Below are 68,169 nucleotides of genomic sequence, written 5' to 3' on the forward strand. Positions count from 1 at the left end.
ACCTGGCAAGGCGACAAGGCCCCGGAGCTCCCCGTTCCGGCGAGAGCGGACAGTCACTGCGCGGTGGCGCTTCCAGTTTTTGCGGCAGTTTGAGGCCGCCCGAGCAGCTAGTAGCACCGATGCGGCGGGCGAGACCGACACGCTCACGTGGCCCTCGAGCGCGGGGTCGGCGAGGCACGCGGCCGCGGCCGCCGAAACAATTGATGATTCAGGGAAGCTGGGTCCTCTGCCTCGGAATGATGGCACCCTCCCGGTCGGATCAGGCTTTGCTTGCTGCAGCCTTTGCCGTGGTCCACCGCTCGCCGGGGAAGGAAGAAGGATCCAAAGTCTCGCGACGTTTTGGCACGGACCGGGGAGCGCGTGCCTGTCCTGCTGCTGCTACGAGTTGGTCGGATGGGTGAGCGAGTCCGACAAAGGCGACAACAGGGCATCAAACAGTCGATGCCTCTGTTCATCTCGGGGAATCGAGAACGTCCAACGCAAGAGCCTCACATTGAGATCGGAGAATGCGCCAGATGGAACCTGGAGGCTGGCCTGGAGTCGGGGTTAGCAGCTTGTGGATTTGGTTCGCGAGGAAAAAGTCCAGGGATTCAGAGATTCTTGGGGGCGAATGTCAGCTTCGCGACGCCCGTAGAATGCAGTTACATCGAATCACAAAGAGTTTAGCCGTCAGTTTAAAGTTAATGTGGTTGCACTTGTTGCTCGATCCAACAATGAATGCAAGCAAACACTCCCCAGCAATAACTGAACAGACACGTATCTTTCCTTCCTTTTTGTTGCTCAACTAATTTACAACAACAAATTACTACGACGACAAGGAGGAGGCGGCCTCCTCCAATCGCCTCCCCGGCGGGCTGCCGCCACCGCGGGGCAGCCCCTGGACCGAGCTAAGGAACGCGTAGCACAGCACCGTGAGCGCCACGGCAGGGAGCTTCCCGGCCACCAGCCCGACGAGGACGACGGCCACCAGAACCAGACCAGCAGGAAACCGGCTTCCTGCTCTGCCCTCCTCCTCCTCTTCTTCCTCCACGACGAGGACCACCGACTGCGCGTCATCGATTTCTACCGGCGCCGCAACCATCTCCTCTATGCCCTCGCTGCGGCGAGAACCCCTCAAGGAATCCGGCTCTTCGGCAACGGCGGCTTCCGTTTGATTGGCCGTGCCACGGCGGGAATCTGAGGGATCCGCCGCGATGGCATTGCCGCGGCGCGCGGAGGCGTCGGCTGCGTCGCCGTCGCTGCGGAAAGAACCTGGGGAATCCGCTTCCTTGCTCTTGCGGCCCTTGTTCAGCTTCTTGGCGCTGGCGATCAGCTTCTTCTTCCATGAACGCTTCTTCGCCTTCGAGCTGCTCGATTCGTCGAGGGCGCCGCCGCTCTTTTCCTCGGCGGAGAGGATGGAGGCCTCGCTTCCCCTGTCGGTGTCCGAGCAGCTCAGCCGCGGCGGTCCCGTCTCCGCGTCCACCTCCCGGATCGGCGAGACGCGCCCGCGGCCGTCCAGGCAAATCCGCCTCTCCGTCGCCGCCGGGCGCGGCCGTGGGCGCAGGGAGGACCTCACGGACTCGAGCAGGAAGAGCGAGAAGGAGGCGGCGGTGACGGCCGCAACCACCTCTGCTCCTCCAGATCACGAGGGAGCGCGAGGGGACACCACGCCCGCTTAACCCGCGAGGAAGCCCCAAGCCGAGGCGAAGCCGCCGCCGCGGCTTGCCGCGGCGGCGTGCGGGGCCGGCGGGAGGTCGGGCCTCGGCCGATCCGACGGCGAGACGGCGGCCGCCGGGGGAGTCGGAGGCGGAGAGGCAGGCGGCGGGGATGTCGAGGGCGAAGGGGAAACGGAGGAAGTAGGCGAAGCGGCGGCGGCGGCGGCGCTGCGCTTCCCGCGCTTGGAGGACGGGGAAGGCTGCTTCTTGAGGCGGCCATGGTTCTTGACGACCAGGTCGGCGAGGGAGGTGGGGAAGCCGGTCTGGACGGGGAGGGGCCCGGCGCGGGAGGGGCGGAGCGCGGCGAGGAGGCGGCCGAGGCGGCCGGACGGGCGTTCCTTCGGCGGGCTGGGCATCGGCGGCCGCGCCCGTCGCCGGCGAGCATAGGAGGACGCCGGCGCGCGGGCCGGGGCGGGGCCGCGGGGGTGAGATTGGGAGGGGAGAGGGGGGTTCCTGGCTTTCTGGTTGGGTTTGGTGCTCTGGGTTGGTGACTTGGGTGGCCGAGTTCGTCTCCGCTTTTTGGGCGTGCGGAGACCGAGGAGAATAGGAGGGGGGCGCGACCGCGCGAGTGGGTTTTGTTTTCGTTCAAACTTTTTTTTTCCTCCGGTGTCTCTTTTGGATGGAGGACAGGTTGGTTTTTTGTTGGCTAAATTTGAAATGGGTGAAAGGGAAGCGTGTTTGGGATGCTTTCGCAGGGAGCGGTTGAGCATGAGGATGACCGTTTTTTTAAAACAAAAAACGGGAACGTGTGTGTTATTTAAAAGCATTATATGCATAACTATCTTGCAAGAAAATATCACGAGGTTTTATGATAACACCATTTTGAGCAATCCAATCCAAATACTATCATTTTTTGCTGCACCATATACCACGTGGGTAGATTCACAACCATACAAAAATCAAGACGATTGCAACCGATATGGTCATCAAGATCTCTTTCCAATGATCGTCATCAATGATGGAGGAAAGGAAAAGCGGCACCGCTCGGTTCTTATACCTCAAGCGGCGTCGTACTCATTTTCTCTTTCTTGAGGTCATTGTACGGTTCAATAGCCATTTTTGATCGAGTATGACCTTGTAGGGCTTTAAATTTTCCAAATTTAGAAAAATTCTAATAAGCTGAATGACATGAAACATTTTGAAGTACTAGATCAATTTGGCAGCAATGTTGTTCTTGACAACAATAATATAAAACTGGATCAAAAGGTGAATACCAGTTGGCAAATAAAATGGAAGTTTAATAACCAGTTTTCTGCTAGTTCAGCCTTCAATGTCAATCCATCATACTCGTCGTTATTTGGGCAACGATGGCATGCTTTTCCTTTCCTGATTGCTACACCAAAACCAGGGAAGCATTGCCAATTCATGCAAACCTCGTGCCATTAGGTCCATCATCTTGGATAGCTCTTTCCACACGTCACCTTCGTATGAACTGTTTATGTAACTACAAGTTGTTTCTCTCATGAATGCCGATAAGGATGATGGTGACCCTCCAAACTACTTCTTAGACACCAAAATCCAAGATTTTGCAATGGCCATTTGTTTGTCATATTGTAAGCTTCATCCTGTTCATGGTTTTAGATAGATGGTTAACGCAGCCATCACTCTAGTTGAAACCTCAGAAACATAGTATTAGAAACCCACTAATTGTTTTACTAGTTTTTTCATCTCTCTTAGAATTTTTTTGATATATTTCGTGCAGGAGGCACCACAGAATGAAGTTGTCCCGAGTCTGGGCCTGTTCGTTTCAGCTTATTCAGCCGGCTTATCAGCCACCAAACAATGTTTTCATCTCACAACAAATAAGCCGTTTCAGCTTTTCAGCCGGCTTATAAGCTGAAGCGAACAGTCCGGCTTATAAGCTGAAGCGAACAGTCCAGTGAAAGGTCAATGCGTTTTCTTAGTGGGCCTGTCACATGCTTGCACGTGAAATTACCTGGGGCTGTCACATTTGTTTAACCGGGGTTCAGTGCTCTCTGAAAGACAGCTGGTTGACATGACATACATGCAATATGCTTGCCATCTTCTAAAATAATGTGGATTTTTTTAATACTTAATCGGGATTCATGGAGTTAGCTAACGAATAACGAGAACGATCCACATTCATTCTACTATATTATATTACGTTTGTCACGGGATCTTGTATGGAATGAGTGGTTGCTGGTCGCACGATGAGATTGTTTTGTGTTGTGTGCGTGATTCGTCAACGCATAAGGGGCCAAGAGGAAAATCCCCGCATTTCTCCGCTTCAAACAAGAAGTGGCTTTACGAAGCAATCTCCTTAAAAGGTCATCGAGGTAAGGGGTGAAGGCATTTTTTTGTGGCCCGGGCCAGCCACATGGTTGCACGTGAAAAGCCGGACGACATCTTGCGGACCTGTGAAAGGCGGCTGGTTCGACGTGGTACTAGCAACATGCTCGTTGGTCCTCTAAAATAATGTGGGATTGGGCAGAGAATCAGGGTTCGTGGCGTACGTTAAACCGGCAGCGCGAGAAGGGATCATCCAGAGTCGCTGACGTGGTAATATATTACGATTATATTAACAAGATGGAGAGATCAACGGGTGGCCCGCTGGCTGCGTGCGTAGCGAGGAGCACGATTCTTCTGCAGCGACGCTAGCTGCATCTCGTAAGCACCCAACCCCTGCGTGCGTGACAACCGACTCCCTAGCTCGGCCGCCAACGCGACACACGACGAGGTCCCTGGTCCAGGCCGTCTCCGTCACGGCCGGTCTCGTCACATAGCAGCGTGACTTCAACCCTCGCGACCCGGGCTTCGCACAGCTTACAGCGCCATGCCGTGCGGCGTACGAGGAGGAGCGCGCCGGCCGGCCGGCCGGGCCTGGAATTTCCACGGGAAGACCAGTGCCCTGTGCCCTGCCCTGCGTGTTGGAGAACCTCTGAATCAGGCGGGCTCCACCGACTCGAGTGGGCCCGCTCCTCCGGCGCCGGCACCGGCGGCTGGGATGCGGACGTTGAGCTACACCAACAGGGGCCTCACCGTGGTCAACGACGTGCTGCTCCTGGCGGAGGAGGACCCCTTTCCGCTCCTTCCCGCGGCCTCGCCCGCGCGCCACCACCTGGACAGCGCCGGCGCGTCGCGTCTAGTGGAGGATTTCCTGCGCGTCAGGGTCTGGGACGGGCTCCCGGCTGACAGGCTCGCTCTGGCCTCCATCGGCGTTTCGCTGCTGGTCTTCCTCAGCGGCGCCGGCGGCAGGACCAGCTCCGCGCGGGGGGGTCGACTTAGCCGACGGCAGCAGCCGATCGAGGGTCAGCTGCGCGGGCGTGCCAGACAAGGTTGCGGCCCTGTCCGAGGTCTGGGATGAGCTCGACCTCGTCCGCCCCGCGGGCGTGTCCGTCCTCCACGAGATCGCGCTTCGAATGGTCCGTGCCGGCTGCACCAAGGAGCTCTTCCGGGCATTCGCGAACGCTGCTTGCGATGTGCTATACAGGTAATGCTTCCGATTTCTGCCTCGTCAATGGATTTTGTTTGCATTTTGATTGGCCATTGGCCTCCTCTCCCTCTGGCTTGCTCTCACGGATCTCGCGAAAAAAGAGAACGGAAGGAACAGAGAAAACGGAAGGAAAAGAGAAAGATGGAGGCATGGGCAGTATCGTCAATTCAAATGCCAAAATAATGAAAAAAGGAAACAAAACATATTAGAAATAGAAAATGTCAACAAATCAAGCAGGTGTCAAAACTGCGAAGGTCATTATTTCGAGTGTTAAAATTGCGAAGTCACGAGTGTCAAAATTGCGAAGTCACGTATTTCCAGTATCAATATCGCAAATTTCTCGCATCCAATGCGAGGAAATTTCAGTTTCTCAGGAAAGTCGGCGTGGTACAGCGGCTATTCCTCGGTCAGCGTTGGAGAATGATGGAGCTGATGACCGCAAAGTCTACCTCACTACCTGCCGGTGTCTGATCGGATGCAGAGCAGTACCATGACAATTACCGAGTGAAAGCGCCCCCAAAATACTAGATGTACTCCTTTATCCCTAATATATTTAAATAAATTTACTATGAAAATAGAGCCAACGATCCCAACGATACTAATTATGTATCATAAATATATATATATATATATATATATATATATATATATATATATATTTGGTCGAAGTTGATTACGTTTGACTTCTCAGAATCTAAGTAGATTCTCCGATTTTTTTTTGAACGAGAACAATCTCCTTTTGTCATTTGAAAGATGGAAAATAATTTTGTTATTTATTAAGCCTATGTACCATTTCCGTATGAAACCTTGCCCGCATATATAGCCAAATCTCGCTTGGCTCTCCGTTTTCTACGGCGATGGGGGAGCTTTGCAGCATTTATTGCAAATTTTTTTCGCCAGGATCTTTTCTGTAATGAATTTCGTTTTTTTAATCATGTAGTATAAGATGTCTCAGGGTGTCTTCTGTCAGTTTTTTTTTTTTTGCAAATTTTGGGCACGTCACTTTTAACGGATGTGTTTTGTTTTCTGTATATGTCCCCCAACTAGTTAGGCTCTAGTCTTTTTTTTAACCTTGTATTAGGCTCTGTAAGCTGTACGAAGCCGATATTTTAGGCTATGGTATTTGCCGATATTCCATTTCTCGTTTACTTATTCATGTTTGTTTCAGCTCGCAAATTGTGGATTGCAGCATGTACATCGTTACAATTTGCTAGCTGAAATAAACAGGCCTAGACTGTGACGGTTCATACACCAGATTGTAACAATCTAACATTCTCCTTCCCTGCAACGTGCAATCCACGATCTGCAACTAAAATAAAAATGGCCTAAGACTGGAGCAGGATCTAGATGGAACCTGTTGCTCGTCTTCATACTCACAGCAGAACAAAAATGAGAACAGAAATCCCCGGACCTCCTCAACCGTGAGGCATTTTATATTAACATGCCCACTCCAGTTGTCTCTATCATGCTACATAATACAAGGAATAAGACCCTAGCTAATTTTTCGCAGTCTCTTGAGTTCAGGGCTCCACGCCACTCCTTCAGGCCATGCCTTTTTGCATGGTTTAACCTTGCATGCTGCACATCATGCATGTCATTGTCAACTTGTCAGGTCAGTAGGTCACCGACTCCCTTTGCACTCGCACAGTTGCGCATCATTGTCAAGACGAGCTGCTAGACACAGGCACGCACAGTGAGAGTGAGCAGAGTTTGGACCAGCTTATCTCTAGGAACAACTTTGGAGGGGAGCAAAGTAAAACTCGAAACTGTTGCTTTTTGTCACATCTAAAAGCATACCTTTGTCTGTTGCTTTGTTTCCTTACCTTTTGAGTGCATACGTAGAAATGCTCTGCACTGTATATATTCAGAAGTACTCAGTTCATAAAAAAAGTGCACCACAAATATCTTAGAAATCAGAAAAATCTGACAAATCCTATTAACTGAGCAGTAGCTAGGTTTGTATAGCGGCCATAAAATTGTATTTTCAAATCTAGTGGCGCAACTACGCAGGCTATTCCTCTAGTCATGTGAATATTCGGCTTTGTTCCATCTTCCTTTGCTTTCTTCCCTTTGTTCTGGACCTGTCACTAAAAATCTCAGCGAAAAGGCTCTTGCTGTTGTCAAAGGGAAGATCTCAGCAGAAAGCTGTGACGAGTACTGCATTAATACATCGCACTTGAGGTACGGCGGGAGCATTTGCTGACGGTGACGACGCCTTGGAGAGAAAAGCAGATGCGAGTTCCTGAACCAACTTGGACGCCAGGACATCGCAGCAGTGGCTAGACTGCTATTACATGTGTCAGTGTCACCCTCGCGTTTCAGCTTCAACGATCTCTGAAGTTGTCCACGTTTCAGAGGAATCCAGATCCATTGCCGGGGAGGTGTTTGTTCTGGAATCCACAGCGTGTCGCAGCGACTTTGGGGCTCACTTGTGCCGTTCGTAGCTTTGCTTTTGCTGTTCAGACGTTTTCTTCTGCACATTCATGCGTACAGGAGGACCTTGACATATTTCTGTTCGACGCCACAAAGATTAACCAAGGGAAAACGATAATTTACCTGTTCATGGATCTGGAGAAGGGAGAAGAATAGAAGATGCGATCAGAGTCCAGTGCCGCAGCAAGTTGCAACACTGCGCAGCTTAGAATTGCAGGAGATCGCCTTGGAAAAAAAGAGTTGTGCAGGTTCGGGCAGCAATTTGAAGTTCAGTTTCTGCACCGGGAAGGGATCGGAAGAAAAGGTCTGCAAACTATATACCGGGTTCCAGAAAATTTCGTTCGGTCGAGAGATAAGACCACCACATAAAACAAAGCAGCAAATGATGGCTGAAAACGTCACGGCTTGGCTTGGGCAGATCTCACTGAAGAAAGTTGGCGTTCAAATGAATAAGCCCCAGTGCCTGGAGCACCACGACCCTGCAGTGTTTTGTATGCGCCGTGAGTGACAGGGACATTTCAACAAGCAAGACTGCAAGAGGCGGCAATGCAGGGCCCTGTTTTTTTTTATGTCTACGTCAAACTCGAGTGTTTGACGGGGTCATGACACTCAATTTTTTTTTACCGTTCGATGCAAAATAGATGGCTGGATCCATCTCTTTTTCCTCCTCATCTGTTTGCCTTACAGCCAACTCCAAAACCTCCCTTAAAATTATCCCAAAATCTTATTTAGGGAAAAAAACTTACCTCCAATAGCTCTCCCGTCCTTTTTGTAAAAATACGCGGACGCGAAAACACCTCTGTCGCCCTGCATGTATGCAGGGTACGGTCCTTCCCTAATCGCCTCGTCCTCGGAATTTCCAGCGCCCACTTTGTCATCGGGCTTGACACCGTGCGCGCGGAGCAGCGCGGCGTACGACGCGGCGAGCTTGGAGACGGCCGCGAGCCGGTTCTGCAGCTCGCGGTCCCGCCCAGCGCAATCCTCGGAGAGGGGCGAGGGGTGGCAGCGGTAGCAGGGCAAGGGGCGGCAGGGCGAATCGAGCTCAAGAACGCACCCAAAGCTTCCTCACCTCGCGATCAAATGGATTAATCTCACAACTCCGGCCACCAAAACCCAATCACCGCCACGGGAAGCTCACACACTTGCTCCTCTACCCCCTCAACCACTCACTGCCCGCCGCCATGATTTCCTGCACCGAGGATCATCCCCTGGCCGTGTTGCTGCTCGGCCCCGATCTCCACTTGCACGCCGCCGACATAGCTCCAGCCAATACCCCTTGATGGGAACCACCAAAATGGATGTGCCTCGTGTCACTGATGCTCTCCCAGCATGGTCTCATCATCGGCTAGCTCGTCGCCAGCGAGGAAACTGGCGATCAAGCCCATGCGCCACCGCCTTGACCGTGCGAACAAAAAACAGAGGGTGAGAGGGGTTGTTTTACAAGGGAAAAAAGTACGAGGGGTTATTCAAAAAAGTGAGGGTTTAAGTGCGAGGTCGGTTTTCATCCAGGGACTTTAAGCGCAAAATCATGATGACGTGGTCTATTTTTGAAATATTGGGGAGTCTAGTTTTTGAGATCTGCTGTGGGATGATAATATTTTGGGGAAAAAATTTTTAGAAGAGCTCCCGATACATAGTTTTGGGGGATAATTTTTTAGAGACTCTTGGAAGAGCAACTCTAGCAATAGCCCTCAAACTGAAGCTCCTAAAAATCAAATGGGGTTCTCTCTATTTTTTTTAAGGCCACAAAAATATCTCCAACTCCAGCAATAACCCCCATGGATAGAGGGATCCCTAGAGATTCCAGGAATGGAGGGTGGAGGAGGGAATTTTGAGGCCTCCTCAAAATGGGGAGTCAAGTAGAAGGTCTGCTGAAGTGCGTTTTTTTAACTTACCCTCTAAACTCTTAGCAGGGGGGCTGTTTGGAGGGTCTGCTGGAGTTGCTTTTATCCCCTTCAATGGAATCACGGGAGCTTGGCCGATTCTCTTCTCCAAGCGCCACCTCCAAATCACGGGAGAAGAAGCAATGTCGTGGCGTTTATCGATTGGCCAAAAAATTCAAGGGTGAGATCCTCAAAACACTCCAGTGTGATATAGTTTTCTCTTTTTTTCCCCTACGAAAATAGTTTTCGTATCTGTCCTTATACGACTAGGGTATATATTTCTGTATGATTCCCTTATTTTCAGGGTTTATTTTTTAACAAATACCATTAGTACATTTTAGTATTAAAAAATTCTAATCCTAGCCGCCACTACCCCGGCCCAAGCGCACGCCATGTCCGCCACGAAGATCCAGCCAGAGCCGAGCTCCGCCGCCCACGACTCCGCGGCGATCGGCGGCGGCGAGACTCCACCGCGGGAGCGCATCCTCCTGCAACCGCAGGACTACATCGGCTCGGTCGACAAGTGCACGCTGACGACCTGGGTCTTCGAGGGCCGCTCGATGGCGCGCCGCGCGGTCACCTACGACGGCCACGGCGGGAAACTGTGGCAAACTGTGGCGGGAAACAAACACCCCCTACAACGGCCACGGCGTCCCGATCGAACCCACCCCGAGGAGGAGGGCGTGTACGTGCCGGAGATGGTCGGCCACCTCAGCAGCTGCCTCAACGACCACGAAGAGATCGCCGGCGCCCGGCGTCAAGCTGGCCAACGTGTTCTCCACGAAGTTAGTCGTCGAGACCGTCGGCGGCCGCCTGGAGAAGAAGAAGTACAGGCATGTCTTCTCCGAGAACATGGGGAAGAAGTCGGAGCCCCAGGTCACGGTCTGCTTGCAGGGGGTGAACTGGACAAGGATCACGTTCAAGCCTGACCTCGCAAGGTTCCACATGACACACCTCGACGACGACATCGTAGCCCTCACGGCGAAGGTCCGCAGGAAGCACTTCGAGGTCGAGGAGCGTGAGGTTAGGAGGCATCTGTGGGTCTTCGTTAACGCGGTCGTGGAGGACCCGGCGTTCGATTCGCCGTCCAGGGATGCACTGATCACCCCTCGGGAGAGCTTTGGGTGGAGCTGTGAGTTCTCTGATCAGTTTGTCGGAAACGTTTTCAATATCATCATCGTCGAGCTGTCTCCCTGGAATAGATCGTCAAGAGATTCCAAGGCCAAGAAAAGGAAGCGCTAGAGTGACTCCCGGATATGCATGCATGCTTTTGTTTGGATTAAGAGGACGACTCGCCAGCGTCAGAATTGGAGAAGGCGTCAGGCTTATCAGCATTGGTTTGCTAGTCAGGGTGGGTTGCGTTGTTAAGAGTTTTTTTAAGTCAGGGAGCTTGCTGGTTATCTGATGGATTAGTGGCTGTGCTAGGTAGCTGGCTATGTAATGCTGGCCTGGACATTGGATGGTTAATTTCTTTTTGTTACGGCGTGGTTGAGAGTAATGCATGGTTTAAGCAGTTTGTTGCCGCGCGAGAAATGATAGATGGATTGCAGTTCATTCAATTCAATTCGTTCCATCCATGCTGATCAGAAGTTGAGAACATACCTACAGTGCTCAGAGCAGTACTGAACAGACATCTGGTATCGATCGACGAGACAACGGGCCGATCCCGTCGATCCGTGGCCTCCAACGTGACACACGATGAGAAACAGTAGTAGAGAGCGATTAGATCGATGGAGTCCATTCTCTGACCCCCTTTTTTCCCAGGCCGTCTCCGTCACGCCAGTCTCGTGACACAACAGCCTGACTTCAACACCAGTGCCCTGCCCTGCGTGTTGGAGAATTCTGTCACACGCGCTTGACCGTGCAGGTGTGCGGCCGGGGTGCAGGCAGCGTCGGACAGCGTCCAACGCGACGAAATTTCAAGTTTCTAAAGAAAGTCGGCGTGGTGCAGCGGCTATGATTCCTGCTGTGGAAGATACAATCAGGTGCAAGTCCAGGTGAAAATGATGGGGCTGATGATGACCTCAAAATCTGCCTGCCGGTGTCTGAACCGATGCAGAGCAGTACCCTGACGATTATCAACTGAAAGGGCCCCAAATACCGGACATGGTCTACAATTTTCCAACAAGTTATACATGCCCAGATTAAATTTTTTTTCTAAGGAAAGTTCTAAAAGACAGTCTTAGTTTTAACCTTTTAGGCGAGGGGCATGTTCAAATCTGTGCAAAATTTTAAGTACAAACATACCCACTTCAGATGTCCCTACTATGCTAATTAGTACTAGGAAGGCCCTAGCTAATTTTTCGCCTCTTGACACTTTGACAGTCTCTAATGGATGGTGCGCAGGCCACTCATCTAGGCCAGGCCTTTTTGCATGGTTTAACCTACTTTGCATGCTACACATCATGCGTATCATTGTCAATTTGTCAAGTCACCGAGCCCCTTTGCACTTGCGCAGCTGCCCATCATTGTCTGCGAGACAGAGACACGTACAATGAGCAGAGTTTCGACCATTTTATTTATCTTCATTCAGGAACAACTTTGGAGGGGAGTAAAGTAAAAACTCGAATGTACCAAATCTGCCTCTCTTCTCTGTTGCTTTTTGTCACATCTTAAAGGGAAAAAAGAACATCGCATACCTTTGCCTGTTGCTTCATTTCCTTTTGTTTCCCCCTTTTGAGGGCATAAAATGCTCTGCGTTGTATATTCTTCTCAAATATTCAGTTCATAAAACGCACTGCAAATATCTTAAAAATCTCAGCAAAAAGGCTCTTGCTGTTGTCAAAGGGAATATCTCTGCACAAAGCTCTGACAAGTACTGCGGCTGAGCACTTGGCCGCTGCTGCCGTTCAAATCCCTCAGGAATACATTGCATCGCACTTGAGGTACGGCGAGGAGCATTTGCCGACGGTGACGACGCCTTAGGAAACAAAGCAGATGCGAGTTCCTGATGCCAACTTGGACGCCGGAAAATCGCAGCAGCGGCTACGTGTGAGTGTCACCCTCTCGTTTCAGTTTCAACGATCTCTGAAGATGTCCACGTTTCAGAGGAACCCCGGAATCAAAAGCGGTGACGGATCCGCTGCCGGGGAGGTGTTTGTTCCGGAATCCACAGTGTGTTGCAAGCTTGCAGCGACTTTATTTTGGGGGGTTCACCGTTCACGCGTGCCGCTCGTTGTTTTGCTTTTGCAGTTCAGACGTTTTGTCTCTGCACATCCATGCGTACAGTGAGGACTCTAGCATTCCTGTTCCACGCAAAGATCAAGAAAGGAAAAGCGAGGATATATCTGGAGAAGGGAGGAGCTGTGATCAGAGTCCAGTGTGCAAGCTGCAACACTGGACGGCACAGAGTTGCAGGAGATCGCCGTGGAAAAAAAGGAATTGTGCAGGTCTTGGGCAGCAATTTGGCGTTCAGTTTCAGCACCGGGAAGGGATCGGAAGAAAAGGTCTGCGCGGCGTGCAAACTATATTTCGGGTTCCAGAAGATTCAGTTCGGTTGAGAGATAAGACCCCCACATAAAACAAAGCAGCAACTGATGGTCTCGTCGCTGAAGACGTCACGGCTTGGCTTGGGTAGATCTCACTGAAGAAAGCTAAACATTCTTAAATGAACAGGGGTGTTTGCACCTCCTGTTTAATACTAATTAGGAGTATTAAACATAAACTATTTACAAATCCATTGCACAGATGGAGTTTAATTCGCGAGACGAATCTATTAAACCTAATTAGTCCATGATTTGGCAATGTGCTGCTACAGTAACATGTGCTTAATTATGGATTAATTAGGCTCAATAGATTCGTCTCGTGAATTAGTATAGGGATTCTGCAATTAGTTATATAATTAGCTCATGTTTAGTTCTCCTAATTAGCCTCCGAACATTCGATGTGACACTCCTAGAGTTTAGCACCTCGTATCCAAACACCCCTAAGTCTAAGTCTAGTGCTAGAGCACTACGAGCCTGCCTTCTTTTGGTGTTGCGCCGTGACAGGGACATCTGAACAAGCAAGAAGGGCAGCAATCCATGGCCCTGGTCCTTTATGCAGGCAGACGACAGGACTAGCAAAATCTATCCTTCCTGAAGCTCTGCATGTCTTGGCCACCAGAAGTGCAGAGTAGGGCAGCCTGGCAGTTCTTTCGGTGGCACGTTCAGCTCTGCCGGCGAGTGCTGTATCAATCTCTTCTGCACGTCGGGTCTGCACTAGCTGAGTGGGAGGACTTTAACGAATGGCCATGCGTGCCTGGGACACATGAACTGAAATGTGTCTCTGCTTGTTGGTCTTGTCCACACAGTTCTTGGGCTAGTGGAGTGCTCGTGTTCGTTCCTAGTGGAATAACCTGAACAAAGATAACGACGAGGAAAGGAAGGGGGCGGCAGCAGACCTGGAGACAGGCCAAGCCCGAGGTTGGGCTGCATCTTCCTTGGCTGGGCCGATTTCCTTCTTCTATGGGCTTTTGATCTTAGGCCCAGGGCTGAGTCCACCACGGATGAAGTGAAGAGTTAGATAACAAGCGCTGTGGCATACATGCAGGCATCGGTACCAAGATGATACTGCACAGTACATTGAACTGAAGAACTTTGGCACCTAAGCTAGCTTTCAGAGACATCTACTAAACAAGTGCAAGAGTGAAAAACAATGACAGAGGAAACACAAAACTTGGATGGCAAAAAAACACAAAACTCAAGAGTGTAATCATGCTAACATATACAGAACAGGGAGTGACCCCAGCACATGAAGAATAAACAAACGCACAGAACCTGAACAACGATGACCACCACAAGTTCACAACACCACCACAAACCAGTACTAGCAGACACAACTGTAGATACACGCACAAGCTAGCAGCAGTAACAAGTGCAGACACGGCAGTAACAATGCATATAGGTACAAACTTTAGGCAGTAGGAATGTATAGCGAGCGCCTCGATTGGCATAGCATAGGAGACGAAACTCAAGCCCCTCTGTGGATCAATTCACCGAACGACGTCCGGTCATCAGACGTGCTCCTCGTCGCCGTCCTGCTCCTCCTCGTCGTATTCCTCCTCGGCGGTGGCGTCCTGGTACTGCTGGTACTCGGCGACGAGGTCGTTCATGTTGCTCTCGGCCTCGGTGAACTCCATCTCGTCCATGCCCTCGCTGGTGTACCAGTGCAGGAAGGCCTTGCGCCGGAACATGGCCGTGAACTGCTCGCTCACGCGCCGGAACATCTCCTGGATGGAGGTGGAGTTGCCCACGAAGGTGGACGCCATGGACAGGCCCACGGGCGGGATGTCGCACACGCTCGACTTGACGTTGTTCGGGATCCACTCCACGAAGTAGGACGAGTTCTTGTTCTGCACGTTGATCATCTGCTCGTCCACCTCCTTGGTGCTCATCTTGCCACGGAACATGGCCGACGCCGTCAGGTAACGCCCGTGCCGCGGGTCCGCCGCGCACATCATGTTCTTGGCGTCCCACATCTGCTGGGTCAGCTCCGGCACCGTCAGCGCACGGTACTGCTGCGACCCGCGCGACGTCAAGGGGGCGAACCCCACCATGAAGAAGTGCAGCCGCGGGAACGGGATCAGGTTCACGGCGAGCTTCCGGAGGTCCGAGTTCAGCTGGCCCGGGAACCGCAGGCAGCAGGTCACGCCACTCATCGTCGCCGAGATCAGGTGGTTCAGGTCACCGACTGCATATTCATTTGGATTATTCATCCGTTAGCAATTGTTCCTGCATTGGCATTCTGCAGCAACGTGCATGAAAACTAACGAGATAATGCTTACACGAAGGGTTGGTGAGCTTGAGGGTGCGGAAGCAGATGTCGTAAAGCGCTTCGTTGTCAAGGACCATGCACTCGTCGGCGTTCTCCACGAGCTGGTGCACAGACAGCGTCGCGTTGTAGGGCTCCACCACGGTGTCAGACACCTTGGGCGACGGGAACACGGAGAAGGTGAGCATCATGCGGTCCGGGTACTCCTCACGGATCTTGGAGATGAGTAGCGTGCCCATGCCAGAACCCGTGCCGCCACCCAGGGAGTGGCATACTTGGAACCCTGTCAGCAACGCGGGTAATGTCAGTGGCAGTCAGTTTCAGTTTGACAGATGCAGTGATCAAACATAACTGTTCCCCTTGCCGTCACTAATATCAAGTGAAATGTGATCAGAAATTCAGAGTTTGCTATATAGTTCAGACTCAGATATCAAATTAGTTCAGTCCTGTAAAAAGCCCAGGCTATCAAAAATGAAAGCATGAGTAACAGGAAATTTTGCCTTGATCTTCACACATATACAACTTCAAGTTATGCATTGCAAGTTGCAACCAACTTATTAGTTTTTTATGCTGCTTTTATTAGGTGTACTAAAATCCATTTCACCTCATGTAAGTCCAAATGGAATCATGCAAGTATATACACTAAGCAAGTAAGCAACACATGAGTAATCCACCCAACCACCATCCACTGGGTACAGCCTGTCTCAGTGTCTCATTCGTCGCAACCACCACCGACAATATTACAGTAGCAGCAGATCTAGATACTTTCTTTTTTTATTCTGGTAGGTCGTACAACATTGTCATTAATCAGAGCATGATAATAATGTCATAAGTAGTGCATTATTGAGATAATCTCATAAACTTTCACCATCCCAACAAGATGTTGACAGGTGATGTAACGTTTCTTCAGTACTGGAAACTGGTATCCGACCGACAAAAGCAAGTATTAGGCACCTCAAGGGACTGAAAATCTTCTCTAAACAACAAAAAATGTGATTTTACAAGTAGCAATAATCTTTTTTCAGAAAAATTAAAATTCACATATGTAGTAGCGCACAAATGAGGTGTTTGGTCAGTAAAATATCCTGCATTAGTCATAGCTTGGTAGGACAACAAACGCATAACAGTACGTTCTGCTTGGCTGCGATCATGTTTGTTTGTACCCACTGAAAAAAAAATACTTAAGCAGAAAACTCTTGTCCCCATTGGGAATAGCAAGTTGCAGGACAAATTCATGAGAAAAACTGGGGGAACAGACAAGACATGCCTAATCTACCTTCTTTTCAGAACTGCAGTGCATGTCTGAAGTCATAACCTCAGGATTACTTCTGGTTAAGAAGTAGCCACGTCCGCGCCCACATGAATGTAACTTCCAACAGATTAAACAAGGTCTTGGACTGACAGAATTCGTCTAATATTATGCAGTGTTGTGTAGCATCAAGTTTCTATTTCAAATTAATCTGCAGGTATTAGCCTGTGACTCTAGCAAACAATTAGAAAATCTCATATCTGGCCTCAAGTTTCACTCACTTGATTTAAGTGGAAACAGGCATCCAAGATGAATTCCGATAAGTACTGATCTATGTTGATTCCAATCATCTCAATCGACAATAGACAATGGAGCAACTTGTGAGACAATAGGACTACAATTTGAATAGTGCCACTACAGTAAATGCAACACAAATGAAAGTGATGTTTCAAACTAGCGTTAAAATGATCTTGGTCTTTCAATTTATCCTGCTAGCGAATGAGGTAATATTTGGGTTTCAAGGAAAAACTCCCATTCCTTCCTTTCACAATGAATTAACTCTATATTCAGATAAGTTTCCTTCAGTAATCTATTTTCCTCCGTCCAGAGTTTAACATCACCAAATCTGACAGCATTGATACTCGACGATCTGGCACGGTGGCACCCATCGAGGCCTGCCTGTCAACACTGCCAACTTGGCATAGTTGTGTTTATTGATGCAACCAATTTCTCCTGTAGGGTGTTAATATTGTGCTATCCCTGTCCTGACAAAAGCATAAAGATCGAACCTTGATAATCCAGCAATCTGGCTATTGGATACAGAAATGCAGGGTAGTTGCAGATTTACTATTTTTGTGACACATTCTAAAACTTTAGTGCCAAAATCGGCATTCCCTGCATTTGTGTTTTTTTTCTCCCAGTAGTGCGACGCTCCGATGCCTGATCTGATATTCTGATCTACGCACGAAATTAAACAGGACACGAACACGACGGAATCCATGTATGACGGACCACGAGATCGATCGACGAGGGAATTGCTGCGTTAGTAGAGAATATGCATGTACCTTGGAGGCAGTCGCAGTTCTCGGCCTCCTTGCGCACGACGTCGAGGACGGAGTCGATGAGCTCGGCGCCCTCGGTGTAGTGTCCCTTGGCCCAGTTGTTGCCGGCGCCGGACTGGCCGTAGACGAAGTTGTCGGGGCGGAAGATGCTGCCGAAGGGGCCCGCGCGGATGGACTCCATGGTGCCGGGCTCCAGGTCCATGAGCACGGCGCGGGGCACGTAGCGCCCGCCCCCCGCCTCGTTGTAGTAGACGTTGATCCGCTCGAGCTGCTGCGCGGAGGCCCCCGAGTATCGGCCCGTGGCGTCGACGCCGTGCTCCCCGCAGATCACCTCCCAGAACTTGGCGCCGATCTGGTTGCCGCACTGCCCGCCCTGGATGTGCAGGATCTCCCTCATCTTGGCGACGACGGTCCTCGCGCCGCGGTGGCGATCTGGCCTCTGTGGTAGGGATGGGATCGGAGGAGGAGGAGGACGTGGGAGCGAGGCCGGGGGAGGGAGATCGAAGCGGGTGGGGCGGAGGGCGTCGTGGGGGGGCGGTTATATGCGCACCCCAGTTTGGAGGGAACGTCTCCAATCGATGGATCCATCTGGCGATGGGTCTCTGTAGGTCATGTTTTTGCCCCCGTCGGTTGTGCATGGACCAGGTGCATCTACAGTTTTTTATCTGCTGGTGTGTTTTCCAACTTCGCATTCAAGGTCGGTACGAATACGATGCAAACGAAAATCGCACAAGCGAAATAGTTTCAAATACAAATAAAAAATTGAAGAAAGGAAAAGAACTGATGGATCACCAACTATAGAGACAACAGAAACTTTAGCTTTTTTAGCTTCTTTTTGGGTTTTTTTTATTTATATAAAAGAAAATGTGCGGGGAGCACAACAGGCAAGAGAATGGCCAGCCCTATGTGCAGTTGTGGATCTACGGACCAGATGATTTTGGGGCGCGTAGACATGCAGTGTCGGGGGGTGGGGCCGAGGGCGACCTGCAGGTGGGGGGTATGGCAACGCTGGGCTGTCGTCTTCGTGCCTCGGTTTATTTTCTACTACTTGGTGGGATCACTAAATTATTGGAGACTGACGGTACGGTATTCTCATGTATCACAAGTTCACACTGGGTTTACCAAATGTAATCACCTCCTCAAGTATTTGTGCAATCACTTTCTACTTGATCGTCAGATGAAGGCGGGAAATTCCCAGGACAACTGTGATATAACTTTTGCAATGCTATAGTGCACCTTAAAAATTCAAACTCAAACAAGGTTAAAAAAAAGGAGAGAAACATTAGTTTGAAGTTCAAACTGATTTTTTTGGTCGAGAGAACCAAAGAAAAACATATATAAGTTATGCGTGGATAAAGTCCAAAGGGTCTGGTTCCTCCAACCTTTTTCATGGTCTCACTCCTCATACGGCACGGGCCACTTCCGATAACTTGAGGTTAAGTACTTTCAGCTCAAAATAGAAATACACGAGTCGCATGTATTTGGCAAGTTAAACACTTCCACTTTGACATTAACGCACAAATGGGAAACACATAATTACTACCAAGAATTTAACACCATCAGTCGGAGAGAGAACACTTCCAACAAAAGAAAGGCCCATGCATCCGAGACCCCCAGGTCAAAGAACACACTTGGATGGCGATTTGGTGAAATTTTGATGCGCACTCGATATGTGTCAAGTGTCATGCAAAAGAGCAGTAAAGGGAAACATTGCCGTGCCATGCCAGCTCTCGAACGCACACATATCTGTGTTGACTGCAGATGCATCCAAGAGCTGCCATGACGGTTTTTTCCTTCAGTTTTAGTACGGCCATTGCTCACATTTCCAGCCTAACGTTGGTCACAGCCCAGGTATGTTCCTACATGCATGGACAACGTTGGGGGGGGGGGGGGGGGGGGGGGGGCGGTGTTGTGCCTATGATGATAACTGAAATGATAGTAAACTTTTTTTTTGCAATGTCGTAAACTGCAGTCAAATATATGGCATGCCTTTTCATAATGTATCTCCGACTTACGATTTGTCTAATGTCTTGTTACGCAAAGTTAATTTGGTCTGACTCGCGTGGAATAACGTATGTACGAAGGCAACGGCTGGTGTGTGTGTATAAGTCAATAAGTGGATTCCCGGTCGATTATTAATAGATTAAAAAAATACCAATTGGTAAGGCTGGACGTCGCTTGCCGATGGTCGCATTCTCTTCCTGGCACCACTGTCACGTTGAAATTGTTTACGCCTCTTTTGTGTTGGGTGTAACGTTTTCGTGGAGATATTCTTGCATTGTTTCTTCGGCATCGTCGTCAATCATAATACTAGCGATCAAATTGGTAGTACCACCTACCAATAATTCTGCTGCTGATACGATCCAACGCAGCGAGTCCACATGCCATGTCTCACTGTCCGATTTGGACCAACCAACTCCAAGTATGTGTGTCAGTGTGTGTATATCCTATGATTTCAGCAAGGGAAAAAAATCATAGAGATTTGAAAAGAGGAGGGCAGTGGTGCGGACCCCCTAGTGACGAAGAGGCATGGGCCCGTTAGGCCCAGCAGACAATCTTTTTTGAAAAAAGTCCTTTGTGCTTCCCTCAACTATTGTTGTAGTCTGGATTTAGTTCCTCATGTACAAAACCGGGTATTTGCAGTCTCTCAACTCTCAAATCTGCTGGTTTTGACGTGGTTTTGCATGACTTTGGCGTGGGCTCCACATGTTAGGAAACAGGTTGTGATGGGCTCCACATGCCAAATGGATTTCATCTTCTACCCTCTCTTCCTCCTCCCTCCCTTTGTTTCTTCCTTCTCCTTCTTGAGCGGCACAAGGTGGGCGGGTCCTGGTGCACCAGTCCCCCGGTGGTGGCTGAGGGCGTGAGGCGGCCAGGATGGCGCAGGCACGTCTAGGCCCCAGCAGTTGCATGGCTTGCGGCACCGTCACCTTGCGGCTAGATTCGCCGACCAACGTAGACACGAGCGGCCAAGACCCAACGGTGAGCATCGGGGAGCGAGCCAATCACATGGAGGTAGGGAGAAGGAAGATGAAGAAGGGATGAGGAAGAAGGAAAGGGAGAAGAAAGCCAAATGGCATGCGTGGCTCACTGCCGCATCATGCAAAACAACCATTAAAATTGGTGAGGGACAAAAATAAATGATTTTGGAAGTTGAAGGACTACGAATACTCGATTTTACATATGAGAGACTAAACCCAGACTGCAGCAATAGTTGAGAGACCTTGAGGACTTTTTCCATCTTTTTTTAATTCTCCCATTCCGGTTCCATGTTTCATTTTGGGCTTTCGTGGAGTAAACTCACGTTCCACTTCCACCCTTGCTTGGGCCGGTCTATTTCCTCTTGGCCCGTTGGGCCAGTCACCTGTACTTCTCGATCCGTCATACAACATAGTGGGCCTTTTCGATGCCGTTGCAGGAGGTGTGTCTGGCAGGCCCTATAATAATAAGTGTTATAGAAGAAGGGAAGGACACAGAAAGGCCCGTTTAGAACACCACCGAACTGCTGCTTCGCTCGCTACGGTGCGTGATCAACGCCAACGTGACCCGGACCCCACGTCCCAGCGCTTCCTTGGTTCCTTCCTCTGAACCTTATTATCGGTGTGCCGTAGGAACGGCCCTCGTTCTCGTGCTCCGAGCCGCGACCCCCCCTCCCTTTTTCTCTGCGTGAGCAGAGCACGCTCCCTCACTGCAGGTGTGTGGTGCTGCTGGTTATCTCCGCCCCCTCACCTCACTGGCCATTTCGTGCTGCCCCTGCGATGCACTGTTCTGAATTTAATCATTGGGGGCCATCCGTCGATCCATGAACAGCGCACTGTCCTGGGGACGTTCGTCACGGCTTGCTCGTGATTGCGAACGCGCGCGCGGCCTCTGGTTCGGAGATCAGACGACACGGTTGCTCTTGCTCCCACGCTGGCATCGGTTCAGATTTCAGTGGACGTCCGTCCCCAGGTAAATCAAGGACGCCTGTCGAGATGATCCATGGCATGATTGGCATCACGATTTCCAAAACCCCGCCATCAGCAGCTAGCCATCGTGAGTGTCAGCCCCATCATCACCAGGCTAGCCTGAGGTGCCCGATCGATCGATCGCCTCCGGCCTCTCTCCGGGTCATTCGTACCGTATTCGTATCGTTGTCGAAGAGGATTCAATCGAGTAGTGTAGTACTCCTACCTAGTAGGAGTAGTTGTACTTGCGTACCCAAGGTAGTGCGTGCAGAGGCATTGATCGTATCGAGCCGCGATTGCAGATTAGTTTGCTGCTCTCCTTGCACGAACCAAACGCCGTGCTCCTAGTACTAGGTACTGTACATGCAGTGGAAGTAAAGAGCAACGTTAATTGCTTGCACAGCCCTGTTGGGCCATTAACCAACGTATAAATCGTGCAACGATTCGCTGACTAGTCTTCTCATTCTCCCTCCCTCTCTCTCTCTACCATTTGATACGTGATGGATCGTCTACTGTTTCCAGGACAGTGCGTACTGAGCACTGCTCCAATCCACATAAATAATAAGGGGATATAGAATCTGGATCTCGATTCGCAATTCCTACGAGATTTTGGATCCAATTCGCACATTTAAAAAACTGACAAAACTATGGATTTGTTTTGTTTCAAAATAGTACTAACATTCATGTCTCCTTTAGTACGAAAGTATACTACATGATAATATTTTGAAATTTATTTTGTACTTACATGTGAGTAATATTTTGTATAAATTTGGTAAGATTTAAAATTAGTTGACTTCTTAGGAGTAAGAGTTGCATATTTTGGACGAAGGAAGTAGAATTAGCTAGCTAAAATTTAGCTGAGAACCTGTTTGGATCCCAAGCTAAATTTCCATGTCTTACCTACCACCTAGCTAAACAGCTAAATTTTAGCTGATAGTATTTTTTTTTCCTTCTCTTTTCCATTACTATCTAATCTGACCAAACTGATTTTGATTTTATATTTTTATCAGATCCTAGTTTGCTTGTAATTAGAACGGACCAAATCCTTTGATTTCGACCTAACCGAACCTATACCCATGTTTTGTCCCCCTCCTTGATCTGGGTTCAATTGGCATGTTTTAGTTTGTGACTTCGTGCCGAACATTGTCACGTCCAAGGTTACATTTTTTCGTACTGTTGTTTTGTTCACTTGTGACTTGTCATAGTTTTTTAGTTACATGTCTCATAAGCCAGAGAGACCCATTTTGTGATTCGTATCCTTGTAGCGGCTGTGGCCGTTTCTGCATTGCGAAACCGTGCAGATGCGCAGGGAGTTGGCGTCATCACTTCCCCTAAGTACCACATCGTGTCGCACCGTTGCCGGCTTGCTGCGCGGCGCCTCTCGCGCGCGCATCAGCAGCCAACAGTGTTCCCGTGCAAATCCAAGGGCTGTCGATGTCGTCCGCAGCGACAAGTACCGGGCCAAAATCAACAGGGATTTTATGGCGTCGATGGGTACGCCTCCTTCTTCATTGGAGTACGCTCTGCTCTTCATCACCATACTGTAGCGAGTTGGGACATGGGAGTACTGTAGAGCCGGTACTGTCCGTGCTTGATGATACTACTAGCTGTGGTTCTGAACACATGGATTCGGATGGTAGTATGGTACAGCGATCGAGTGGCAGTTCTGTTCACTTCGGCCGAAATGGAGGTTCCACAGAGTAATCCGTGATTGTAACTGGAGCATGCATGCGGTAGCACGGAGTAGCAGTGGCGTCCTTAGCTTCAGTTATTAGCCTCGTGTAACTCGATGAAGGATGAACCTGTTGGGAAGAAATAACGGTAGCACCGTAGCTGTAATAGTGGTGCAAGATAGTACACTTGGCAACAGTATGGGCTCGTTTGGTAGGCTGCACGAGCCTTCGGCCAGGCCCATGGGCTGCAACATGGCATGTTTGGTAGGTTGATCAGGACACGTGGCTACATCGCATGGTTCTCAAAGCACTACAGAGGCTGCACCGTGTGGAACGTCAAAATCGGTCGTTCCAAGCAATGCACGCTCAGAGGGACGCTCGTGAGCTGGTACGGTGACCCCCGATCTTCCTCACTCACGAGCACGAGGTGGAAGAGGAAGGGGCAGGACGTCCCGCCGCTGGCGCGACACCGTCCTCGCGGTCCCCCATCACCACTACGCCGTCCCCCGCCGCGATACCATCCCCGCCGCTCTCATCGGCAGCGGTCGCGGCGGCTCGCCGATGAGGTGGCCATGGCACCGCCAAGGAGGAGGTGCGGTCGTCGGGATGCGGAGGAGGCAGCCCGCGGGAGCTGCGGATGAGCGGCGGCGACCTTAGGCATGAGCCACCTTGTGTCCCCCGCTTGCGGCACGAGGAAGGGCAGATCCGCAGCGGTCGCGTCCATCGCTGCCATGGCCTCCTCACCGGAGGGCACCTGGGGAGCCACGGGGTGAAGAAGGGGTCGAGGACGCGCAACGATTGACGGTTCTTCTCCGACTCCGACTCGATGCGGTTCTGGTGCATGGACGGCGCGGTGTCGAAGCGCACGGTGGCCGTCATCGTGGACGAGGAGCAGTGGTGGTGGCCATGGCCATGGCTGTGGTGGTGGAGGAGGCGGCGTGGGTCCCTAGCGCGTCATGGTGGTTGTAGGAGGCAACGGCTGCGGTGGAGAGGAGCAGGGAGGCGAGGAGGGAGAGGGGGAGGTGGGGTAACTATACCTTGGCTCATGTGTATCCATCCAACCCACCAAACACCATCTTAGCCCAACCAATACTATGAGGTGCAGATTTGCTCGTCAACATCTCTACACCCCACGAGCCTTGCTCATCTCGCTAGAGCCTAGCTCACGGGTCATGCTGAGATCATACGTGCTGCCAAACGCGCACTGTGCTCTGCCAGATAAAAAAGAGTGGAGGGTACTACTGCTTGTTGGGCCTGTACTTCACGCCATCCTAGGATTTTGGATCGAGTTTCTACTGCTTCTATGGTAAAGCTTCCATTGCTATTTGATCCCGTTTACCACAGATAAATGATCATTGAACTAGTCTTAACAAGGCTAGAACAGGTATTCTGAACCAGAAGGCTAGCTATACAATAGTACGTAACACATGAATAAAATACAATAACACGTGAACAACAATTTTAGCAGCCACTGAAGGTTTTTGTTAACATCTTTTAGGTACACAAAGTTTGTGTACTGGCAGCTGTACTAGTGTTCTTAATTCGCTGTTTTGTGTTTTGTGTACCTGGAAAAGGTAATGATGTTGGGCCATTAGGCCGGTCTCTGTGGGGCATCATGGAGGGTTTCATGGGTATTAAATTCTATGCCACATCAGCAGCTTTGCTGACTTGGCAACCTAATTACGAGGAGAGAGAAGAGAGAGGGGTTCCATCCCATGAAACTTACCTGACACAAGTACTAAGTCTCATGAAACGCGATGGAACTTGCACTGAGGATGTTATAGTTTCATCGCAAGACACATTTGATCATAACTCCACGTAAAAATTAAATGACGTAGGCTGTCTATGAAATTGTGCAATAAAATTATGTACTGAGACTGACAGTTTGATTTTATTGAAAAGATGATATGACACTCTTGGTAATAGTATGATGAAACCTAGCATTGAGAATCCTACGGAAATCAAAACAAGACAGTTCGTCGCATTGAAGCTAAGCCGTGACTTAAACGGTGAGCAATGAATGAGGCGTGATTTAATCCCTTCACCACCATATGGTCGCAGGAATTAATGAGCTAGAGCGACAGGCACGAGTACTCCAGGGAGGGATTGCTGGCTGCGCGCATATAGCCATATACCAGCTGTCCAGCTGAATTCCAAAGCCAAACCATGTTTTCCCTCGAACAAAAGGAAACCGTGCAGAACTGTAGATGGAGTTGAACCTTCTGGCGGCTTGCTGCCTGCACTAGTTGACGGATGAGGTCAGCTGCCAGGTGGAGGCGACTGGTAAGAAATGTTTTTTTCTTTTGAAAAGTAACTAGTAAGAAATGTGCCGCGAGCGTGCGTTCGCCTGTTCCGTTGAAACGGCATGGTGCACACGTGCACACAGGACACAGCACACCACGTGCACACAGGACGCAGGAGGAGGAGGAGCAAAAGAAGATAACCAACACCGCGACGTCTACGTCTTCGAATACTGGAGCAGAGCACGACCTGCAGGCCGGGAAGATACTGCTGGAGCTGCCACCGGCCGGGCTTCAGAGGCACGCCTGACGGGCCGGCCCAACAACGACGTCGAACGGCCGCCGGGCCGTGCGGACAGGACACTCGGGGCGGTGAACGGAAGCGTGCCGTGGAATTGAGCGACCCGTACGTGCGCGCGTGCAGGGACATGTTTTGTTTCATGCACGTCGTACGGCGCCGCGATGGGGCCACGATAGCCTGTAGGCCTGGGCAACGGTATCCGCCCGGGCGATCGGGGCGTCAAAGTACCACGGCCTCCGGCTTCAAGACGCGTAGCCATGCTGCATGTATTCTCCGTTTCAGCCTTCTCAGGCCTCCGTTGCAGCAGGTGACCTTCATCGGGTTTCAGGCTTCAATCGAAGTTGTAATTTCAGGCATCAAAACTTTTACCTTACTCCTTATGCTTGTTCGATGCTACTGGTACCTGATTAGATATTCGGAAAAAAAAAAGATCAGGCTTCAAAACGTGCAGCAGCAGGTCCAATGATAGAGGAAGTTGCTACTAGGGCTACTCTCAATGAAGTTTCATGAAAAATTTTATAAGCATTAAATTTTATACCACATCAGTAATTTTGCTAACTTGACAAGGTCATTTACAAGGAGAGTTTCATCAGATGTGATAGGAGTTTCATCTTCATAACACTCCGCTGGCACTATTATTTAATTCTCATATTTAATTCTCAGTCTGGTTAACTGTACAATGAAACTGTGTACTGAGACTGATCTAGTCCACTCCTGTACTGGAGATGTAGCGTGCCCTCATTTATGTGTTTTCGGAAGCGAAAACCAGGAACTACAAAAGCCCCCGGCGCATTAATTCGACCCAAACCGTGTCTTTAATGGGCGTGAAATTAATGGGCGTGGCGTGTTGAAGCCCTGCCATGGTCGCAGGAATAAATGAGCTAGAGCGACAGGTATCTTTCCGTTCACTCCTAAGAGGTCGATGCTGCTTGAGACTTGGACTGAGGAGATTTGCTCCGGCATGCACCGTTGGATGATGACAATGATACTACACTCCCCACATCTCAGCTCTGCTGCGGTCTGCGTCCCAAAAGCGTCAGCTGCCTTAACGCAGGACACGATCAGCCATGGATTCCGTGAGATCTCCCGTCGACCCCCCCCTCAGCCGCTGCTGCAGTGCTGCGTGCTGGCACGAGTCATGAGTTTCATGCCCCCAGACTTGAATGTCCTCCTGATGGATGCAAATGCAATGCATGCACGGAGCGCATTCAAGGGCTCTGCTCTGCTCCATCGATCATACGGTGGTGGCTTCGCACTGCTACTGCACAGCAGTCCTGATCTCCCGAATCACACGCGGTCAGGTTTAACTTAAGGCGCGGCGCGCCCGTGGTCTAATCCTCCATCATTGCTCGCGACGCATTGATGCGGGCAATCAAAGCCTCTCCTTTCCTCTGATTGTCACTCGCAGTGTCACTGGGGGATTATTGCTGCACAGTGCCGCCAGTACCCTCTCTATATCTCTATGCAAACACCTCTGAGAGCGAGCTTGGTATCTGTACTTGTGATTGCGTTCTTAAAGTTGCGGATACTACATTACTACCAGTACCTGTGTGTCGATTGATTGGCAGTTAGCACTTGTGCTTTGAGCAGTATAGTGCGTGCTAGCTAGTACAACGTAGAGTACGGAGTATGAGTCATTTCTTGAGGATTAAAGACGGTACATCTGTACCCCCATACATTTTATGGCGCACTAACCACCGTCTCCGTAGTTTTCACGATGATCAGGTCATGAACCGGCCATACTGTTACACCGTTCCGTCCCATCTTCCAAGAGAAAAGAATGTAGCGAACACGGAGGCCATCGACGTATCCACGCACATTTCATGCCACCGCGGGGCCCCACGGTAGTACGCTGGCTGGACAACGGCGGCCGTCCGTCCGGGCAGCCGCTGGTTCGTGGCATTCGGCCGGACCGGCCGGCCGCGCGGCCCCCCTCGGTACGCGGTCAGAGTTACCACGGGTACGGGGCGTTAGCGCGCGCCACCTCCACGTTTCGAGTCGCGACCGGTGGAGTGCGTATTTTGGCGCGGCAAGTGCTTACGTAACGTACGTCGTACGGTACCTCTCTTATATCGCGAGAAGGTCTACAGAAGTGAGAAGGTTTACGTTGGTAATGAGACTTCTGTACGTAGTGTAAATCAGGTGGTGATGGATCCTTCTCCTGAGCGCTGTACACAGCACGTGCGCGTCACGTAAACCGGACGCCACAAGCGGCCCGGTCGATGATGGAAAACGAGAATCCGCACGCGACGGTAAGGTAACGAGTCGTCGTGCTCGGCGTTCCGTAACCCACCACGCTACTGTTTTCACTTTTCACACACTGCATTGATGGGGTAACAACTTGGAGATCTCAGTCGCCCGCGTTGACAACCCGAGCTGGAGCCTGCTAGCCTACCTGATTGATAGATATCCGCCAGTGCTACGGACTGGCATAGATAGCCTCGACGCAGCAGCATGCTCTGATCATTTTTTTACCAGTTTTTTGGGTCCCCCACAAACCAAATTTGCCACGAGCCCCAGGCCCACCCCGCAGCGACCATGATTGCGTGATTTCGCTTTGCGGAGACGCAAGCGAGCGCCCCCCTCCGGCCGGGCCCAGCGCCATTGAATCGAAAGCTCTGACCCGGCCCCGTCCGCATTAACGCCGCTGCTGGCTGTGGCTGCGCCCGTTTTAATTCTCGTTTGGCCGTGCTGCCCTGGGCCCTGCCTCCATCTGATGAATGATCCCCATGACGAGGTGAGGTGAGGCCGGCCTCCACCCCCGCCCGTGACCATCCCGTCTCATCTTCGCCACGGCCGCCGCCTGCCACGTACCGGCACGCGCCTTTATGAGTTCGCCACTGCGCCCGCTGGGTACGATGGGGGCGGCGTCTGCCTGCCTGCGTCGCCCGCCCGTCACGCTCCATCTCCTACTACGCGCGCCCGGGCCGGGGGGCTTGCTGTTTGATCGATCGATCACGCTGGCGTCCGTCAGTGGGGTTTTAATTTGGGACCGGTTTTTCGTGAAGGTGGCAGGGCGGGGGCAGTTCAACGGTCTGCGCCTGCAGAGGTGGTGCTGCTGCTGCTGCGTATTTATTGCGACTTGGGGAGTACTACGCCGGGGATCAATCACGTCAAACTTTCAAAATTTATTTCCTGCAAGCAAAATGGCGCCGTGCTGTGGTATCGCATCACGTTTCGTCATGATGAAACTCAAGACGCATTCCTGCTCTTGCCTCACCAATACCACCTGAGGCACCTATCATCTGGTCTCAAATACTACACGATGTCTAATTTAGTTACACTGCATTTTTAACCAATTAATTTATCCTAAACATCGTATAATTCATGGACGGAGTAGCACTATCAATTAAATGGGTCGGTGTAACTATTATGAATGCCAAATTAGCACACCTATTATCAGCCACACTACCCGCTGGTAAACACCGTGCATCGGGAGTGATACTAGCTCAAAATTTACCCCCTGGTAAACCTTATTAGGCTGCTTGGGACAATTTTCCGTACGAGCTTTTAGCATAATGAACTCCCTTCATTCTCCTGTGCTAGAATAATCTTCAGGTTACTGGGTGCCCATTGTTTACCGATCCCAAAGAAGATCTCGGGGGGGCGTGGGTCCCGCGTGATCCCCACGCGAACGCGCAACTGCTACTACTAGTAGGCGCGCTGTACGACCAGTTCGACACGGCTCCTCCCGTTCCCGGCGCCGCTCCGCTACGCGTACACGGGACGGCGACGATGAGAGTACTAGGCGGGCGGGGGGAGTAGGAGCAGCGAGTGGTGGCGTCGTAGGCTGGTCCATCCCCATCACACAGCGGGCGCCATCTGCCATCAATGCGGCCCTCCCCGGCCTACCCCGCTCGCATTCATTGCCCATCTTGTCCTCATGCCTTGCCTTTCCAACACCTTAATTAATGGCGCGCCCATACGTGCCCCCCGATGCCTCCAAACCCCGACCCGACCCGACCCGACCCTTTATCATTCCCCTCTCCTCCTCCTCACCCCTGCCCTGCTCGCCTCGCCGCCACACCACACCCTCCCTCCTCCAGAAGTAGAGGCAGAGCATCCTTCCTCCTCCCTCCCCTGCTCTCGTTCCCCCCTGCTCCTCCTCGTCGTCTCTGCTGTTCACTTGCTCGTCTGAGCTGGGGTAGCTCCGTGTCCGTGGTGTTCAACAACAGCTGCGACGGCGTGATCGGTCGAGAGGCCTTGCCTTTTGCCCCCTGCTGCATGCTGCGGTAGCAGGAAGGAACAAGAAGAGGAGAGAAGATGGCGGCCGAGGCGGTGGGGTTCATGGCGCGGGGAGCCAACGGCGGCCGGCCGGCGGAGCTCGTCACCAGGGACTTCCTCGGCGGGTGCGCCGCCGCGGACGACGCCAGGGACGCCACCGCCGCGAGGCATGATGCAGTGGTAAGCTCCCCTGTTCTTCCTCGTTCCCCGTCCGTGCTCTCGGCGTCTTTTGCCTTTGGATGGCTCCGTTTGCGCAGATTGCCTTCTTTTGGCGTCGATTATGTGAGGAGCAAGCAAGAAATTTGAGCGAAAGGCAGCTGATCGGCTCTGGGTTTCTTGTGGCAAATTTCGTTGAAAGAGACCACTTGGACACGGAATAAAAATCCTATTTTTTCGCTTCTTTTGGTTCATGGTTTCCGATCGGAAGAGGTAGCGTGGAAAAGTCTAGTCCAAGGCCTTCGACACGCTTGCTTATCAGGATAAAGTTCCAAGTTCGATTTTAAAACTCGCTTGTTGTACAAGTCCAAATTGTTTGCCCCGTTGTGATTGGAGCCTGAATTTTACATGGAACAGTTGCTCCACTAGAATCTTAGAAAGCCCCCACTAAATTCTGCTCAATAACAAATGCTGACTACTGACATCAAACGAGAAGAATTCACAATCTATGTTTCCCGAAACACATGTTGCACTTGAAAACTTATATCTGTACTTGCACATGTTGCACTTTTATGTTCATTATTTTGCAGGAGTCGTTTAGAATAAGTACTAGCATCACTAGGTGCATTAGCTTAAGATTTGCATGCAACCATTTTATTTGTGCCTGCTGAGAATCAGTGGCGAACGTGCAGCTAAAGCTAACCTCTTGTCTCCCCGCGTGCAGCCCGGGAAGCTGTCCCTGCCGAAGCACGCGTGCCCGTCCACACCGAGGGACCTGAACCTGTTCCCGGTGGCCGCGGCGGCCACGAAGCCCTGCGCCGTGACGACGGCGCCGGCGCCCGCCCCGGCCCCCTCCTCCGCCGCCTGCGGCGGCGCCACCACGACGTACCACAGCGTGTGCACGATCGAGAAGGTGAAGACGGCCCTGGAGCGGTTCGAGCGCGGGAGGCACCAGCACCAGCATCCACAGCAGCAGCAGCACAGCGGCGCCGGCGCGTCCCCGTCGTCATCGTCGGTGACGACGTCCTCCGTGAAGCGCCGGGGCGGCGGCGGCGATAGCAGCGGCGGCGCCGTGGAGCAGGGCGACGGCTGCGACTCCCCGTCCGGCGGCGGCGGCGGCGGGATGGTGGCGGCGGCGTGCCCCAGGTGCTTCCTGTACGTGCTCATCTCCCGGAGCGACCCGCGGTGCCCCCGGTGCGAGTCCCACGTGCCAGCGCCGGCGGCGCCCGCCGCGAGCAAGAAGCCGCGGATCGACCTCAACGTCGGCTTCCTCGGCACCTAGCCCCCGTAGCCCTTACATAGGTCGATGATCGGACGCCATCCTCCTACGAAGTACGTCGTAAAGTTAGCCTCGGTGTTAATCGACCCGTATAATGCCGCGATGATCCAAGGACCTGGTGGTGGGGTACAGCTAGTACAGGGGAGGCGCCTCTTTTTTGGCTCCCAGTCCGTTTCTTCTCCCGGAAATGCATCCGCGCCCCCCCTCCCGATTCTGTTTTAGGGAATTTATGGCCGATAGAACATGAATGGTGATACTCCTGTTCCTGTAGAAGCAATCAATCCTACCACAATTGATCAGAGCTACTCCTGCTGCTTGTTGCAATTTGCGAGTTTGAAGGGTTGGCGTCGCCGTCCGATCCACGGGCGCGCGCATTGATTGCGCAGGCACCGCGTAGCCGTGTCGTCGGCTCGTCGGTCGCGGCAGCGGGGCGCAATGATATGGTCGGTGCTCGGCTTTGCTGCCGCCTTCTAATGCCGGACGGGGAGTTGACGCCGCGGCCGCAGCTGCAGCCGCCTTGCCCTTGATGAGAAGGCTCGTCATCGTCGGAGGCTACGATCCGACCTTGTGAGCGGCGTGAATGCGATCCGTTCTCAGCTTGAGCAGCTGTTAATTGCGCAGCAGCGTGCGCGGGCTGCACGCGTGAACCAAATCAGCACGAAACGTACTGGAGTTACCGTTTGCTCGCGCCGTACGGCCCGGCCCGGGCATATCCCCCCGTGCTTGCCATCAATGTACCTGCGGCCTCGCTTGATTGCGCCATCTTTACGGCGTTCGTGCGCCCGGCTCGGTTCTGGTTCATACCTGAACGCACGCACTCAGCGTCCCGGGACGGAGATGGTCGTGTTTGCCTGCGTAGCTGCAGGTTTGGCTTGGTTGGGGATTGGCACAGGCGTTTTCAGCTCCAGGCGCCCAGGCCGAGGGGATTCAAGGTCTGGGCGTAAAACGTTTGCGAAATGCGTGCACGAGACTTTGCGACGTGACGTGAGTTTGCCGCAACAACATACTCGTATTATTCCACCATCGTGCCGCAAGATTCATGCTTTGGTCCCCCCGGGCGCTTTTAAGGCTTTTAGGCGCTGGCCCGATTCGCGCGTGAGTTGTTGGCGGCCCAAATTGCTGCAGCCGCCACCGGGATTCGCCACACGGCCAGACGCATGCGCGCGGGCCTAGCAGCAAAAGGCCGTGCAGCAGAAGGCCAGCCCAATTATGTTACAAATGCGACCGTACGGGAACCGTTTCGAATCGACTGGGGTTCGAATCAGAGGTGGTACGTAACAGAATTTCAAATTGGTTTTTCATATCCATATTATCTTGAAGCCTACCATTCGATACAAGGCCCAGGGGAATTTATGTTGGCACAAGCACAACCATTGTGTTTGAACAATCGATTTGTCTGCATCGATCTCTAGGGACTCGCTGTTCAGTTTCCGCGCAAAGTAACACCGGGGCCGTCGGAAGAACGAGGTTATTACAACTGATCGAAGGAAGGACGAAGAATCTAAACAGAGGCTACAACTTGTTGAAGAAGATGCAGCACGTGAGGTTCAACTACTGGGTCAAAAAGGGATGCCACAAACGACGGCAGAGTGCGAGGTTGATGGCTGCCGCTGGCCCAAGGTTGGGAAAACATTCCTCTTCTGGCTAATCTTTCTCCAAGCGAGTATACCAACTTGCACTGGATGGAAAAGTCTATAGACTTGAAAAACGTTTCACCTTTTTCTTATTAGTAGTTGAAGACCTTGCGCCACTATAATGAGCCAAGACTTTGCAACAAGGAAGAAAAGGACAGATCTGTATGTGGGATTCACGGCAACCGGATCCATCATCCTAGAATTACAGTGACCGGGGAGGCCTGGAAATGTGATTTAAATTTCCTGGGACACTGATTCCTGCAAAGTGGGTGCAATGCTTCCGAAAACGAAGAGAGATTTTCTACAAAGGAAGCTCTAAATTTCTTTTTCTGAGAAATGGTTTGATGGTCATATATACGGATTGATAGGTAATACCACATGGGGAGAGATGACGAAGCTAGCAACAGAGATAGGGGTCTCAACTCTCAACAGATGTTTGTTGTTGAAACTAAAAAAAATGATATTTGTTTGTTACTGCTAATATAACACCAAACAATGGGAGGAAGGGAACGCAAACATTAAAGAAATCGTTGGTGCGTGCACCCGTCCAACAGCATGAGAGGCGACTCCCATGGCGACCACCCACCAGAAACCCACTCGCCGCCCAAATCCACCATCCCGGCCAACAACCACACCAAATCCACCACAGATCAGGATGCGCCTGGCGACGATCTACAAATCCACCCAACCTTTGTAGCGGAAGAACCGAGGAGGACCGAGATCGAGTCATGCCAAGAGCAAGCAAGGTATCAAGGACCAGTCGAGGACACCGGTGTGCAGGAGCTGACACCAGCGGCGGCCCGCCATCAAGATGAGGATGCTCCTTCCCAAGATCATCAAGCAAGGCCGGAGGACAGCATTCTTCCGGATCTCGCCCAAGATCTGCGCCTACAGGCGGACATCACTCTGACAAGACCAGGGGTGAGACTTGATGGGCCAGATGAAGACCCCCTGGTGAAGGATCTCCTCCAACGGCTCGCCAGTAGGGAGATCCCGCAGAATCCACCAGCGGACGTCACCACGGCACAGACTCCCCAAGGTACGCGAGTTATGGGTAGAGAGATGAAGCAGTCCATCAGTTCAGAGAAGGGGAAAGGGCAGGTAGCTGAAGCAAGACCGAGGCAACATTCAATTCAGCTAGCAGCGAGAGAAAGGAGTAATACCACAGGCAATTGGAAGTTCCAGAGTGGTGAATGCTCGAGAGTATCAGGGGCACAAGGCAGGCAATCTTCCTATTACCAAGAACGATCCAAGCGACCTTCCCAACAAGAGTGTCCCAGGCGAACAGAGCGTCACTGGCAGCCAGAGGCACAGCTGGAAGAACACGGCTTCCAGATTGTCAAAGCACCCTACTGGTGGAGAAAGATTGGAACACATTCAAGAGAAGATTCAAAACACCACCAACCGGGCCAGGAAGAACGAAGGAAGAAGTACAGGGAGCACGTCAAAGGCAAATGCCTTAATTGCTATTCCACACAGCACAGAGTAGCACACTGCAACTACCAAGCTAAATGCTGGAGATGTTTGAAGCCAGGGCACCAAGCCCTCTCCTGCCCATCCCGAAGAAATCGATATAAGCAACCCTCACCAGAGCAACAGCAGCACAGCCACACTCCTCCTCGTTCAACCCAGGCCGGCCAGGCCACTCGCACGGCCGACCGTTCTTACCTCCAAGCAGCAAAGGGGGAGTCCACCCCCATGGCGGCGTACCCAGGAGACCCGCGTGCTCGCCCGGACCAGGCCTTCTGCGCGGTCACGGCAACCGGATCAATCAAGCGCAGGAGGGAGGTGTTGGTGGGTAGGTCGGCGGTCTGTTGGCTCAATGGCAACAGCCACGACACCGGAACACACCACGTCGTCGAAGCCCTCGAAGAGCAGCTCCACATCAACCGTCATGAGGTGCGCGTCGTCAAGCACTTCCCCGAGCAGTACCTGGTGTTCTTCTCCGACTGTAGAGCATACAACCGCGTCCTCCATCACCGTGGCATCCGCAACAGAGGACGGGTGTTCAACTTCGAGCCATGGTCTGAAGGCCGAAACGCGGTGGAAAGCAAGCTGGAGTACAGAGTCCGCCTGCGTATTGAGGGCATGCCGGTCCATGCCTGGTCCGAGGCGGTGGCGGCCCAAGTCATCGGCCAACACTGTGCCATCCACTTCGTCGAGGAACAGTCACGCCGCCAGGAACGCACAAGGACATATGACCTGTGGGCATGGTCATCCAACCCAAGTAAGATACCCAAGAAGGTTTTGCTAACCGTTACTGATCCTGACAGGGAGCAGCAACCCATTGACGTCCCCCGCAACCTCGTCGAGATGCACCTTGACCCACCCAGGGGCTTCAAAGGGGCCTACAATTACAAGCTGCACATTCATCTGGATGTGGTGGAGGACCTCTCCTTCCTCCACGGGAGGGGTGGAGGCGGCGGACACTACAGGAAGCCACGCCGGGAGTTCCTCTGGAACTACGGGGCAGCTGACTCCCTCGGAGAACGGCGCAGCGGCCAGGGCCACGACGACCGCACAGGACGGGACTACCGACCACGACACGACAGAGACGACTACGATGACAACTTCCAGCGTGGCGTGCGTCGCCACCGCAGCAACTCCGCCTGGGGGAGAATGACGCGCTGTCGGGGGACAGTGGACGACTGCTATAGCTCCAACCGCTACCGCGACAGCAACCACGACTACACCGGCCACCGTAGCAGGGTTGGGCCACCGGACAGCAGCAACCTGACATGGCACAAGAAGAAGGGCCCCCTCAAGAGTGTCACCTTCGCCAACCCAATGGTACAGATCTTGGGTGAGTCCTTGCATCTCCCTATCCAGTGCTACACAGATGAGGCCCTTATCCCCCAGGACAGAGCAGAGGAAGGAATGGAAAGGAGTGATCCAATGAGAGAAGAAATGCTCATCACTCACTGTTATGCAGGGTTCCCATCCAAGGAGCGGCGCATCCTGGATATGCTGGAGGCGCCAGGTTGGACTCCAGTCCCATCCCCAGTTGGCGGCACCAACACTGACAGCAGCACACTCCGCTTCAAGCCATTTGAGGTGCACAATCCTACAACTGAACTTTCCACTGCAAGTCATGAATTATGTTTGTGGGATAAGATAATTCAATTAGAAAATCAAGCCCAAACTCTTGAGTCTCCTACACAGCCATCTCCAACGATCCTAGAACCTACTGAAGTAAACACAAACCTGACATTCAGCACTGCCACTACATCCAATTCGCCTGAAGTCGCTACCACTGAACCTCCTGAACACACATTACAAGTGGCTAATACTGTGAGAGTGCAAACCCAGGAACCAAGCAGAGCAGACGCCTCCACCTCCACAAACAGATCAAATAACTCTGAAAATGTGCTAGCTGATAGGGAGACAGACCAGGTGGACGACATGACCAGCTTCCTTAATTTCATCTCACATGTACCAGTTGCTCCCATTTTGCACACACCACCGAGAGTAAATCCCATCCAGCAAGAAAGCCATGGAAACATTCCAGCTCCTAGCCACAGGAAGAGCTCACGCCTAGCAGACAAAGCTAAGCTACACTCAGGCAAAGATAGCATTCAGCTTGCACAGAGTATTCTGATTAGCAAATTGGGGGAATTATCACCAAAAGCACCGCACCAAGATAAACCTGACTTTGATAATTTTACGCAGCATCTCCCGAAGCCTTTGACAAGCATGAAGATGGCTGCGATCCAGACTCTGGTGGAGCAAGGAAACAAGCCTAGGAGCAAGAAGAAAGGCAAGGTGACACCGGTGCCTGTAGAGACAATGGAGGCATGACCATCGCCTCCCAGTCTCGACCTCCCAGTCTCTTAGTCGTTATATTTTTATTAGCATGTTTAAATTGAAAACTCAGAACTTCCCTCGGTGTGTAATTTTAATGGGGTCCTGCGGCTTCAGCGGTTTTTGGGTCACGACGGGCCCAGAGTCGACGTCCATGAAGCTCGTCAAGTTGCCCGCGACGGTGATTTGTTGGTGCCTGGCTTTGTATCCGACCTTTGCGTCTAGCCCCATCGTGGGTTTGTATCAGGCCTTTACGCCTAGCCCCATCGGCACAATCCCTTTAACAACTCAAGCTGTGCAAGTTGATAATCATTGTTATGTCGCAAAAAGACTGTAACATACTATGTTGGAATGTCAGAGGATTAAACGCGGCCGCACGTAGAGCGAGTGTGCGCAATACGATCATCTCATCAGGGGCAACAATCATTTGTCTTCAAGAAACTAAAATAGCCCATTGGACAACACGCCTTATCAATGAGACGCTGGGACAAGATTTTGCAAAAAATTTTGTCGCCCTACCAGCCAACGACACAAGGGGTGGCATCATCCTAGCAGCAGCGGATAGGCACTTCCGTCTACATGACACCCTCACTACGACATACACACTATCCGCGACCATTACCATGAAAGCGGACAATACGTCCTGGAAGATCACGGGGGTTTACGGACCACAGAGCGACCAGGAAAAATTGAACTTCCTAGATGAATTAAAGAATCTAAAAGACCAAGTCCCTGAACGTTGGCTAATAGTGGGAGACTTCAACTTGATATACAAGGCCGAAGACAAAAACAACGGTAGACTAAATAGAGGGCTCATGAGAAGATTCAAGCAAGTTCTTGACATAAACCAACTCATGGAATTAGACCTACGGGGCAGAAGATATACGTGGAGCAACGAACAAGATTCGCCAACATTTACCAGAATCGACCGATTCTTCGGAACACCAGAATGGCATACCCTCTTTCCAAACTCCGACCTGCAAGCTCTACCGACCATGGGATCAGATCATTGCCCATTATTTTTAACAGGGGACGTGGCACGGCAACACTACACTGGTTTCCGATTTGAATCATTTTGGGTGTCCATGCCAGGATTCATGGAAATAATTCAGGGGGTTTGGAATCAGTCAGTCAACACGCAGGACGCCATTCTGCGAATGCATGTTAAGCTCATCCGAGCATCAAAAGCACTTAAGCTATGGAAAAGGCAAAACCTGGGCAATCTAGCATTACGATTAGCCATAGCAAAGGAGGCTCTCCTCCTCCTGGACGCCGCACAGGAACAACGACAATTGACACTAGCGGAGCTTGAATTCCGTAAATATCTAAAGGCAAAATCAGATGGACTGGCGGCCATCCAAAGAGCTAGGGCACGACAACACTCCAGACTGACATGGATAAGAAAAGGAGATGCATGCACCAGATTGTTCATGTTACACGCAAATAACAGGAAGAGAAGACTACACATCCCCATGTTAAATACCAATCTGGGCCCAACTACTAATCATCAGCAAAAAGAAGAAGCAGTGTATGAACACTTCACGAGCCTAATTGGGGAAGCGCAAGAACGAACGTTGAGTCTAAACTGGACCAATTTGGGATACCAACCACATAATCTAAATGAACTTGAAGATCCTTTTGAAGAGGATGAGATAAAAAATGTGATCAAGCACTTACCGACAGAGAAATCACCAGGACCGGACGGTTTCATCGGCCTATTTTATAAGAAATGCTGGCCCATCATAGGCGCGGACCTAGTCGCGGCACTCCAGGCCTTCCACTCCTTACGAACACGACGTTTAGACCTTATCAATGAAGCCAACATTGTGCTACTGCCTAAAAAAGAGGACGCCACCAACCTATCTGATTTTCGGCCAATTAGTCTTATCAACAGCCTCGCCAAAATCATAACTAAACTGCTAGCGGACAGACTGGCTCCGAGGCTAAATGAGCTTGTCTCCGGTTCCCAGAACGCCTTCATCAAAAAAAGATGCATACACGACAATTTTATCTACGTACAAAGTGTAATCAAAGCCTTGCACAAGGCTAAAAGGCCAGCATTCTTCATAAAGTTGGATATCTCAAAAGCATTTGATTCATTGAGCTGGGCCTTTCTCCTTGAAGTATTGGAGGCACTGGGTTTCGGACAACGATGGCGAGATTGGGTCTCAATACTACTTGCCACTTCAACCTCTAGAGTGCTACTCAATGGTACTCCAGGGAAAAAAATCCGGCATGCGCGAGGAGTGAGACAAGGAGACCCCCTTTCCCCGATGATGTTCATCCTGGCCATAGATCCACTCCACAGGATAATAGAACTTGCGGCAAACACAAACATCATACATCCAATCCTCCCGCGGGCAGCCAAGTTGAGATGCTCACTCTACGCAGACGACGCAGCACTTTTTGCTAACCTAGATCGACAAGAACTGTATCGCATGCAACAACTGTTACAAACCTTTGGAAATTGTTCGGGCCTAAAAGTTAACTTGAGCAAAACAGAAATCTTCCCCATCCGTTGCAATGACGAATTAATCTCAGAGGCTTTGGTGGACTTCCCGGGCAAAGTGGCGGCTTTTCCTGGAAAATATTTAGGACTCCCATTGCACACACGTAAACTAAGGAAAATGGACATCCAGCCCCTCATTGACAAGGTCGGTGCCAGACTGTCAGGATGGAAAGGAAAATTGCTATCATCAGCAGGGCGTGAAACACTAGTTAAAAGTGTCCTCACAGCTCAACCAATTTACCACCTGACCGTTTTTCCTACTCACAAATGGCTCATCAAGCAAATAGATCGACTAAGAAGAAGCTTCCTATGGAAAGGAGAGGAACCAGAGAAAGTAAGCGGAGGACATTGTCTAATCAATTGGCCGACGGTATGTACACCTAAAGACCTTGGAGGGCTAGGGATCCTAGATCTCGAAAGACTAGCAAGGGCACTCAGAATGAGATGGCTCTGGTTCCAGTGGAGAAACAACGATAAACCATGGGCGGGACTAGAGATCCCTTGTGACAAAACTGATAAAGACCTATTCAATACGTCAACAATAGTCAAAGTGGGCAAGGGAGCAAGGACGAATTTCTGGCATTCCAGCTGGCTCGATGGGAGAGCACCAAAAAATTTGGCACCGTCACTTTTCATTAAATCAAGAAGAAAAAATTTCACCGTACAACAAGCACTACGAAACAATTTCTGGATCGCGCAGGTCTGCCCGCTGACAACCGAGGATGAAATTTGTGAATATGTCAATCTATGGGAAGAAATTCAGTTACTAGAACGTGACCCAGAGGGCGAGGACCAAATCACATGGAGATGGACACAGACAGGAGAGTACACAACAAAGAGTGCTTATCGCATACAATTTCAGGGCAAGACAAAGACACAAAATATATGCCCGATATGGAAGGCAAAGACCGAACCCAAATGTCGTTTTTTCGCATGGATCCTGCTACACAAGAAGATTCTCACAGCTAACAACCTGGCAAAGAGAGGCTGGCCGCATGACCCCCAATGCAAACTATGTAACTCTGAAGCCGAAACACCAACACACATTTGCAAAGATTGCCCATACACTAAGACAGTGTGGTCCAAGCTTACAACCTGGTATAGCCTGCAAGGCCTACCAGCAAGTGATTCAACCCCCTCGGTAAGTGGATGGTGGAAGAAATGCAGAGCAAAATTGGATAAGCAAACGAGACCGACCTTCGATGGCCTCATCATCTATTTCTGGTGGAACATATGGAAGGAAAGAAACAGGAGAGTCTTTAATCATGAATCCAAATCAACTGAAGAGGTAGCGTACTTAATCAAAGAAGACGCCCAGCAATTCAGCTTCGCTACACAAGGACCAACAAATCATTAGTCGAGCATCTCGCTGGTTCGATCACCCTCGTCAAACTAAATATAAAGCTGGTGAAAGAAGCACCGGAATTGTAGCACTGTTTCTTGCTTTCGTTCTTCAGTTTTCAGGGAATTTAGTTGTCTAGTTTGCTTGGGAGTTGTTGTTTTGTTGAGTTTGGACGGCAGTAGATGAGATACTGCCTGTTGTACAGACTTGTTCCTTTTTCCTTTTTTTCTCTTCTAATAAAATTTACGGCAAAGCTTTTGCCGTTCCTTTCAAAAAAAAATATAAGTAGCACGTGGGTAAGGTAAGGCCATCTCAACGGGCAGCACTACAGTCTCGGAGATTTCAAAAGTATCTCTAGCATGGTAGCAGCCGGAGGAGACCTGCAGCGTCAACACTCAACAGGCTGATGGCACCGTAGAAATTCATATCCCAGCAACGAAGCAAGGTCCAATGAAAATAGTAAAAAAAATTGTATTCACAGGAAAGAAGCAGCATCATTGAAACGAGCGTGCCGTCCACAATAAGTTAATTAATTAACACCTGGGCAAAGAATTCTAAAGTATATTGAACCAAACTCTATCTCGCTTGATAGAAAAACCAAGGTTGAGGCTATCTTGTTTCTGAAAAGGTAGAGAATTCTAGAAGTATAGGCTTCCTACTTCCAAGTAACGGTGCAGAGCATTTCAGTAACAGATAACAGAAAGCTCTGAAAACGACCTGATTTGTTATCGGCGAAATGGACCAAATCCGAGCACTCCACGAAACAGAGAGTCACGCAGTCTTTCTATATGTCTCGTATGCCTAGTTGATCTAGGTTTATACAATTCACTGTGACTGATAAAAAAGAATTGGTATTTGCTCAATGATATGTGCGCTGCCACTTCTAAACTTGAATCTGCACTTTAGACATTTGATTTCTACTCATTGATTAATTTGTTTGATGGCAGTCAATTCTCCTGGGTGTTCTAACTAAAAAACAACAGTATTGCCGTAACGAGAATAAAGTGGCGTATCAACGTTTGAAAATAAGCGCGAGCCTTTCAAACAAAAAAAAACACATCTGTAAGCCATCATCGTATATTCATCAAAGAATTTGATCGATCTAGCAAAAGTACAAACTAATCATCTATCTGGGCACAGATAAAATAAGTCAATGTACAGTACAGGGTACAGCTAGCTCGCCGGCCGCAAGGGGCGGGGATCCCCAGCGTTTTCAGGCCGAGCTGGTCCCTCATCTATCTGTGCATGGCGCCGTCGAGGACCCGGCGGAAGTGCCCCGCGTCGCAGGGCACCCGCAGCACGCCCGGCTGGCCGTAGCCGTACCGCTGCGCCGCCATGTCCAGCAGCTCCGCGACCGAAGGGTCGCTGAGCAGCCTCACCGGCACCAGCACGCGCTCGCCTTCCCCCTCGCCGCCGGCGACCATGGGGACGTGCCCCCTGGGGACCTTCTCCTCCTCGTCGGCGCCGGCACCGGCACCCCGGGCGGGCGACTCGCCGCCGCCGCTCATCCTCTTCCACACCATGGTGCTGCAGAGAGAGAGAGAGAGAGAGAGAGAGAGAGAGAGAGAGAGAGCTCCGTGCGAGTGGTTCAGTGCGATCCGTTCATGGGCACACTGGGTCGTCGGCTGCGGAGAATAGCGAGAGGTGGCGGGATTTATATAGGGGGAGCAGGCGTGTCTGCGTGAGTGACACGACGAGGGAACGGAGGTGGAGTTCGCGCCCGTCCACGTGCGGTCTCTGTCCAGATTGGATGGTTTTGGCGGGCGCGGGAAGACTATGGTTTGAGCAAGTGCGAGGAGCCGGGGTGACGCCTCGCACCTTCCCGGCACAATCCTTGGAGACTAGGTGCCCAACTTCCAGCCACGGATTACATCCTTCTTCCATGGAAAAAGTTGCATACACACCAAGATATATCGAACTCAGCGTGTATGGAATCTGGATCGATCGGATCAAAAAACGTGCCGGTGAATTACGGCCAGAGGCACGTACTGCACGCGCCGCCCCAGGACAAGTCATAAGAACCGTACGTGTGCTGTGTTCATGTGTTGCCCGTGATCGCGCTATGGATCGGAGCTGTGTGGATTTCGAGTTTCTGGAGTTTTTTTTTTTTTGGAGAAAGAGGTTCTAGAGATTTGATCATGTGAGCGTGAGACCTGTGGAGGTTTTTGAAGCATGATGAGATGACCAAATATGGCATGGCAATTTAAGCATGTTGAACACGTGATGCACGGGAGGAACGTGCTCAGTTTAGTTATCCGAGCGACTTTTGTAAATCGGTTATACCAGCATAACTGATGCTTTTGGAAAAGTTAATTTGGGTCAAGTTCTTTTTAGGGCAATTTGGGTCAAGTTCCAAGTCTATAAAAGGTACATGTTTAGCTCATGGAAAGGCGCTAGTCTGTTTTCCCCCCTTCATAGCCGGTGCCTGGTGGTCATGTAAAGGCAAAATGAAGGGAAAGCAGCTATCGGCTTGTCATTGAATATTATTCACTGCTACTCTCTCCGTTCCAAATTATAAATTGTTTTAGCATTTCTAGATTTATAGATTTTGCTATGCACCTAGATAGATACTATGTCTAGGTATGCCTAGGTACATAGTAAAATTTATGAATAATTTACGACAGATGAAGTAAGTAACAGAACACGTTCATCTTTGACGCAGCTTTATACATAACGCTTTCAAAAATACAACAATCAACTAAGTGAGGGCAAGAGTGTACGAATACGATGCTGTTATAATTAAGAAAACCATGCTTCTTTATCCAAATGTGTACATCAAAGTCCTAGCGGCAAGATTAAAGTGACGATGTATGATTGAATTACATGTACACTTAGGCCTAAGTAATACGTAAACTACTACTCCCTCTCTCCTAAATTGTAGGTCGTTTTAACTTTTCTAGATTTATAACTTTTACTATACATCTGAACATAGCGTATATCTAAGTGTATAGCAAAATCTATAAATTTTAAAAAGCTAAAACGACGGGAGTACTTATTAATTGATAATCCAAACACCATGTATACTCTGTGATGACGCATTCTTAAATTGCTGCATAGTAAACACCGTATAATGCCACTATGCCAGGATGCCAGAAAACCCATGTGCACGTAATTCCAATGGCTGCTGCTGATTAGTCCATGACAGGAACTGTCGTCGCTTGACCTTGACTCACATTCATGTACAATGATGATGTGATGATGGGAGCTCAAGCGCACACGCCGGACCGGCCGTGCCGGGCCCACTTGCAGTTGTTGACGAACCAGAACGGGGTAGCGTCCAAAAGCTCACGGTCAAGATCGCACGACGCCGCACGGTATGGCCCGTCTACACTGTTCACCTCAATTCGCAGCAGCCAACTCGCAGACGTGATTGACTTTTTTAAGAACGGCGTGCATGATTTTTATCTAGAAAAAAGGTGCGATTTCGGATTTCCTAAAAATTAAGTAGGCAAAGAGAAAATAAAAACAGAACAGGATCTGTATTAGGAAACTAATATGGGAAAAACAGTGTTGGGTAAATATTTAAATTTTACCCTATGGATACCCAGGATAAGCTCCTCTCGAAATCATTTTTTTTCTTGCACTTTCAACGGTTAAGGAAATGCAGTTTTTTAACGTAAAATAATTTTTCAAGGTCTAACTTGAGGAGGAGCTAGAGAATAATATTTGTTGGACCTTGGCGTGGGACATTTTCTTTACATACCTCTAGAGAATCTACCAAATCTTGGATGCGGCATTGACTGGATCATTGACGTGCAATGGTATCACGAACATTGCCCTTTTTTAAGTGATGCGACAGGGATTATCCCTTTATTATTTCCACATCTCCGGTCTTTGTTGCCCATAAGACCTAGGCAATTAAGGTGGAAACTACGTACGGGCACATTTTGATTTCTTGAAGAGGATTGCCTCATCTGGCTGGGTAAGGAGAGGGGACTTCGATCTGTATTTGGATTTGTTGCAGGTTGTCCAGATCAGGACTCGGTAGGAAGCTTTTGAAGGGATCGAAGACTCTAAAGTTTGAGCAACTGGGACGGCGAGCGCGCCTTCGCGGCGGGTGGGGGATTCATGGCGGTTTGGCGAATCTTTTGACTGGCCGATGGGACTTTTTGAGCCGGGTCATGTGTGCGATTCCAAAATATTGACCTGAGCAGCTGATGGTTCGTCAATCCCTGGAAAAAGGACATTGTGGATTAGGTTCGTTGCATAGTTGAACGTGGTTGAATAACGAACCGCTCTCTGCACGGATCGGGAACGTAGAGGGGGAAGTGGGGAGCGTAGTTTAATTTGTTCAACTTGTTTGTGACGCCTCCCATCCCATGGCCATTTGGGTTGGGGAACATGTGCTGCATGGCGCAAATTTGACTGCAATACAGGGCCGCAATTGGATTGGACACTGGAATAAGATAGACACACCTATCTAATCCGTTGCCGTATGCCTTACCAAAGCCTAACGTTGAATTATAAAATAACAGACTCCCATGCATGCCGGCCGAATGCAAGAAATGTCCACTCCATGAGGTCGTAATTAAGATTAGTTTGCCAAGCACCGGCTAGGTTGGCACACGTACGTGCCCCGTGGTAATGTGGCTGCATATGGCTCAAGCTTTACAAACCAAACACCAACATTTCATTTGTGTTTTCCTTGTAGAAATTTAATCTATTATCTTAATACAATAGTGTTAAAAGAAGCCACCACGTTCGTCAAGAAAATCTAGAAATTACTACATTAATCTAAAAAAGAGAAGAATATACGTCGTCAGATTTTATAATGATCTAATGCTCTAGATTAATCCAAAAGGTACCACATTAATCTAAAAAAGAGAAGAATATACGCCCTTGGATTTTATGATGATCTAATGGTCTAGATTAATCCAAAAAAATTTATGTCAAATACTAATATACGCCGTTGGATTTTGCGATGATCTAATGGTCTAGATTAATCCAAAAAGTTCATGTCAAATACTAGTGTATATATATATAAATTCAGAATTTTAAAACAAGAAAATTAGCATTCGACATCCATTGATTACGATAGATACAAACAGATAAATTTGGAATAGAAGAAACGAGAGAGATGCAACTCCATTATTAGCACATTGATTCGAAGGCATCTAAACGTGACAATTTAGGAAGTTGTACTTTATATGGTAATTTGCATATATTATATTCAAATACAACTCCACTTTCAATTTAGTAACCGAGGAGAATAGGAAGGTCGGAATTATATTTGTCGGAGTTTTAGTGGTAGAGAGAGGGAAGGAGGAGGAACGGTGCAACAACTTCCTGAAATTGGGCCTACACTTCGCTACTAGCGACCTACACGATGATGGAGGCCAAAAAAGAAAGAACGCCACCTCCTCTGTGATACCAACGGATAGGATCAACCCGACATAGCGGCAAAGAACGTGGCAAGTACGGGTCAGCATCGTTGCACCCGCTGCATGTGATTAGGAGATAATAATAGCGCAATAGTGCGACGATGGCTTCCTAAGCTATTCGAACCACCTTGATCGAAGAAGAGCCGAGGCAGGGCAATGGCATCAACGACGAACGGTGGAGGGGGGAAACACGATGCAGGAATAAAAGGCATTTAGATATGGACAAACGGTGATCACTTGATCTCTATGGCCAAGCAGCACAATGTCCCAATGCCAGCATTTATCATGTCTATCTCGAATACAATTAATGCATATGTAAATTCGTCACTGGAAAATAAAAAAATTGCGGTTAATTTCCAAACAAGTTGAAAAGCAAAATAAATATTTCGTGCTAAATATAATTAATAAATAACTAATTTAGGGATTAGGATAACAAAAAGGTACAAAGTTTGTGTCTATCTGTAATTCTATCTATTATATCATTACTTAATAATTTTAATATAGTAGTATTAGAAAAACTCACAATGTCCGATTGGTGAAAAAAGATAATAATATACAACTACTACCTCTGTCTCAAAATATAGCGACATTTAGATTTGTTCTAAGTCAAACATTTTTAACTTTTAGCTTTAACCAGCAATAATTTATTTCAAATAGGAAAGGTTATAGATTATGATAGTTGAATTCGTGTTGAATCTGTTAACATCATTTTTTGTGTTGACAATTTTTATGATTTTTTTCTATTTATAGTCAGTTCAAAATAGTTGATTTAGGATAAATGTAAACGTAATTATATTTTGGAACGTAGGGAGTAGACTTTATAGACCTATGTTATAACGGTTGATTGCGTGTAATGTAAAATAATTGATTAAACTAACCTTCTATGGACTCTGCAATCCAACCTTGATAAGGTTTAGCATATGGGATGAAAATAAAAGTTAAAAAACATGTTTAAGAACAACTATGTTCTCAAATTGAGAAAAAGATCTATATAACTCATCTGATTTTAAGCCTGTGTAGCTTTTGCAACGAGAGTTAGCTTTTGCAACGAGACCAAACTCGACTACCCAATGTACTTCCATTAGTGGCTCATAGCTACAGGACAAAAGAGCAATGCCTATAAGACACTGCAAGTGCGACACCAACATGAGAAGCAGCCAGCTCAATTGACATATGCCCACGCTGAGAAGCACAACAACTTCATTGGCCTGGATGGCTTCCATCCGTGCAGCATGAGGTATTTGGTTGAGAGAAAATAATATTTATAGAAGATTATTTTGGAGAGAGAGAGAGAGAGAGATTGCATATGCAATTGTAAACCGTCATGCTACTGTCGTTTTCTGGCACCACTGACCAGTGGGGCTAGCAGTTGGAGCTAGACTAATGAGAGAAAACCAGCACCCACCTCATGGCCTTTTGTCCATCAAAACTCACCGGGTAACTATAGTCGTTGTTGGTGATTTGCGGGCAATTTAAGACCGAGTACCATTAGGAAGCAGATAGGTCGTTGATTGGATGGATCATCAGTTGATTTCACCAGTAGAGTAATCAAGATGTGGTAGTGGAGCAACTTGAGGGAGTAGATTACGGCCCACGAGATCTTGCAGCACCAGCCAGTGAACGTAGTGTGTGCGGGCGAAGATGGCATATGAGGAGAAGTAGTCCAATCCATATAGGGGCATTTATGCATGGTGGTAATTCAAAGGTTGGAGAAGAACATAGAGGGCAGCAGGGGTGAAACAACCGGCAGCCACTAGGCTTGGAGGCATCCTTGCATAGAGGCATGCTAGAATATGGCAATTCGATGGCGTTGTCGAGATGGAACATTGGAGAGTGGTAGTGTGCAACAACATGCACGGACACTAAAGTGAGATAGACAATCAATGGATGCCTCAATTCATTAAGAAGTGGCTTGGAAGCGTCAATGTTGAAATTGTCATCTATTCGGTGAAAAAGTGCTCCAATACCAAATTACTGAGTAAATCTTGCATGGGAAAAAGAGGAAAATTAATTACTTGCTACCCACTATGACAATGAGAATGCAAATTAAGCCTGATCACGGAACCACGAATGCAGGTCACAAAGAAGCTTGATGATGCAAGCATTCAACGATATGAGGCATGCAATTCACAAAGAAGGTTGGTGCCGTAAGCATACTCCAATATGACACATGGTTCTGCCTTCGTACAAGTAACCGACAAGGTGACAAGACTGTGAAATTACGTTCTAAATAAATTTGTAAATACAAGTAACAAAACAACAGACTTATGATTCAATTGTATATGTGTGAATTTAGCTTGTATAGCTCTTAGTTAAAAATATTAGATTCGAGTTGTTTACATAGAACTGGTGTTGTACATATGTCACTTTTTATAACTTCAATTATTGTTGGAAGAGACGGAAGAAATTGAAGTAAAATCTAAAATAAGCAGTATTAAATCTAGCCGTGCTATTTGTGCGGGCCACCTAGTTTGAATGACTTGCGCTGCAGAGACCTCGTGATGATTCAGATGTCAAGCGGGGAAAAAAGATCATTCTTTTAAGATTTTCATCGTCTCCAACGTACATTTCATGACATGAGTACATGACCCCGGGGGGGGGGGGGGGGGGGGGGGGGAAGGAGCAGTGCTGGTGCTCGAGAAGTTTAGCGCGCTAGCCGGCTTCGCAGAAGAAGGCAGGAGCGTCCCAAGAAAGAATCAGAGAGGCCCACGGCGGCGGCCACGACGCGACGGCTGATGGCTTAGCTCAGGACTCCACACGAGCGACAGACGGAATCACGAAACAAGAGTGCAGCGAGATACCTGCGGCGCCATCTCCTGACAAAACCATACTATATTCTCTGCGGGCGGCTACAGATTGGTCCCTATCATTTGATCGGGATCGTATGACTGCTCCTCAGTCCTGGACCTCGACGTTCGCGACGAACGTGGCAGAGAGGCTGGCCGCTGGCTGGGGCCGTCGAACGCGCACCGCAGCTAGCAGACTCGAGAGCGCCGGCCCATCCCCAACTTGTTACGGTACTACCTGTTGGACCGCCGCAGCAGAGATGATTATTATCCCAGGTGGTGGAGGCCTCGGCCCGTAAAAACATTGCTCCAGTTGAAACTTAAAAAGTCCGGTGGGCTGCCGCTTCCTATTTCCAAGCTCGTTTGCGGCCCCGTGTGGCCCGGGAACTTCCGGTTGTGCCACCGTTGAGTCAAAAATGGAATTCTTCCTCGTTGAGTCGCGTCCAGCCGCCGGCGGCGTATCTTATAATAGCAATCAAGTCTCAGAGCAACTCCAATAGACTACTAATCGTACCCCAATACCTTTTTTAAGGAAAAAAGAGAGAAACCTTCCCTAATTTTTTAGCGACGCTAAAAAACAGCCTACCACCACGTATATTTTAGCGTTGGCGTTCCTCCCCCAATCCTAATTCCCGCATGCCCGCGCGTCCCTTCCAATGAGTCCAATACGATGACGTGGCCTGTGTTTGAAATATTGGGGACTATTTATTAGCGATCTGCTGTGGACTGATATGTTTTTGGGGGAAAATTTTTTTGGGAGAACCCCAATATATAGTTTTGGGGAAGAATTTTTTTAGATACTCTTGGAGTTGCTCTTAGGCCGTAAGACAAGCCATGTGCATGAGTAATTGTAAATCTGAAAGGAAATACAGGGTTGAATTAACGAGTAAACCCAGCCTTACTGGATGATAAGACGCCACATAAAGATCTTGGCATCCTCATCCGCTCGCGCGGAGGCAGCCAGCCACCAGATTCCGTACTCAACCGAACCAGAAGCAGCCAACGAACCAACGCGCCGGCGGCAGGAAAAATTGCTGCGTGCGCCCCGCCGCCTGCACACACACACCCTCCCCTACGCTTGGCCCATTCCCCAAGAAAGAGCCCCCAGTACTCGTACTGGCACACAGGCAGTCGCAAAGAGGGGGGGAAGGAAAGCGAAACCTAGGCCATGTTTAGTTTCCCCCAAAATCCCAAATTTGACACTATGCAAAAAGAAGATTCCCCATCACATCAAACTTGCGATACATGCATGGAGTACTAAATGTAGATAAAATCAAAAACTAATTGCACAGTTTTGTTGTACTTTGCGAGACGAATCTTTTGAGCCTAATTAGTCAATGTTTGGACAATAATTCACAAATACAAACGAAATGCTACAGTTGCGCATTTATGGCAAACTTCCAACTTTGGCACTCCCAAATTGGGAACTAAACAAGGCCCTATTAATCGCATGCGCACTGCCCCTGGACAAATTCAAATCCCGACCCTCCCCCAAACCAAATTCCCCAGCGCCGAATTTTAGCGGGCGTCTGCAGCTTTCCGTCGTCGATCCCCCGAATAATCCGAAATCCCAATTCGAATCGAAGCTTCCTTCCTTTCGTGGGGAGGGGGGAGGTGGGAGGTGGAGGCGGGCGCGGCGGCCCTGCTTAGGGTTTGGTGGTGGCCGGCGCCGGCGGCAGGGGGATGGATCCAGAGCAGACGTTCCTGCGGGTGCACGCGCGCCTGTCGGGGATGCTGTCCCAGCTGCTCACCCCGCGGATCCGCCTCGCGCTCGAGTACCTCTACCTCGCCGGCGCCGTCGCGCTCTTCTGCCTGCTCGTCGTCATGCACACCAACTTCGTGCAGCAGGTCAGCCACGGCCCCGTCTCTCTTAGTGGCCTGGCTAGCCTTTTCTATTGCTCCTGCTGCTGCTTCCGCTGCCGCTGCGTGATTGATTGGGAGCCCGATATGGCGCTTCTCGTGGGCTTCTGTTGGAGCAGTCACCGGGTTTTGGGTGGGAAATTCGTGCTAGCTTCAGTAATTTTTCAGTTTGATGTTGATTGTGGAAACAGAGCTACCATCGCTGCTTGCTGATTATTTTGCCGGCGTAACGTGAGGAACTTTTGCCAATCCTCTGTTGTTCTTCCTTGCATTGGCATTTAGTTTGAGCTACAAAAAAATGCAACTATTAGTTAATCACTTAATATGTATACATAGTGTTCCATTCCTGTTATGTTCATTACTGACATTTGTAATCTGGACATGCTTATGTTCTGTTCTGTTCAGTGTTCACGCCTCACTCATCATGTCAATGTATATTTCGATTGTTGATTTCATCGAGTTGCTGCTTGGTTGAATTCAGCTAATCTGAGATGTCTATAGGCATATAGCACATCATACAAAGCAAAGCCATGCAAATTTAACCTTACTTATCTAACAATTTATCTATATATCTATACATCCAAAAGAAGGCTCACTGTTACTCGCATAGTCCTAGTAACAAAGTTCCTGGGTCGATGGGGTTAAGGAACGCGAGCAAGGAATGTTGTGTGCTACTTGGGAAAGGTTTTGAGATTGTTCCCGTGTTCCTAGAACAGGAATGTTCCTGGGACAATGTGGGCATGGTTCCACATTCCCGGTGACTACTCATATCAACTGGGTAGAAACAGAAAGTTCACGAGCTGAAGATTTGTAGCACAAAAACCTAGATTTGGAAGAAAAAGAAAGAATATCTGTAGGAAAAGAAAAGAATGAAACCCTATGTGATGGCTAATACTATTTGATTCTGTAGTCCACATGTCTGTGTCCACTCCTGTGTTTATTTCTAGATTCTCACCTCTGAATTGTCTTTTGCATCCATAGCCTGGCTGCTCAAGTGAGTTTTCTGGAATTGAATTTGGAGAAGCACAACTTGTCCAAATCAAGGTACGTGTTGATGTCATGTGCCCTTTGCATTTGTTCTTGAGTTTGTTGCTACTCTGTAAAACTAAATTATGCATGTTTTGTTCTTCTTCCTTTTCTTTGATGTTTCCTGTTCCTATTGGTGTCAATTTTAAACTGTGCTTATGTTATGAGTTGTTGTAGATTATCAGTGGGGGACTATGGGCCAGCAGAGGTGCTTCTTACATCATGGATCTCCAGAACCTGGGACGTTCAGCTGAGAAAATTTTAGAGGTTAATGGTGATAAGTTCAACATTTTGGCATCTAAGTTTTGGTCAACCTGGGTTGGCCCTGGAGCTAGAAGGAGTAAGCTAATGTTTAGAACTTGGAAGGGAGACAAAGAATTTGAGCCTCAATCCGAGAATGCAGCTGACACAACTGTTACCACGACTATTCCAGGCGTACCAGATTTGAAGGCAGCTGGAGATGGTTCTGTACACTACCCTTTATCTGCTAAGGAGTCGTTTAAAGCAGCAGTGACGTATTTGTTCAGAAAATGGTATTTTCGTGCTGTCTCATTCTGGAGGAATGTAAAGCAACTTTCAGAAAATACCCTCCAGTTAATGGTAAGAAGTTTGACCAGGATTTTGAAACTGCCCCCTTGTTTTCAATACCTGCCCAGAAAATCCTCCTTTTGTTGGGCCTAGGTGGATCGTTTCTGGTGTAGCAAAAGAGCTGCTAGATCTTTCGTTTTGGGAAAAAAGAGTTAGTTCCTAGGTGTTCGTTAGGCTTACATCTTACTTTTTGAGAAGGGTTTCTGAAAATGCAAGTTAGTGGCATTTTAGCAGTTTATTGTCTGTTGGACCAATACTGTAATAGTATTAATCAATATTCAGGTTAAGAAAAGATGCTCATCAAGATTTTTATCCCTGCTGAGTTCCATAAGTGGTACCATTTCTTTTTTGTTTATGTCATTTGCTTGTTTGTGATCTGTGTTGCTGGTTTTATGTATCGGCTAATTAGTCAACCATACATGTATTTTATTCCCTAGGATTCTCTTGTTTATTTGAATGACAGGTCAGGTCAAATTGGAATGACTTCCTCCATATTGTTAAGGATCTTCAACTACCAAGCATGGATCATCTTCTTTCGACGATAGGTAATGTTTGCCATAAACTTTGGTCATATTCTATGATGCCTTGTCCTAGAATGGTGTTTGCCTGAATCTGATTAACCTTGTTACCTGCAAACTCCCAGCACTGTTTTTCTCTAACTTCTTGCTAGCCTATGTTGTTTGTTACAGTGCAGTGGTTTGAGAGGAGAAGTAAAGCATTTGAGCCTACCTATTTATATGGGGTGGAGAAGGTCAGACTCTTCCTGGCATATTGATATCACCTAGCCACTGTCTGCTTTAATATGTTTTTTTGGTGACGAGCTTGTTGAACATATTTGAAACTTTTAGGCCACTCTTCAGTGAGGAAATAGTGTATGCAACTAGTCCATCTCAGCTAGTAAATATGCCATAAAAAAATCTGCTAACTGTGAATATGCCACTGCTTCTTGACAGTTGACAGTGGAATGTTCCATTACGAAGACATTTTCTCTTAACTTCCAAAGAGCATCCTTGCTGTTTCTTTGTTCACTTATCATTATAAACTTCGGCACAGTCTAGTGTCCCACCACTGCTGCTTCAGCGCACTCTTCTCCAGCGAGCTCATAATGCAACCTCCACCAACACCAGTGCACTCTCCACTGACGAGATGGAACACTGCAGATACAAATGATGGAAGCTACATGCCTTCTCTGTGACCTTCATTGCTCTCTGATCTGCCACTCGCATTTCCAAGCCACCACTCAAGTTGTCTCAACACGTTGGTGAAGTGGAGGCTATTACTGGCCTGCAAGCTCACCTAACTGTCGTAATGCACTCTGAGCAGCCACTTTGCTTGCCCAGCTTGCAACTTGGCATTCTAGCTACTCAGTCACAGGACACAAAGCACTAACGTTGAAGTTGTAGGTGAACTCACCATTCACAGCACATTGGTGGATGCAATTTTTTAATTTGGCAAGGGTATAATAGAGAACAACCAATTTAAAACTGTGAAAGGTCTTTGACCTTATTAGAGTGGCACATTCACTTGAGGAAATAAGGATTTGAAAAGCAATAGCATTCACAGTCAGACAATTTTAGCAATAGAGGTTTAACTGATGACATGTACTCTCTTGAATTAACTGCATGCAAGCCTTGAGTTGCTAATAGGATTGAAGGACCCATTTGTTGTTCCTTTTATGTTTGCATGCATGTACTAGCATTACATGTTGAATAGTATTAATTTTAGGAGCTTTCTCACGTGTCCATTTATTTCTGCAGGGATATTTCTTGCTTTCAGAAAGTGCTAAAATTCGTCATGGTGTTCGAACAATCAATATCACAATTTCTGCTCGAAATCCTTGCTTTGGAAACAGGTTATCTTTCATTCTTTCTTGAACCCTCCCTGTTTGCAAGCTTTTAAATGACACGGGTCGCTTGAGTATTTAACACCTTCTCATACGTTGAAACTTTGATCTGACATAGATTTTAGGAGAAAGGCCCTCGTACTTATATGCAAGTAAAGTACACTGCATATTGTATTTTAAGAGTATCGATGACCTTCTCTTGGATACATATCTGTGTCAATGTTTCCACTTCTGCACATATTTGTTCATACCAGTTTGCTACTTAGATTCCAAACGTGTAGTATCCAGCTAACAGAGTTTACATATATGGTTGAGTAACAATTTTGTACATCTATTGTATTTTCATCTTGAGTTAAATGCGGTCTTTGGCAACATTAATCTTGCACCCACATTGTAGGAACCGGTGCCATATTTCAATGAGCACTACGATAATAATTCCTATATCATTGCGAACATGAAATTTTCTATAATTTAATAAAATCTGTCAGTTGTGAGTTTGTATCCAAAATGTGAAATGCATTTCTTTGTCTACGTTTAGCTTTGTTACAGTTTTTCTAGTGTGTTTGGGATGCGCTGGCATTTACCAATTGGATTGTCTGCAGTAGAATGCCATCTCAATTTTTTCTACCTTTTCCTTTTCAGGTGGCAGCAGCTTTTGATAAACAGCATTGTTGGCTATGATACTATACTTACAAACAGCTTGGTGAATTCTCCTGGTCATGGTATGCTTCTGATCCTATTGTGCATGTACCAACCTTAATCATCAGAGTAGTTCCAGGCTTGTTTCATGACAGCATTAGTAACAGCACATTTGAATTTCTTGGAAGCATGTTGAACAACAGTTTTTGTGCACTCTGTGTAACTGTTTGCGTTACGACCTGTTATAAATTGATCTTTTTTCTTTGGTACGTTGTGCAGGCTATCTATACAACTTTCAGACTAAGGAGCTCTATGATCTCAGTTATGGACATGAACCACAAGGTCCTACAAGATTTGGAGGTTTGTACAGTTAACTTTGTTTTCTCAGTATGTTGACTTGATTCATGAGTGTTTCCTATATCTATCAGAGCTTTATATATTCCAGCTGCTAAATTGCAGTGAACTTTTTAAATTGGAAAAAGGTCCTTAGTTTTGTTGCAGCCTTTTGATTGCCTTTCATAACATACATGACTCCTATCTTCCTCTCTGCATCAAATCTGATGCATTGCGACTTTGGTGTTTGCAGATTACTTTGTGACAAAATGTGGTGTACTTCTAATGTCACTCTTTGTCTTTTTTACAACCACCATGTCCGTTTCATTTACTCTGAGAGAAACGCAATCCCGCATGCTTAGGTTCACAGGTTTGTGTTCCTTTATGTAGGTTGCGACCTGGATTGCTTTGCGCTTACATATTTTATTTAATTCACCTCTTGCGTTGTTCTTCCTTGAAATTTTCAGTGCAGCTTCAGCACCATGCACGCCACCAACTGCCCACTTTTCAGTTGATATTCGTGCATGTCATCGAATCATTGGTTTTTGTGCCGGTAATGGGAAAATTCTTCGGTGTTTTGAAATATTTGAAGTTTGTGATGAAAATGTATTCACTGCAGGATTCACCAAACTTATACATAGCTCACTCGTTATTTTATTTTGATCTTTGTAGATTATGATTGGGATCCTCTTTTTTCTATTTGAATTCTACGATGATCAATTGCTTGCGTTTCTTGTTTTGACTCTTGTATGGTTATGTGAGCTATTCACAATGATCAGGTAATGTTTTACATGGAGGTATTTATGGAATTTTATTATTCTATGCCTGTTGTGATACAATTATCCTTTTATGGAGTAAATTAGGCTTTTTGCTCAGTAGGACTTTTGAAAGAGCAACTTAGATATACATTTCAGGGTAGAGAAAGCTAAAAAATAATCATTTTGGCTTGTGGAAAAGGTACAAGGCAGCTAGCATGCATGCATTTATGAGAACTGATCTTGTGCAGAACAAACTTTTGAAGCTAATTATCTTGGATACTTAGCATTTATGAGAACTCATCTTGTGCAGAACAAACTTTTGAAGCTAATAATCTTATATACTTATCTTAGTATCCTTATTTTCTCATTTTGCAGTGTGCGGACATCTATATCGATGCAGTTCTTTCCACGCTTTTTCTTGCTTTACTTTCTGGTTTTCCATATCTACTTCTTCTCGTATACTTATGGTAAGTTCAGCGGGTATCCTTTTTTTCCCTACTGAACTACTGGTTAGCATTTCTATCACTCTGACCTATGCATTGATGTATTCTTTACCAGGCTTCTCATATCTGGCATTCTCTGCTACGGCCGCATTTATGCAGCATCTGATTCTATATTTTTGGAACCGGTTTGAGGTAAGTTAATGTCTTATTTTTGTGAGTGTATTTCTCATTCTTTATCCGATGCTTATTTCTACTACATTTTGATATAATGTCCAGTTCACATTCTTTAGGAAATAATCATCGATTACTATTAGATGTTTCAAAGTTTAATATCGCTGCAATTTTTAGCTTCTGAACATTTCTTCGTATGCACAGCTTGTCATAACTTTCATGTATTAAATAAGAAAGTTCTTCCAAAACTGGTTGATTCACTAGGGAGATATTGTGCATATATTGCACATTGGTTTCATTAGCTCCAATAAGTCCTGGCTGGCCAATGTGTTTACTTCATGTTGATTTGTGGTGCTTCAGGTGCCAGCTCTCCAGAGATTCATTCGGAGCCGAGCTCACATTCACCAACAGACAGGTGTCCAGATTACATCTTCAACCATCTACACATCTACCTTACACATTGCTAGGGTAAATGTGAGGGACCCTGGCACTATAAATGATGGCCTTGGTGCTGTTCGTGAAGCAGATGCCCTTTTGGTTCAGGATGAGTCTACCAGGAACCAGCAAGAGGGCCAACAGAATGGAATTGCTGAGCCAGCAGCTAACAATGCTCTCCAATATCAGGAGCAAAACCCTCAGCAAGCTGGAAACACCCCTGCAGGCTCTGGTTCCCTGAATCCATTTGGCTCCCTTTTGTTGTGGTTGTTAGGAGGCGGTGCTTCTGATGGCATAGTTTCTTTCTTCTCTATGTTCAGAGATGTCCGTGATCATGCTCAAGATTACACTGATCCACCTCGAAATGAAAATGATCAGGTGACATAGAATCATGAAAATGAAAATGGAGTGAAGACGAATGGTACTCACGGTGGGTGCTTGGCCAGCGGTAATCTAATTTTGCGAAGATGATATGGAGCTGGCACACCCTTCAAAAAAGATAATGACGAATACTGGTGGCAGTATATACAGACTGGTGTCGCTGGAGATACCATGTTAGTATTATCTGTTTATCTGTTTTTTATTAGTAGGTAAGGATGCTGAATTGTATCTATTCATGATATATGTACATTCCCAACCGTCTGAATGGGGATGCCCATTCCAGTCCTGTACAGAAATGTCTGCAAATTCTTTGTACTTCTATGGGCGGTTTCTGGAACATACAGTGCTACTGTGTGCAGTTGTGACTGAATTCGGCAAATTTTAATGGTATGAATTCATCGTTGCTCGTGCTGTTCCAACTTCAAGGTTAGTGCTTGCAGAATAGTTCCTGGCAATTAAATATTTTTAGGTGCTCTTTGAAATTTTGAAGTGTCGTTGCTGTTGCTTTGAAATTCAGGATTTGTCTTTGGCGTCAAAGTGCACCATATGTCGATTTCTTTGGCAGTAGCAGAAGTGCATGTACATGGCTACCACTTCTGCTATTTCTTTGGATATTGTCTCTTTTTACGAGAGAACGGTATGACTCCAGCCATTTCGTCCGGCTGTGGTCACATTATTAATCCTGTATAGAGAAATGTAACCTATCACCAATTCTACAAATTTGTCGTTGCATATTCTGTTCCAGCTTCCAGCTTAATGCTTGCAAATTAGTTGCTTGAATTCTGAACACTAATTCATCTTTGAAACAGGAACTTATGCAATTTTACCTTTTTATAGTGTATATCATGTGTATTGGTTTCTGGTTTGCATATTTTAAGAGTGCATGAAGTATAATGGTAGTATCCCTTTTATAGTTTTACAGGTCTAGTCTCTCCACTTGAAAGACTAGACCTATTATATAAATAGAGATAATCTAAAAGACAGCCTCTACCAATAGGAACTGGACGCGCAAAGTCGTTGCGGAGCTTCTCCCCCAATTACTTCAAGTCGCTAAAGAGAACAGTATGAATCGAAATCTCTCGCTCTCCTTCCATGACCACCGTCCTTTTAAACGAAAAACGCCTTTCGCTTCCAAGCTCCACCACCTTATTATTCCCATTTCGTACCTCATCTCCCTGTGACCACAGGTACGAACCTCACCGCCCCCGTTTCAAACAATTGCCACTTCGGGCGCCCAGTCGCCCACCCCCCAGCAGAACCGAGGCGACGAGGCGCAGGGAACCCCAAAACAATTTCAAACCTCGCGTCGGCCGCCGAGCGAGCCCATTTCAAACCCGGAAAAACCCCAAAGCGCACCGAGGAAGCGGCGGTGGTCCCTTTCCGGCTTCCCCCCGCTCCCCTCCACTCCAAAGCGGGCAAACCCAAGCACGCGCCCAATCCGATTCGGTTTCCTTCCTTCTAGGCTCCTCTCTCACCCCCTCTCTTCCGTGGGGAGATCTGGCGGCGGCGATGCCACTGGGGGAGGGCGCGGCGGGGATGGGGGCGGGGGACTTCGCGCTGCCGGACGAGGTCCTGGCGGCGCTGCCGCGGGACCCGTACGAGCAGCTGGATCTGGCGCGGCGCATCACGGCGCTGGCGGTGGCCGGGCGGGTGTCCGGGCTGGAGCGGGAGGCGGGCCGGCTGCGGGCGGAGGCCGCAGAGAAGGACCGCGAGAGTGCGGAGCTCAGGGAGCGCGTCGCGCTGCTCGACACCGCGCTGCAGGAGACCAACGCCAGGCTCCGCGCCGCGCTCGAGGACAATGTAGGGTGCCGGCGCTCCGGGCGGCCTGCCTGCTGTTTCATTTTTGGATTGGGTTCGATTGGGGTTTCGATTTTTGACAGCGGGGATGATTGGGTGCTTTACGCTGTGGGTGCAGATTAAGCTCAGCAAGGAGCGGGACTCGCTGGCGCAGACGTCCAAGAAGCTGGCGCGCGACCTGCAGAAGGTGCCCTCATTTTACCTCTCCCTGCTCCTCCTACATCAACATTTGTGGTGTAGTGCTCTGTGTAGCTAGGATTAGAAATTCTCATATTAGGAAACTCATTAATCAGGGAGATTATATAAGTTAGGTAAGTGGGGCAATCTGTTTGAACCATTTATTAGTAGATTCTGGGAGCATAATGGAGAACTGGATTGCCATTCCTTAGGCTGCAAGTGGGATTGACACTCAGGAGAAGGATTGAATTGGTCAGATGTTCAATATCATGGTAGAAAGTCAAGGATGTTTCATGGAATAGTAGTCACTGTAAATGGCAAGAAAGTGGTAGTTAATTTGGTTTATGCTGATGAAATCGTTCGCCCAGTCTGCAGACTGCAGCCATGATCGTTGGCTTAGTGGCCCCTACAATATGGTACATTAGGGAGATGCAAAAATTAATCTGAGGAGTGAATAAATCTTTTCTCCTTTTGTTTTCTCCCCTTTTCACATTACAACAAAGGTGCAAACTTTTTTTAAGCACTCTAAGGACCAAGCCAGATGATATTTCAGCTTATCAGCCATACTTGTGTATCCTTTTTCCCTAGCCTTATTATGTGGCGGCATTCTGATATATCTGCTCTATTCTCAGCTGGAGTCATTCAAGAGGCATCTGATGCAGTCATTGCGTGATGATAGTTCATCGGTGTGTTTATCTATTTACCCAATAGATCAATTTATTCATATGTGTTTGCTAATTTATGGTAAGGGTTGAGGTTGACCGTGTACCTTCTCAAGCAGCCACAAGAAACAATTGACATTACAACATGTGATCAGTCAGTAGCATCAAAAGCGTCGTCATGTGGAGGTTATACATACTTTAAAATCTCCCATTTCTATTAACTATTGAAAATTTGTGACATTGATCCCTAATTGTTACTTTGTTTGGAACATTGAAGATGGTGGATCTGCCAGTCACCCTACGCCAAATGTATTGAGCGAGTCTTTTGATGTTGGAAGTACAAACCGAGAAGGTCTTGTTAGCTTATCATTTATTGTTCATCTTGACAGTCATTAACTCATTATGCTGGCAACATAATTCTCAATCGTTTGCATTTTCTTGAAAATCTATTAGGTACAGCAACAAGGCCCCTGATCCAAAAATATGCCCTCTCATCACACATCACTCCTCGCCTTACCCCGGAAGCCACACCTAAAATATTGTCCACCTCAACTTCTCCAAGGCGAATGTCTACCACAGCAACACCAAAATTGATGTCTGGTGCTACCTCACCAACAAGAGCTCGAATTGAAGGGCACATGTCAATGACACCGTGGTATCCATCAAGCAAGCAATCCTCTGCAGCTAACTCTCCACCCCGGGGACGACCCAATCCAGGTTTCTTCTATTAAAGACATGATGTTGTCTGACACTACAGTGTTATATGTGAATAGAATAATATGTTTAATGCTTGGGGTTTTCAGGTCGCACTCCTCGTATTGATGGAAAGGAGTTTTTCCGTCAGGCCAGGTCTGTTCATATCCTGCTTTTCTGCACCATCAGCAAATAAGATGGATGATATATTGTTATTAACTAAACTTTGTTAAAATTTCTAGGAGCCGTCTATCATACGAACAATTTGGAGCATTCTTAGCCAACATCAAAGAGCTGAATGCCCATAAGCAGTCACGGGAGGTTGGTCAACTTGGTCCATTTGCTATTTTTTTAAAAAAAAATTGGTCCTGTTGGGGCATAACACAAAACTTGTTCATGTTTACATCTCAACCAGGAAACTCTCAAGAAAGCTGAAGAGATCTTTGGTCCAGACAACAAAGATCTTTACCTCTCTTTCCAAGGATTGCTAAATCGAAGCATGCCATAGGCTTCATGTTTCTCTTGGTAAGTTTGCTACCCAGTTACATGAACTGAAATGGTTCCTTCATCCATGATATATGTACCGCAAAAGCTAACAAGATGCACTAATTTATTTTTGGGATTGCAGATAACTAAGTTGCTGCATTAGCAACTTATTGCCATCTAGTTGCGGATTGCAAGGCCCAGGTGCAAGTTTTGACTCCATAATCCACGTTAGGTGGAATGATCAGACCTCTCTGAACAGCTGAGCGTGCAACTGATGTTGCTTCTGTAAGTGGTGTACTTGCCGAGATCGGATGGCGTTTCGCTGCCTAAATTAGGACGCAGTCTGTCATGGTGCCCATCCTTGTAAAACCGCAAAACAAACTTGAGAGTAATATTGGCATTTCGTCCCTATCTTAATCTTCACATGCTATCGTCAGCTGCATCTTGTTCTGAGTTGACCAGACATTTTTTTGCTCTGGTTGTACTGAAGTGGTTGATTTTTCTTTTAAAATTTTGCTTTGCAGCTAACAAAAGCTGGCAGGTAATTCCCAAAACACAGGCAAGAAAAGACTGAACACCAGGACAAGCATAGATACTAAAATCTGCATTTTCCATGGCAGAGTTCACCTGTTTAACCAAGCAAATGCTACGAGCAAGCGAAAGGTTCTTGCAACGCATAGCACGGTGCCCACCAATATCTGTAACAGTGTTCCACCTCCTCATGGAAGGACAGCCAAAAAACAAGGAGCCCTGGACATACTAGAAGAAGGTAATTGGAGAAGGCCTCGACTACGCCCACCTTCCTCCTAGTGTCACGCTGTTACAGCGCGCGCGCACCATATATACCTGATGATACTCCACTATATACCAACCACTAACCAGACCACCATCATCTGTGACTCAAAAACCGCACCTGATCACACGCTAAAATCAGCTAAAAAGTAAAGAACCTAGCTTGACCTGACCCCAGAATGAAGCACCTGATGCAGTCAGAGACTCAGAGTCAGCTGCTGCTGCCTCCAAAGTCCAATCCTAGTAGGACCAGAACTGGGCGTCGTCCATGCCGGGCTGGTCCACGACCATGTCCAGCAGCTCCGGCGTGGCCTTGCAGTGCGCCTCCGGCTCCGCCGTCTTGGGCGAGGACATGGACGACGGCGAGCCGGCGTAGCTGCTCCCCCCTCCGCCGCGCGAGGCGGCCTTGAGGCGGTGCACGATGTAGTCGTTGCTCATCTTGAGCCTGACCATCTCGGCCTGCGCCAGCGCCAGCTGCGCCTGGAGCGCCTCCACCTGCTGCTGCAGCGACGAGATGGCGCCCACGCAGCCGTACACCGGGTCCCGCACCCGCGCGTTCGCCTCGTACACCAGGCTGCTCACCGCGTCCCCTCGGTGCTGCACCGGGATCTCCTGCAGTTTCCACGGGGAAAAAAGTTTCAGTCTTTCAGAGCATGATCAAGCACCGACAGTGCACAGATCCACTGATGGGCATCACAGGTATTAGAAGATAAACATGACAACGTAGAAATGTAGTGCTAGAATACAGTTTCACACATGAAAAAAGTACACCATCAGATTAGGACCAAGAAGGCAAAAATAGATGGTAGTAGCTGCTGGTTTCTGGAGTTCTTGTTCCAAGAAAGGAGCAGCAGCATGTCTGCATGTTTGGTGCAGCGGAAAGTTTCTTTTTCGAACGCCATGTGCATTTCCATGCCCGGAGACGGCGACGGCCGGTCGTGCACGTACTGCTGCCCGTGCCCGACTGTTGCCGACGGCTCGACACATGGGGGAAATCCAAATCTTTGAATTCGGGATACGGTCAAGAGCAGGGACGTACGAGTCACTGTCGGTTCTAATAAATTTTGTACCAAACAGATATCCATGTCACCGGGCACATGCTGATGAAAACGCAGCTAAATCTGATTGGCTGCTCGTCTCCTAGCAATCTCCCTCGGTTTGGTTTGGTTTGTTGCTGCACTGCTCATGATTGGATCGGGTGGCAACATGACGGGCCCCGGCGTGTGCAGCGAAAGCGATATGCTATTTGCCCATGCCTTGTCGAGCTCATCATGAAGAGAGAGTTCTTGGCACAGTAACTCGGTAAGTGAAGAGCCAGTGCGAACTTCCATCGATCTGGTGATCTGTGATGCGCAGGGACTGTTCATCTCAAGAACATTACTGTACGGGTGTGGCAGAGAGCTCGGGAGCAAGGAGATTTGAGGGAAAGTGGATCAAGCTTCTGGATCAAGGGTGTGTGGAGTGCAAGTGGCTAAAGCAGCATGATCCCTAAAAGTGTGGCCAGTAGGTAGGATCGAGGCTTTGTTAATTACTCCCTCCGTTCTTAAATATATGACGCGGTTGACTTTTTACTCCAACTTTGACCACCAATATCTATTGAATGAGTTAGTTAATTAAAGTAAAATGTGTATCATTATATCTATTGTTAAATGTACTTTAAATTTAACTTATAGGTTTATCTATTTGCAAAAAAAATATTTGTAGAAAAGACGAATAGCCAAACAAATGAAAAAAATGAACGACGTCGTATATTTAAGAAGCAGATAATATAGATGTAAAGCTTGCTACTTTTAGCAAAGCAGTATACCTGAGACACAGACAGTCCTCTGAGTCTGATTGCCACAAGACAAGAGTAATATAACGCTTTGAACTATATCCATCCCCTACAGCACACATTGACGAACTGTAGTTCTAAGACTAAAGCAAATAGCATCGTATCTTACTAAAAGAATCAGCACAAGGGGAAACTAAACCATAGAGACATACAGTACATTGCTTCCGTTGCCAGAGGCCCAGAGCAGATCAATGGACGTACACAAGAATATGAGAAGAACTACTCCAACCGTGGAATTACAAGTAACTCTGCCTTGGAATAGATGACTGGGAATCAGTAGATTCATGCATGGAAAGTAGTTGACTGAAGCGATGGGCACTTGGACAGTTATCTCCAGTGCAGGAGCAGAGCATGGAACACAAGCGAGGAGCAGGGTGCCATACGAACATACGGTGGCATGATCAAGCAACCAGACGACGCGTGCAGAGTCGAGCAGTGGGCGCGCGTACCTGGAGCAGCTTGCTGACATTGCTGGCCCCGAAGACCTTGTGCACGTTGGCGAACTTGTGCGGCTCCCCGGGCGGGAAGTAGGGCGCGAAGACGCAGCCGGCCGCGCACCGGCGCCGCAGCAGCTTGCACGCCGCACACGGCGCCGACGCCGACGATGCCGCTCCGCCTCCTCCCCCGGCCCTCCCGCCGACGCCGGGCACCGCCACCGCCACGGCCACAGCGTCCCTCATCGCCAACGCCAAGCCAGCAACGATCGAGTCGACTCGGCTGGAGCAAGTATATGTTGGTGTTGCCAAATTGGGCGGCTGGGCTAGATAGGCGCGTCTTCTCGTCGGGGGGGTCTCGACGTCGTCTCGTCTTCTAATCGGAAGCCCCCCTTTTTAGTGGAGGCAGGGGGCAGGCAGTGAGGCAGGCAGAGATAAAAACTGGCAGAGCAGAGCAGTGAGTGGAGCCGCTCAGGGGAGAAAGGAAAAGGCGGAGAGGACAGTGGCAGTTGAGGCGTCTGTCGGCTTGGGCTAGGGGGGAGAGAGAGAGAGAGCAGTTGGAGGCTGGGACAGGACAGGCAGAGATCGTGCCGCGGCACGTAGCATCATGGGTGTCCCCCCCTCTCCCTCTCCCCTTGATGCACCACCCCATCGATGCGCTTCGTCGCGCTGCCTGCCCTACTATCTTTGACCGAACGATCGATCGATCGATCCGCCATTGATGCTTGATGCAACGCAGAGCAAGGAACACACGGGAAAAAGAAAGAGACGCGCGTTAAAGCTATGGCACGCATGCTAATTGCGGCCGCACCGTCGGAGTAGAAGCATTGCTTGTCGGCTGCGCCTGTCGGCCGGCCGAATCATTCGCGCATGATCCACATCATTATCCCCCAGGTTGCTGCTCCGTTTGATTCCTTCTGCTTTGGTAGGGCCTGTTTGGCAACCATGTGTTAAAGTTTAACACCTGTCACATCGGATGTTTGGATGCTAATTAGGAGTATTAAACATAGGCTAATTACAAAACTAATTGCACAGATGGAGTGTAATTCACGAGACGAATCTATTAAGCCTAATTAGTCCATGATTTGACAATGTGGTGCTACAGTAACCATTTGCTAATGATGGATTAATTAGGCTTAATAGATTCGTCTCGCGAATTAGCACAGGGTTCTGCAATTAGTTTTATAATTAGCTCATGTTTAGTTCTCCTAATTAGCATCCGAACATCCGATGTGACACTATTAAAGTTTAACACCTCGTATCCAAACACCCCCGTAAATACTGTCAAAAGTTAGCGGAGGAGGTGAAACTCTTCATCAGATCAGATGAGGAGAAAGGTGAACCCTGGCGACGACGAAACTGACAGCATGTGGGCTGTTGCGCAGCAGCGCCGATCGAGCTGATTGACGAGGATGGATAGGTTAGCCTGTCGGCTGATTAACCAGAGGGGAAATCTCTGTCGATCCTCGTTTGATTCTCGTCAGGCCAAAGAGAAGGCCAATAGGCCATCGGCCCATCATCTCCAAGGTCTCTGTGGGACGGCGGGCGATGTCGTCGTGCCGGGGCGGAGACACCTTTGGCTCGGTTGGTCCGGCGGTGAATGGACGGACGGACAAGATGGGGCACCGCACCATCAGGATGAAGCGCCGCAGGCCGTCAGCCCCCTGGCGTGGCGGCGTCAAACCGAGGCCCTTTTTGGACATGTTTAGTTACTCCCAACTCCCAACTTTGACACTATGCAAAAAGAAGATTCCCCATCACATCAAACTTGCGGTACATGCATGGAGTACTAAATGTAGATGAAATTAAAAACTAATTGCACAGTTTTGTTGTACTTTGCGAGACGAATCTTTTGAGCCTAATTAGTCAATATTTGGACAATAATTCACAAATACAAACGAAACGCTACAGTGTGCTACAGTGCTGTAACAGTAATTTGGCACCTCCCAAATTCCCTAACTAAACAAGGCCTTTGTCTGCACCGCCCCGCGCCGAGCAGTGCCGCAACGCGACCGCCGTCATGCCCACTTGATTAGCCTCCCTCCCTCCCTCCCTCTCTCTCTCTCTCATCGTCGTCGTCCTCCCTTTGGCCTTTGCCTTTTGGAGGCACTAATCCATGTTCCGGCCCCGTCTACTTTTGCTGCTGTGTGTGTTTTTCTTGTGTTCCTGGCAGGCTGGCACATTGCCAATCCACATTGCTTGCTGCTAAAGAGAGCCATGAGCGAGCGAGCGTGATAATTGATGCGCTTCGAGTGGTGAGGCGATTAGGACGGCCGTCGTACGGCGTCTCATCATCGCTTTTTTCAACCTTCCCAGCACGTAGGCGGCCTCGCCAGAATCATTGCCGCGGTAATCAGCGCCTACTACCCTCGGGCCATCAGGGCCGGCGGCACTGGCATGCCTAGGATCTCTGCCACTGTTCAGGACACAGTAACAGGTCATGGATCTGAAAATTAGAGAGCAACAGTGCCGGGTATGGACCGGCAAAACCATATCTTCCATGGCAGCAGGTATCTCTGGCGCAGGCGCACCCCCACACGTTGGTGTGTCGGGCGATCGAGCGCAGAGGCGAGGCAGTTGCGTTTGCGTCCACCCTCTCCGTCGTGAGTCTCGCTAGGCAGAGCCGGGAGCAGGCAGCAGGTACCTGCAGGCTGCAGCAGCCGTCAGAGTTCTACTAGTGCTCTGCGGCGCGGCGGAGGCAGACAACCCAACCGCACGACCGCCCCCCGGTTTCTCGTGTCCTGTGGCTGTTTAGTTCACCCTCAAATCCCAACTTTAGTACTATACAGATTCCCCATCATATCAAACTTGCGGTACATGCATAGAGTACTAAATGTAGATGAAATTAAAAATTAATTCCACAGTTTTGTTGTACTTTGCGAGACGAATCTTTTGAGCCTAATTAGTCAATGTTTGGATAATAATTTACAAATACAAACGAAACGCTACAGTGTGCTACAGTGCTAGCACAATAATTTTGGCACCCCAAAATTGAGCAACTAAACATGACCTTGGACACGATCATGTTGTCACTGCAAATCCCGCTGTTCTCAGTCCAGTCCTGTGAATCAATCCACACGGATCACAGAGAGAGAGAACAAAAGGCTCCCTGCTGCTGCTGCTGCTGGTAGACAAAATCTGCGGCTGTGTACGCGCTGTGGCGACGTACACGGATCGGACGCGGGGTTCCTGAAGACCTGAACCTGTTTGTCTTTCTTTCCACAGGTTCATTGCATCAATCAGGCATGATGGATGTTGGGGGCGTTTGTATACATGAACTATATTGTGACATGCATGGATGATCCAGTGTTTCTAATCTTTGGTTTTGCTTCATATTAGGCCCTGTTTGGGAAGGGCGTGTTAAAATTTAACAGGGTGTTAAACTTTAACACCCTCAAATAAAGGTGTTAAACTTTAGTATCTTGAGGTGTTTGGATGATCTGTTAAAATTTAACACCTTAGGTTGTAATTGACAACTTTACCCCTCATTACTCCTCTCAATGGCAGCCAAATACCCCTTCTTCCTTCTTCTCCTTCCTCCTCCTTCCTTCTTCCTCCTTTCCTGCGCCTGCCGCCTCCGGCCCCACCCCTGCTCGGTCCACGCCGTGCCCGGCGCCAACGTCAGCGTCTGCGCTGCCGGCCGCCCCGTCGGCCCCTCCCCTGCGCATGCCGCCTCCGGCCCCGCCCCGCCGCCGCGTCCCCTACCGCGGCGCTTGCGCCGCGCCCGCCCGAGCCCGCCATCCCTCCTGCACGGGCTGGATACCTCCCTTCGTAAAGCTGAAGGCTACTCCAACTCTAGTGATCACTTCATGCTTTACCTTGGCTATTCTATCAATGAGATCCGGTAGTTGGACGCAATTCCAATGTGTTGGCTCATCAAGCCACCTGATTGTTCCTGGAACGCTGATGTCCTGTCACATTGTGTAGTCTTCGAGATCATGATTGCCAATGATAACACCATGTTTCCTTCCAGCCGTACTTAGACTGCATCGACTCATAATCTGGCATATAGAGCTGCT

General features: G+C 48.7%; 6 protein-coding genes and 1 pseudogene across 7 annotated transcripts; 3 read left to right on the top strand and 4 right to left on the bottom strand.

The window, feature by feature from the left end:
* Positions 1 to 641: 641 nt before the first annotated feature.
* On the bottom strand, positions 642 to 2,242 carry LOC101785902 (annotated as a pseudogene).
* An 11,878-nt stretch (positions 2,243 to 14,120) lies between these two features.
* Positions 14,121 to 18,051, bottom strand: LOC101786312 (tubulin beta-3 chain). Its single transcript, XM_004982183.4, has 3 exons — positions 17,529 to 18,051; positions 15,229 to 15,498; positions 14,121 to 15,134 (listed from the first exon to the last, which is right to left on the bottom strand). Exons 1-3 carry the CDS (start codon positions 17,920 to 17,922, stop codon positions 14,458 to 14,460), a joined length of 1,341 nt encoding a protein of 446 aa, XP_004982240.1. The 5' UTR covers positions 17,923 to 18,051; the 3' UTR covers positions 14,121 to 14,457.
* An 11,571-nt stretch (positions 18,052 to 29,622) lies between these two features.
* LOC101786702 lies at positions 29,623 to 31,650 on the top strand. The gene is made up of 2 exons (XM_004982184.3): positions 29,623 to 30,090; positions 30,791 to 31,650. The coding sequence occupies exons 1-2, from the start codon at positions 29,950 to 29,952 to the stop codon at positions 31,346 to 31,348; spliced, it is 699 nt and encodes a 232-aa protein (XP_004982241.1). The 5' UTR covers positions 29,623 to 29,949; the 3' UTR covers positions 31,349 to 31,650.
* Positions 31,651 to 41,690: 10,040 nt separating this feature from the next.
* LOC101752559 (auxin-responsive protein SAUR71) lies at positions 41,691 to 42,244 on the bottom strand. The gene has a single exon (XM_004982185.3). The coding sequence runs from the start codon at positions 42,152 to 42,154 to the stop codon at positions 41,867 to 41,869; it is 288 nt and encodes a 95-aa protein (XP_004982242.1). The 5' UTR covers positions 42,155 to 42,244; the 3' UTR covers positions 41,691 to 41,866.
* An 8,025-nt stretch (positions 42,245 to 50,269) lies between these two features.
* Positions 50,270 to 57,700, top strand: LOC101752972. 2 transcript variants are annotated; one of them, XM_004982187.3, is made up of 15 exons: positions 50,270 to 50,646; positions 51,640 to 51,702; positions 51,862 to 52,024; positions 52,118 to 52,284; positions 52,736 to 52,817; positions 52,962 to 53,023; positions 54,030 to 54,124; positions 54,758 to 54,837; positions 55,034 to 55,114; positions 55,341 to 55,457; positions 55,555 to 55,640; positions 55,760 to 55,866; positions 56,221 to 56,312; positions 56,404 to 56,480; positions 56,820 to 57,700. In XM_004982187.3, exons 1-15 carry the CDS (start codon positions 50,482 to 50,484, stop codon positions 57,279 to 57,281), a joined length of 1,899 nt encoding a protein of 632 aa, XP_004982244.1. In that variant the 5' UTR covers positions 50,270 to 50,481; the 3' UTR covers positions 57,282 to 57,700. The 2 variants fall into 2 exon arrangements, with proteins under 2 accessions (XP_004982244.1, XP_004982243.1); XM_004982186.3 differs by having other exon boundaries at positions 51,862 to 52,284.
* A 754-nt stretch (positions 57,701 to 58,454) lies between these two features.
* LOC101753648 (uncharacterized protein At4g15545) lies at positions 58,455 to 61,526 on the top strand. The gene is made up of 10 exons (XM_004982188.3): positions 58,455 to 59,075; positions 59,191 to 59,259; positions 59,882 to 59,935; positions 60,031 to 60,097; positions 60,189 to 60,263; positions 60,365 to 60,628; positions 60,715 to 60,760; positions 60,847 to 60,925; positions 61,020 to 61,129; positions 61,233 to 61,526. The coding sequence occupies exons 1-9, from the start codon at positions 58,785 to 58,787 to the stop codon at positions 61,110 to 61,112; spliced, it is 1,038 nt and encodes a 345-aa protein (XP_004982245.1). The 5' UTR covers positions 58,455 to 58,784; the 3' UTR covers positions 61,113 to 61,129; positions 61,233 to 61,526.
* A 135-nt stretch (positions 61,527 to 61,661) lies between these two features.
* Positions 61,662 to 64,702, bottom strand: LOC101754310 (LOB domain-containing protein 4). The gene is made up of 2 exons (XM_004982190.2): positions 64,166 to 64,702; positions 61,662 to 62,494 (listed from the first exon to the last, which is right to left on the bottom strand). Exons 1-2 carry the CDS (start codon positions 64,394 to 64,396, stop codon positions 62,123 to 62,125), a joined length of 603 nt encoding a protein of 200 aa, XP_004982247.1. The 5' UTR covers positions 64,397 to 64,702; the 3' UTR covers positions 61,662 to 62,122.
* Positions 64,703 to 68,169: the final 3,467 nt, after the last annotated feature.

This window comes from Setaria italica, chromosome IX, assembly GCF_000263155.2.
Source record: "Setaria italica strain Yugu1 chromosome IX, Setaria_italica_v2.0, whole genome shotgun sequence".
NCBI lineage: Eukaryota > Viridiplantae > Streptophyta > Magnoliopsida > Poales > Poaceae > Setaria > Setaria italica.

Bases quoted from the DNA above. Each gene is read 5' to 3' on its own strand.
- LOC101786312 (XM_004982183.4), bottom strand. From the start codon at position 17,922: ATGAGGGAGATCCTGCACATCCAGGGCGGGCAGTGCGGCAACCAGATC. The intron at 15,499-17,528 runs GTACATGCATAT...CGTTGCTGACAG, and splicing joins GAACTGCGACTGCCTCCAAG to GGTTCCAAGTATGCCACTCC. The intron at 15,135-15,228 runs GTAAGCATTATC...ATGAATATGCAG, and splicing joins CAAGCTCACCAACCCTTCGT to TCGGTGACCTGAACCACCTG.
- LOC101786702 (XM_004982184.3), top strand. From the start codon at position 29,950: ATGGCGGCCGAGGCGGTGGGGTTCATGGCGCGGGGAGCCAACGGCGGC. The intron at 30,091-30,790 runs GTAAGCTCCCCT...CCCCGCGTGCAG, and splicing joins CCGCGAGGCATGATGCAGTG to CCCGGGAAGCTGTCCCTGCC.
- LOC101753648 (XM_004982188.3), top strand. From the start codon at position 58,785: ATGCCACTGGGGGAGGGCGCGGCGGGGATGGGGGCGGGGGACTTCGCG. The intron at 59,936-60,030 runs GTGTGTTTATCT...CTTCTCAAGCAG, and splicing joins TGCGTGATGATAGTTCATCG to CCACAAGAAACAATTGACAT. The intron at 60,098-60,188 runs GTTATACATACT...GGAACATTGAAG, and splicing joins AAAAGCGTCGTCATGTGGAG to ATGGTGGATCTGCCAGTCAC.
- LOC101754310 (XM_004982190.2), bottom strand. From the start codon at position 64,396: ATGAGGGACGCTGTGGCCGTGGCGGTGGCGGTGCCCGGCGTCGGCGGG. The intron at 62,495-64,165 runs GTACGCGCGCCC...TGGAAACTGCAG, and splicing joins ATGTCAGCAAGCTGCTCCAG to GAGATCCCGGTGCAGCACCG.
- LOC101752972 (XM_004982186.3), top strand. From the start codon at position 50,482: ATGGATCCAGAGCAGACGTTCCTGCGGGTGCACGCGCGCCTGTCGGGG. The intron at 56,313-56,403 runs GTAAGTTCAGCG...ATTCTTTACCAG, and splicing joins CTTCTTCTCGTATACTTATG to GCTTCTCATATCTGGCATTC. The intron at 56,481-56,819 runs GTAAGTTAATGT...GTGGTGCTTCAG, and splicing joins ATTTTTGGAACCGGTTTGAG to GTGCCAGCTCTCCAGAGATT.
- LOC101752559 (XM_004982185.3), bottom strand. From the start codon at position 42,154: ATGGTGTGGAAGAGGATGAGCGGCGGCGGCGAGTCGCCCGCCCGGGGT.